Source organism: Scyliorhinus canicula, chromosome 21, assembly GCF_902713615.1.
Source record: "Scyliorhinus canicula chromosome 21, sScyCan1.1, whole genome shotgun sequence".
In the NCBI taxonomy this organism is placed as follows: domain Eukaryota; kingdom Metazoa; phylum Chordata; class Chondrichthyes; order Carcharhiniformes; family Scyliorhinidae; genus Scyliorhinus; species Scyliorhinus canicula.
Window position 1 is genome coordinate 24,338,853 of NC_052166.1, and position 72,089 is coordinate 24,410,941.

A 72,089-nucleotide genomic window follows, 5' to 3' on the forward strand; every position below is an offset into this window, starting at 1 on the left:
TTGATCACCCCCATCGACAACCCCTTTATCTTTTTGTCCATGACATCTTTGTCAATCTCCACCAATCGCTGGCCCTCTATTGAGCCCAGTTGTTCCAAGCTCCCCCCCCCCCCCCCCCCCCCCCCCCCCACACAACCGTACAGATCTGACCCTATTTCCAGTTCTCTCCAGCCTTGACAAAGAGTCATCCAGGCTCGAAACATTAGCTCCGTTCTCTTTCCACAGATGGATAATCTTCATGCTTGGTTAACAAGAGAGTGTCAGCGCTGTAGGGTTGTCGTAGAATGTGATGTCTGTCCCTTCAAGACAACACAGCAGAGGAGGGTCACCTGACTTGGGGGGAACCAATGGGGACCGAGAGTGGGCAATCACCACAGAGGGTGGAGTAATCCCCTCTCAGACAAAATATATTGGAGATCCATATAGAACATAGAACATACAGTGCAGAAGGAGGCCATTCGGCCCATCGAGTCTGCACCGACCCTCTTAAGCTATCACTTCCACCCTATCCCCGTAACCCAATAACCCTTCCTAACCTTTTTTTGGTCACTAAGGGCAATTTATTAAGGCCAATCCAGCTAACCTGCCTGTCTTTGGACTGTGGGAGGAAACCTGAGCACCTGAAGGAAACCCACGCAGACACGAGGAGAACGTGCAGACTCCGCACAGTGGCCCAGCAGGGAATCAAACCTGGGACCCTGGCGCTGTGACGCCACAGTGCTATCCATTTGTGCTACCGTGCTGCCCATTTAAGGGCTGTAGCAGCAGCTCCGCCTGCTCCAGGGCAGCAAGGCCAGCGGCCTCTGGACCGTTGTTCCTTATTATCAACAAACTCTGTTTGTTCACTCGAAGAGCCTTGGTCTCATCACTGCCAGGCACACTACTGGCGACAAGGGTAAAATCGAACCCGGGGACACAGCCAACCTGTGAGTATTTGGTTAAATTGGAGTTTGAAGGAAGGAAATACTCACCTGAATGCCTGTCTGGGTGAATAGATCGCGCCAGACCCTGAGGGACCGACGCAAAGCAAACTTGGATTGGTCAGAGGTTTGGGAGAATGTAAAAAAAATGGCTGAAATGAAGAAGAAATAGCCCTGAGAAGCAGGAAGTGAGATGCTGAGTTTATGAGTTGAACTGAAGTTAAAAGAGAGAAACAAAGAAAATAGAGCAACAGGGAGCAGTGGCAAAAGGGAAAAGGGAATAAAGTCCCGGGGATTGTCAAACCTGTCTCAGAGGCACGGGGAATTGAAGAGTCTGAGGCTCTTGGCCCCCGATTTAAGCAGAACCTACTGGGGGCGCGGTTTCAGTCAGCGATCCCTGCACTGGTGGACCTCAGGCAGTGAGGGGCTGAGATCTTTGGCAGAGGAGGCCTCCATCTGTTCAGGAGGGGACAAAGAAGGTTTTATAGACAGCCCTGTGGATTTTGAGAGCACTGGATCTGTCGGTGAAACTGAAAAAAAAAAGACCCATAACCCATATATAGTGATGGGCTGTGTGGTGAACGTATTGCTACTACAATTCACCACTGTATTGTATTGTATTATGTTGATGCCCTTGTGGGCTTCGCCTGTGGCCCTGCCCCCGGGGGGTGGTATATAAACCCGTAAGCCTGTAGGCGGCACTCGGTACAGAGCAGTCGCAGGCAGTCACAGATCTAGCTTATTAAAACCACTGTTCACTTCTACTAATCGTCTCGTGTGAATTGATGGTCGCATCAATTTAATAAGCTAAGATATCGCAATGGAAGCCGCCCTCAAACCTGATTGACTGGAACTCGAACCACAGGCAGCTGAAGCCAAAGGAATCTTTTCACACTGGCTCCGCTGCTTTGAGGCCTACCTCGCCACCTCCTCCTCGCCCGCCGTCACCGAGGCACAGAAGCTGAGTCTCCTCAACGCCCGGGTGAGCCACAGAATCTCTGTACGAATCGAAGATGCGACCACGTACGCAGATGCGGTCGTGATCCTGAAAAGACATTACGTGAGGCCGGTGAAGAAAGTGTTCGCGCGGCATCGCCTCATCACACGTCGTCAACGCCCCGGGGAATCGCTGGAGGAATATCGACATGTCCTGAGGGTACTCGCTCGAAACTGTAACTAAAAGGATGTCACAATCGCGCAGCACGTGGAACTCGCCATCCGGAACTCCTATGTGTCAGACAGCGGCTGCTCGAAAAGGGCGCCCTCGACCTAGAAGAGACGGTAAAACTATCCACCTCATTAGAGGTAACCTTTCAGAGCCTAAATGCTTTCCCCTCCGACCACGCAATTTCCTCATGGGCGCCGGAGGCGCAACCATCACCCGACCAGTGGGTGTCCCAGGCCTGTACCGCGCGGCTGCCCGCCCAACCCGGGGGCCGCCCGGCTATTTCTGCGTTCAGAAACAGCACACCGGGCTGCGTTGCCCAGCTCGGAACGCGACCTACAACGACTGCGGCAAGAAAGGACATTTTGCCAAAGTCTGCTTGGCCCGACCCAAAGTTCCAAAATTGCAGGCCCGACTCACAGACTCACAGGCCCGCAGACCCCACAGCATGGCTGTGTGCCTGTCGGTACCGTCCCCTTCTGACGCATTATCCGCCTCGTGCTAACCGTGGGGGCCGCTATCTTCAACTCTACACGACACGTGCGACCTCCAGGGCTGCCATCTTGGCCGCCATCTTCAATGCCACCCAACACCTGCGACCGACGGGGGCCGAACTCTTGGCCGCCATCTTGGGACCACCCTGCTACCACCGGCCATGCCGGCTACCCGCAGCTTGGCGCTGTCACTCTCGATCAGTCATGGCCCAAGCACCTCAAGAACTCCATGATGACCGTCCGGGTCAATGGGCACGAAACGCCCTGCCTGGTTGACTCTAGGAGCACGGAGAACTTCATCCTTCCGGACATGGGAAGGCACTGTTCCCTCCAGATTTCACCTGCCTCCCAAACAATCTCCCTTGCTTCCGGATCACATTCAGTGCAGATCCGGGCGTACTGTGTCGTGAACCTTGCGATACAGGGCGCCGAATATGCCAATTTTAATCTCTATGTCCTCCCCCATCTCTGCGCTCCTCTCTTGTCAGGACTAGAGTCCCAGTGCAACCCCAGGAGCCTGACCCTGAAGTTCGGCGGACCCCTACCCCCTCTCACCGTACGTAGCCTTGCGACTCTTAAGGTCGCCCCTCCCTCGCTCTTTGCGAACCTCACCGCCGACTGCAAACCTGTCGCCACCAGGAGCAGGCGGTACGGTGCCCAGGACAGGACTTTTATCAAGTCAGAGGTCCAGCGGCTCTTGAGGGAGGGGATCATCGAGGCCGGTAATAGCCCCTGGAGAGCCCAAGTGGTGGTCATCAGGACTGGGGAAAAGAACCGGATGGTTGTAGACAACAGCCAGACCATAAATCGTTACACGCAACTCTGTGTGTACCCCCTTCCCCGCAAAGCGGACATGATTAATCAGATTGCACACTACCGGATTTTCTCCACGGTAGATCTGAAGTCTGCATACTACCAGCTTCCGATCCGCCCGGAAGACCGCCACAACACGGCCTTTGAGGCAGACGGCCGCCTCTTCCACTTCCTCAGGGTCCCCTTTGGCGACACCAACGGGGTGTCGGTCTTCCAAAGAACGATAGACCGAATGGTGGACCAGTACGGGCTGCGGGCCACATTTCCGTACTTGGATAACGTCACCGTCTGCGGCCATGATCAGCAGGACCATGACGCTAACCTGCAGAAGTTCCTCCAAACCGCCCAAGCCCTCAATCTCACCTACAACAAGGAGAAATGCATTTTCCGCACAACCTGACTAGCCATCCTTGGCTATGTCGTGGAAAACGGAGTCCTAGGGCCCGACCCCGACCGCATGCGCCCCCTCCTGCAATTTCCCCTTCCCCACTGCCCCAAGGCCCTGAAAAGATGACTGGGGTTCTTTTCATATTATGCCCAGTTGGTCCCCAACTATGCAGACAAAGCTCGCCCACTTATCAAAGCCACCATCTTTCCCCTGACGACTGAGGCCTTCAGCCGCATCAAGGCAGACATTACCAAGGCCGTGATGCACGCGGTGGATGAGTCCATCCGCTTCCAGGTGGAGAGCGATACGTCAGATGTCGCCCTGGCCGCTACCCTTAACCAGGCAGGCAGGCCCGTGGCCTTCTTTTCCCGTACCCTCAATGCCTCCGAGATTTGACACTCCTCTGTCAAAAAGGAAGCTCAAGCCACTGTGGAAGCTGTGCGGCATTGGAGGCACTACCTGGCCAGTAGGAGGTTCACCCTTGTCACCGACCAATGGGCAGTAGCCTTTATGTTCAACAACACACAGTGGGGCAAGATCTAGAATGATAAAATCTTGAGGTGGAGAATTGAACTCTCCACCTATAATTACGATATCTTGTATCGTTTTGGGAAGCTCAATGAGCCTCCAGATGCCCTGTCCCGCGGCACATGAGCCAGCGCACATGATGACCGACTTCGGGCCATCCACAATGACCTATGTAGCCTGGGAGTCACCCGGCTTCTCCACTTCATCAAGGCCCGCAACCTGCTCTACTCCACCGAGGAGGTCAGGGCCATGACCAGGGACTGCCAAGTCTGCGCAGAGTGGAAGCCGCACTTCTATCAGCCAAACAAGGCCCACCTGGTAAAGACGCTTGCCTCTTTGAGCGCCACAGCATCGATTACAAAGGGCCCCTCCTCTCCACTGACCGCAACGTGTATTTTCTCAACGTCGTTGACGAGTACTCCCGTTTCCCCTTTGCCATCCCATGCCCCGACATGACTGCGGCCACTCTCATTAAGGCCCTGCACAGCATCTCCACCCTGTTCGGTTTCCCCACTTACATCCACAGTGACCGGGGTTCTCATTTATGAGCGATGAGCTGCGTCAGTACCTGCTCGGTAAGGGCATTGCCTCGAGCAGGACGACCAGCTACAACTCCCGGGGAAATGGGCAGGTGGAGAGGGAGAATGCGACGGTATGGAAGGCCATATTTCTGGCCCTATGGTCGAGAAATCTCCCGGTTTCCTGGCGGCAAGAGGACCTCCCCGACGCACTCCACTCCATTCAGTCGCTCCTCTGCACAGCCACGAACGAGACCCCTCACGACCGCCTATTTGTCTTCCCCAGGAAATCACCTCCGGGGTCTCGCTTCCGTCCTGGCTGAAAACACCAGGGTCTGTCCTCCTCTGGAAGCACGTGAGGATTCATAAGTCCAACCCCCTGGACGAGAGGATCCAGCTCCTACATGCCAACCCTCAGTATGCCTACGTGGTGCACCGCGATGGCCGACAAGATACAGTCTCCCTCTGGAATCTAGCACCTGCCGGTTCCCCAGCGACCATCACCTATGCTCCCCCCCCTCACCGAACACCGCCCCGCCCCTACACGACCTACACACCCCCTCTCCCCATCGCCGACCCACCGTGATGAAGCTCCAGACAAGTGGGCAGCACGGTAGCATGGTGGTTAGCATAAATGCTTCACAGCTCCAGGGTCCCAGGTTCGATTCCCGGCTGGGTCACTGTCTGTACGGAGTCTGCACGTCCTCCGCGTGTGTGCGTGGGTTTCCTCCGGGTGCTCCGGTTTCCTCCCACAGTCCAATGATGTGCGGGTTAGGTGGATTGGCCATGCTAAATTGCCCGTAGTGTCCTAAAAGTAAGGTTAAGGGGGGGGGGGGGGTTGTTGGGTTACGGGTATAGGGGGGATACGTGGGTCTGAGTAGGGTGATCATGGCTCGGCACAACATCGAGGGCCGAAGGGCCTGTTCTGTGCTGTACTGTTCTATGTTCTATGTTCTAACACTCTCCCGGAGTCAACGAGCCCAACACCCGTGCCCGCAGCGACGAGTTCAACATCCGTGCCCGCAGCGAAGTCGGAGCTGAGGTGGTCACAGAGAACGATCAAGGCGCCGGACAGACTCGATCTGTGAGCCCACTTCACCCCCGCTGGACTTCCAGTTTTTTTTTTTTTATTTTAAATTTAGAATATCCAATTCATTTTTTCCAATTAAGGGGCAATTTAGCGTGGCCAATCCACCTACCCTGCACATCTTTGGGTTGTGGGGGTGAAACCCACGCAGACACGGGGAGAATGTGCAAACTCCTCACAGATAGTGACCCAGGGCCGGGATTCGAACCCGGGTCCTCAGCGCCGTAGGCAGCAATGCTAACCACTGTGCCACCGTGCCGCCCGGACTTCAAGTTTTTAACAGGTGGTGAATGTAGTGAACGTATTGCTACTACAATTCACCACTGTATTGTATTGCGTTATGTTGATGCCCTTGTGGGCTGGATGGACACAGGCAAATAAATTCAGAGTCACGGTTATTTTCGTTGTTGCAGGCTTCATGTGGCCATCCACACAGTTAGAGACAATCTCCCCATAGGCCACACAGGGGTGTGACTGCCTCCTTTGAGAGTCACAGTCCGGGATTCTCCGATCTGAGTTTTTCCAGCCGCTGCTGCCAACGAGAAAGGAGAATTTGGTGCTCAGTAAAATCTCCATTCACTGTGGAACTGGAGAAACCCCCCCAGCATGAATGGATAGAGAATTCTGGCCAGAGTCTTCTAAATCACTGCCGGCCAGATACCAGGAGGCATGGCACCATCATCCTGTAGACCTAGTTGGCAGGGTAATGCCTTCACCTACCTCTGCCTTCCTGATGTTGCTGTCTGTCTGCCACAGCCCCATGCCTGACAGCAGGTTGACCATTTTGCTGGATCAAAGGGCGCACTTGCCCCTGCCCTGCTGCCTTCCTCCACCTCCTCTCTTTCCTCCTCACTGCAGGAGGGTCCTCCTCCAGAATGACCGAACCCCATAGGCGATAGTGATCTAAATGCCCAATGCTGGAGTGCACACACGTGATTGCAGCACTCTCCTGAGAAAATGGCATCATGCAGTCTTTCATGGGATATGGGCGTCCCTGGCAAGGCCAGTATTTGTTGCCCATCCCGAATTGCCCACGTCAGAGTCAACCACGTTGCTGTGGGTCTGGGGGTCTTGGGGCAGCACGGTAGTATTGTGGATAGAACAATTGCTTCACAGCTCCAGAGTCGTAGGTTCGATTCCGGGTTGGGGCACTGTCTGTGAGGAGCCTGCACATCCTCCCTGTGTGTGCGTGGGTTTCCTCCCGGTGCTCCGGTTTCCTCCCACAGTCCAAAGATGAGCAGGTTAGGTGGATTGGCCATGCTAAATTACCCTTAGTGTCCAAAATTGCCCTTAGTGTTGGGTGGGGTTACTGGGTTATGGGGATAGAGTGGAGATGTTGACCTTGGGTAGGGTGCTCTTTCCAAGAGCCGGTGCAGACTCGATGGGCCGAATGGCCTCCTTCTGCACTGTAAATTCTATGGTAATCTATGATGACATGTCAACCAGACCACAAAAGGACAGTAGATTCTCAACAATACCACCACAGCACTGTCTCCCCAAATATCGAAACTCCCAACTTCAGCATTACAGTATTTTGCTGAAGGCTGCCATAGTCTTGCGTTGAGTCTTTACATCCACCTCTATACCATATTCTCATACATGGTGAGACTCTCTCCAAATGTTTCTCATGTGCGCCACCAAACAAAATGACACAGACGACATAAAATTCAGGTCTAAGTAGAGTAAGTAAATATTTAAAATGGAGACAGGCTATTGGATTTTACACATGTGCAGGGGATGCATAATCAACCCCGTATCGAGCCCCGTCTTAAATTATTTTAATCTTGCTTCCAAAGATAACCAGAGATGAAGAAAATAATATATTTTGATGAGTTTTGGCTCCAGCTTGACCTTCAGTAAAACTAGTTTGCGAAGAGAAATGTAGAAGTTTAAACAAAGAGTAAGGTTCGGGGTGGTTAAATACATCAAGTTGGGCCTGGTTTACATTTGATGAGCCAAATTACCTTTTCTCATCCTTGGAAGTGAAACTTCGGCTCTGTTGAAATTTTGCGAACAGCTTATTGATTCTGACTTTTTTTTAGGACTTAAAATTCATGAAGTCGATGAAAAAAAAAAGAAGAATAAATTATACTGGTAAATTCTATGCATTAAATCAATAGTGACAAATGAATAGATCATTAATGAAACAGTGGGTTTTAAAAAGACTACCTCTCATCATCCTTCTGCATGGCTTATCCTATTATCGACTGTCTTAAAAAAGGATCATGATAGTGCATCATTGAACAATTCTGAACAGTTACTGCAGGCTAAACGAACCATTCCGTAGTAGCAATGAGCAGTGCAAAGATACACAGAGCTTTTCTGACATTCACAGCTGTTACCTCAACAGTTTTCTTCTTCCCTTCTTCGATGATCATTCACTCACGAGTATGATTGTCCACCTAAGAAACTCTGTGTTACTGGCCATGGGTTCTGTGGGTCCTTGCGTGGCTGGAGCCTGATCCTAGAGCCGCATCTTCGATCGCGCCCTTGGCAGGTTATTATTATTAGGTGTTTCTGGGAGGTGGAATTGACCCTTGGCCTCTCAATCACTGGTATTTCTTTCTCAGGCTTCTGTGCCTCCTCTTGCTGTCGGGTTTCCTCGAAGACTTGTGTTCCTTCAATCAGGGAGTTCCTCCAAGTTGGTCTCTTTTTTAAAATACATTTAGAGTACCCAATTATTTTTTCTCCAATTAAGGGGCAATTTAGCGTGGCCAATCCTGCACATCTTTTGGGTTGTGGGGGTGAAACTCACGCAGTCGCGGGGTGAATGTGCAAACTCCACACGGACAGTAACCCAGGGCCGGGATTCAAAACTGGGTCCTCAGCGCCGTAGTCCCAGTGCTAACCACTGTGCCACCATGCTGCTCTTCCAAGTGGGTCTCTTCTGAGAAAGGATCTCCCAGGCATTGATGTCTATGTTGTATTTCCTGAGGTACACCTTCAGGGTGTCTTTGAAATGCTTCCTCTGCCTTCTCTTGTGTGGAAGCTTCTCATGAGCTGAGCAAAGAAAATTTGCTTTGGCAATTGGGACTTTGACATTTTGAGCATAAGGCCGGCCCAGCGGAGTTGGTTTTGGATGATCACGGCCTTGATGCTGGTGCTCTTGTTTCCTTCAAGGACACTGATGTTAGTACACCTGTTCTCCCAATCGCTGCAGAGAACCCGGCTCTGACAGTGTCGATGGTACCTCTGCAGAGGGCATCTGTTTGTAGTCCACGTTTCAGAGCCACATAAATGACTGCCTTGTACACAAGGATCTTGTTGTCAGCACGGATGTCGCGGTTGTCGAAGAATCTTGTCCTTAGGGGGCTGAAGGAGGCGCTCGCAAATTAGGTACGATGTTGGATTTCCCGATCAATGTCAGTCTCAGAGGAGATGTGGCCCCCCAAGGTATGTAAATGTTCCGCGTTTGGCAGGGTTTCTCCATTGACCTTGATGGAGGGACAGACCGGATCGTGTCCTGGGGCCGGTTGGTTTAGGACTTAAGTCTACTTGCGGTTGAGGCTGAGACCAATTCTTTGGTACACTTCCACGAAGACGTCAATAAAAAGAAAGTCTAGCATTAATATAGTGCCTTTAATAAACTCAGAATGTATCAAAGTGTATTATAGTCAACAGAATATATCTGTTGCAATGTAAGAAACATGGAAACCAATTAGCACACAGCAAAGCCCAACCAATTGTAATGTGACATCGGGCCAATCATGTGTTTTGGCTGAGGGATTAATACTGGCCGGGACACCAGTGGGAACTGCCTCTGTGAATATTTTACGTCCACCTGAAAGAGCAGACGGGCCTTGGCTTAAAAGTCTTCTCTGAAAGTTGGCATGTCTGCCAGTGCAATGCTTCGATGGAGTACTGACTAGATTTTGTAATCTTGTATGCAACTTGAGCCCATAGCTTTCTGAGTCCGAGGGAGAATGTCACCAACTCAGTACGGCCCACAGCGAAATAGCAAAGAAATTCAATTGATTTTACTTTGAGATGTCTCAAGGGCTTGAAGTGAGTTTATATTCTTTCTTCCTTTACTACGCAAGTATAAATGGATCCAACATCCAGAGGATCAAATCAAATAATATAAGTATGAAGAAAATTCATATAATCAACAATCGAACAGGAGCGAGCAATTTATTTAATCCTGGGTGCTCTGTATTGATTTAATAACTGTCTTTAATGGACTGCAGCACCTGCCCTGGAGGGAAAAACAAGTAAAGTGCTCCAACGCTGAGCTATAATGGTGTCAGAATGCATTGTTTTTTCTGTGACAAGCAAAATAAATACTCAAGATCTCAAACATGTTGGTGTATTAATGTCACTCAAAGCCAAATTCAATAGAATTATTGGTTAGTGTCTTGAATGTTGTGTCCCAAGCAGCTGTTTTGATTGAAATATTACAAATAATTGAAGAAAACCGCATCTTTTATTTCCTGGTAGCAGTAAGTCATGCTTGGCTCGCATCTCAAAGCTGCCATTCGTCTGAACAGTCGCATGGTGGCACAGTGCTTCACAGCGCCAGGGACCCGGGTTCAATTCCGGCTTTGGGCGCCTGTCTGTTTGGAGTTTGCAATTTCTCCCCATGTCTGCATAGGTTTCCTCCGAATGCTCCATTTAAAAAAAAATCTTTATTAATGTCACAGGTAAGCTTACATTAACACTGCAATGAAGTAATGGTGAAAATCCCCGAGGCGCCGCATTCTGGCGCCTGTTCGAGTACACTGAGGGAGAAATCAGAATGTCCAATTCACCTAATAAGTAGGTATTTCGGGACTTGTGGGAGGAAACCGGAGCACCCAGAGGAAACCCACACAGACACAAAGAGAAGGTGCAGACTCCGCACGGACAGTGACCCAACCCGGGAAATCGAACCTGGGGCCCTGGTGCTGTGAATCAACAGTGCTAACCACCGTGCTACCGCGTCGCCCTTCCGTGCCGCTTCCTCCCACAGTCCGAAGATGTGCAGGTTGGGTGGACAGGCCATGCTAAATTGCCCCTTAGTGTCCAAAGATGTTCAGGTTCAGTAGGGTTACGGGGATAGGGCAGGTTTGTGGGCCAAGGTCAGGAGCTCTTTTGGAAGGTTGCTGCAGACTTTAGGGGCCTAATGGTCTCCTTTTGCACTGTTGGAATTTGGTGATTCTTCTATTTGTTCTACATGAAGTACAATAAAATGGGTTTGGAGATTTGACAGTTTGCGACTCTGTAACACTGCAAATATCAGTTTATCAGCATTACTGTCCCGTAAGAATGGGGACCTGGCAGGCCCAAGACTGAATTTCCACTATTCTGTACTTTTGCGCCAGAGATATGTGGGCTGTGGGGACAAAGTTCAATTTAGCAAAGCAACCTATGGGTCAACAAGGCCTTTACTGCTGGCAAAACGATTTAAGAACTGACCAGTTGGGAATTTTCCACAGAAAATCTCTCAAAGCGAGGACTACAGTAGTATGAAGCCAAAATAGACTCACATCTTGAGAGGCATGGAACATAGTCCAAAGGGTTGGGTTGATCGGTGATGAGAAAGGGCAGCGGACTGCTGTCATCAAATCAGAAGGTAAGGTGAGTGAAGTGTGTGTCACCTTCCCAAATCTATCCAATTTATTCGGGGGTACAGAAGGTTGAGGGTGACCTTCCTACGCAGTAGTCAATTGAATCCCGTTGACAATTATGGCCTCTTCAGAGACCCATTCCAGTATCTCTGGCATTCTGCCAGCAGCGGGGTTAGGGAAGGGGGTCCATCCGCCAAACGGAGAGACCACCCAATAAAGACTGGCAGCTTTTTTATAGGCTTGGGTAGGTTGTGGGTGGGTAGGGTGGGTAGCCCCCCCCTGATCAGACAACCTGTGTCCCATGGACGGCACCCTCATGGAACACACCCCCCCAACCTCAACAAGAACATCCACCCCCCCCCCCCCCCCCCCCCCCCCCCTCTCAACAGGGTCTGCCTGATGAGCCCCGGTGAGTCTAAGGCCCGCTCCACGTTGTTGCTTCTGGCTGGGTCCAGTCGCAGGAATGGCCATCACTCTCGTTGGTGATGCTGGGAGACGAGATGCCCGTCCAATTCCCTGGTAGCGCCCCTGGCTTTTTGGCCCACCATTGGGGCAACGGAGTCAACAAGTTCTGTGTTGTTGACTGGATTTAATGCCTGCTCACTGTGTGTGTGTATCAATGCTCTGGTCACCCTCATCATCCAACCTTACAGTCTGGCTGGTAATTTTGTGGATTTGCTTTTTGTGATATTTGGCACGCTTGCTTTGTTTGCTGGAAGGTTCTATCTATCTTGCATGCAACTGTCTCTTATCTTGGTGTAGAAGCCATCTGTTCTGGCTTTGTCTTCTTGCATTTGCCCTTTCAACATCTTTTGGTTCCTTATACCATAAGTCGTGCAACGCCTGCACATCACGGCTTACCAGGCGTGTTTGAATTGGTTACCGTGCCACTGATGAATGTCATGTACAGAGCCTGTAAATTCTGTCTCCCCGTCAGGATTGCTTCATACTTGCATCTGCTTTTCAACAATGCTAGCAGTCTAAAAGATCCTTTTGTTATGTTTCAAAAGGGCTCGAAGCTATCATAGGCTCGATGATTCTATCATCCAGTTCTGCTTCTGAATAATCACAGCCATGTTCCTAATCTCTGCCAGGTCTCACAACCTGATCCACCATTCCCTTGGGTTGCTGTCTGAAAGACATAACTTCAAGATGGAGTGCGCAAAAATAAATTTTAACTCTTTACTGGTCTTCCAGTGTACACCACATTTTGCGTGGGTCTGTGAGGTTATTATCTCTCGACAGTCCTGATCGATGTGTTCAGTCTGTCAGCACTTTTGTTCCCTCTGGCAAATGTAACTTTGATGGCTTATATGTCCAGTTTCAAGGCTTTTGGTTTCAGGAAACATAGGTCCAGTCGTTATATGAACAAGCTGAACTCAGCAGCATGGTAGCATTGTGGATAGCACAATTGCTTCACAGCTCCAGGGTCCCAGGTTCAATTCCAGCTCGGGTCACTGTCTGTGCCGAGTCTGCACATCCTCCCCGTGTGTGCGTGGGTTTCCTCCCACAGTCCAAAGATGTGCAGGTTAGGTGGATTGGCCCTTAGTGTCCAAAATTGCCCTTAGTGTTGGGTGGGGTTACTGGGTTATGGGGATAGGGTGGAGGTGTTGACCTTGGGTGGGGTGCTCTTTCCAAGAGCCGGTGCAGACTTGATAGGCCGAATGGCCTCCTTCTGCACTGCAAATTCTAGGATAATCTATGATAATCAAGGAGATCTGGCATTTTCTAATTCAATTAAGGAATTTTGTAGTCATCCTGTTTGTATTTCCATAAGAACTAAGAGCAGGAGTAGGCAATTCTGCCCCTCAAGCCTGCTCTGCTATTCAATCCTGTTCACAATCCTCACACACACCATTGCAGCCAGCAAGATGGCTACAAGGAGGGCTGGGGACCCTCTTGGACGCAGTGGAGGAGAGGCAGTTGATCCTATACCCCCACCCGGGAAGGAGGCGCAGGTGGCCGAGGCGGTCATCGCAGAGGGCTGCAGCGACTCGTAGAAAGGCCACCATTGCTGGTTGAATTCCAATATCCATTGTCAGCAGGGGATGAAAGGCTGACATGATGCGCACCCCTGTGCCCAACGAGGTCCACTGGTCTACATGGTGGCTATGGTTGGCACTGCAGGCTCTGCCCCTGTATGTCCCCCACCCCCATCTCTGCACCCCTGCCCCTGTCATTGCCTGGCACCGCGGGGGGCCTCTGGCCCTGGCACCCGTCCCTCCTGCCAGGGACCCTCAGTTGGCGCTGCCTTGCCAGCGGTATGCTTGGTAAGGGTATTGGGGAACAATTTGTTGATGTTATTCTTCCTTTGTTAGTTATGTGAGCACTGTGGGCACATATTGTTAGTGGGTGAAGTCTCCAGCACAGAGTCTGTTGCTGCCTGTAGCTGATGAAGAAGTGCGTTGCTGATGAGGGTGAGTTTGATAGGTTCGCTCATGAACACATACTGCCATTTCGGCTGACAAGTATAAAAGTGAATTATTATCTGGGAACGGAATGAATCAAATTCTGGAGCGGCTTCTGCAACCATGAAATTGCTGAGGTAGAGGCTTTGGTTTTCCTTTGGATCATCACCCTGTTTGGACAGCAGGGCAGAGAAAAATGTATTCTTAAAAATCATTGCCACAAAGCTGCCACAAAATCAACTGTATCAGAATCACCCTCAGTTTCCTTAAAGCCTCCCACTGGCCCAAAGCTGCCACATTTCAATACGACCCCAGTGGTGTGGGTTAATCCCTCCACCCAACGTGCACCCAGTTCTATCCCGAATATGCCTCAATAATTTCTCTCACAATATCAGTAAATGGTAAGCAATCCCGCAAGGTGACCTTGAGGTAGATAACCACAGGGCTCTGTGCACCTGCTACTAAAGGTTCATGAATCTTTGTCTGTGGAGTTAATTTTTTTTTGTACTTTGGGGTTGGACCACACTTTACTGCTACTTTTATTCCATTCTGCACAAGCGATACTTCACATCAAAACTGCTGTCTAGACTAGAGGGTGCAAGAGGATGAAGAAAAGCAAAAAACAAACTTTTAGAGTAATCAAAAATATCACTTTTGCACTCGTACACTCAATCACCAAGTCTTCAGATCAAAAAAAATCTTAATTATGTATCATCATAATATGAGAAAAGTGTACAAGAAGCGGTGGAAACAGGCTCGGAGAGTCAGCATCCAGCTGTCAGTGAAGGGAGAGAACAACTGAAGACTGGAACATTTCCATTAACTAAAGGTGGAGTCAAAAAAATAATGGCCATCACATCTGGCTGCACTCATTACATCCCGTACCTCTACACACCCACACACACATGTCTGCACACACACATGAGTGCATGCGCAAACATATTCACCAATGCATGCACACACACCACTCGCACGCACTCGTGCATGCACACACATGCTTGCACATGTACGTACACACACCACTCACACACTCGTGCATGCATACACTCCACACACACTCACGCATACACACACACTTACACGCAGACGCATACACCCATGTGTGCATACACACACACACACTTGCACGCAGATGCATACACTCATGTCTGCATGCACACACACTCACACAGACACACACCACATACTTCCGCACACAAGCACACACTTGTGCACACGCACACAAACACTCACAAAATCTTAAAACTTTTACCAAGACATTTTATAAGGTCTGTATTTTCCTGCCTTTATCCAACTTTCAAAAGTTGAAAACAAACAGCAAATTGAACTCAAAGCTCTGTGATCTAGTTAGATTTAAATGGAACAACTGTGATCACTAGGAAACAGAAACAAAATAGATCCTCCCTTCCAATAACTAATGAACTTGGTGATGACTTTTGTGAGCTACATTTTGTACTTTAGCTCCTGATCTACTACTTCTACAAATTGCCCAGTCTGGTTGCAACAACGTGAGCAGAGGGAATGGTTTCCTTGAGCCTTTAAAACCTGAGGCAATTTTTGTCACACGGTAGCCCAGGCTTCAAGATGTCTGGTATTTGCAGTAACAGGTACCATATCAGATCGAGAGCTCCCTCACATGAAGACATTCAGAGATGATCTTATGGAATCAGGTTTGCTGCCTGAGGCTGGGCTGGCAGGGATATTTTCTGCCACTCTCTGCAGGGTACTGCTGCTGGAATGTGTTCAGAGAATCCTACTAGTCAGTGCCATCACAGCATGAAGAGGCCTAATGAGATCCCGGAAGCCCTGCAAAAATGTTCTATCAAAGCTTCTGTTAAGCCTCTACCAGCTGCCAGGATCAACCAATGTCCTAAGAAGCTCTCAGCAGCTTCTCACTACCCTGACAAAATTCACTGTAGCAGCATTCAGGGTTTCTCTGTGGATCAAGAAAAATGAACTCCAATGTGCTGCAGATGTGGGCAATGAACATTTTATCCATCATCACAATGATATGCATGAAAACGATCTCCACTTCCTCCACATGAGGTCAAAGTTCTGAATGGTTGCTTCATTCAAGACTGTGAACCTTGGATCTGGGTCCATAGGGTTCTCAGAAGAGTTCCGTCATTTCTCCCCCATTCATTTCAAGGTTCTCATTTTTACTTTCCCCAGTTCTCTACCTGGTGGCAATCTTTCTAGCTGTCCAACTACTTCCACACGAATAGGTCCCTCATTGTCAGTGTTTCAAGTATTCTAGAAGACTAACTAAAGCTTTTAGGGAGGCAAAATAAGTTAAGAGCTATCATTTAGTGAAGAAGGTATTTTTCAGCGTGCAATATTTGGATAAAGTTCTGCCCACCCAACATGCCTGTACTCATTGGCCCGTCTTCAAAATCCTCCGACCTATGTTCAAACCCCCCCATGGTCTCAACTCTCTTTATCTCCAGACCCCCAACTCTCCAAGAAATCTATGTTCCTTCAACTCAGGTCTGTTGCACACTTCCCTCTTCCATTGCTCCATCATTGGTGGCCGTGCTGTTAGTCATCGAGATGCTGAGTGGCTTTAACTGATTGCAGCATATTTATGCACACTTACGTGTCCTTCAATATTAGCTGAATAGTCTGTGTCAAATCATCAGGTCTTCAGTCAGAGGGTGGAGATTATGCATTGCATAATGGGCAAATAGACACTCTACATTTATCAGTCGTGCTGAGAAATGAGACATACTGTTGAAGCTGTCTATCTTGCATTCAGCAGCACAGGTTTTCAAAAATGCCAAATCTAAAGGGAACACCAATTTATATTTCATGGGAAGTGGGTGCTGATTAGTATTGGTGTTGCCATGAATAATGCACTAGGGAAAGGTTAACTGCCAAGCCTTTGCTTTTAATATTTTTGGAAATCTGTCCTGATGTGTGCAAGATGAAAAGATTCAAAAGCATGTCTCTATTTTCAGACATAATCAGGTTCTGCACTCAGTGAAGTACTAAGGGCGAAATTCTCCCCCCCCCACGACGGCTGGGAGAATAGGGGGAGGGCCTTCCCGACTTTTTTGGCGCCCTCCCGCTATTCTCCCCCCCCCCCCCCCCGCCGAAATCCCGACACGAATCGCTGCCGCCGTTTTTTTACGGCCGGCAGCGATTCACAGCTGTTAGAAGGGCCGAAGTCCCAGCCCTTTACGACCTTTTTACGAACGGCAAACACTCCTGGTCCTGCCGTTCGTAAAAACGTCGTGACCACCTGGAAAAAAATAACCATGGCACCGATTGGCACGGCAGTACCACGGCCGTGCCAAGGGTGCCATGGGCCCGCGATCGGTGCCCACCGATCGCGGGCAGCGGGCCCGATGCCCGCGCACTATTTGTCCTTCCGCCGCCCCGCAGTATCAATACGCGGGGCGGCTGAGGGGCAACCCGGACCGCGCATGCGCGGGTTTCGCGCAAAAACGCGATGACGTCACCCGCGCATGCGCGGGTGGAGTCTTCCCGCCTGCGCATGCGCGGCTGACGTCATATGACGCGTCAGCCGGCGCTAAATCCGACAAGCGGGCTTAACGATTTTCGTTAAGCCCGATTTGTCGGAGCCTCCGACGTCGGGCTGCTAGCCCCGACGGGGGACCAGAATCGGTCCCCCGTCGGGAAGGGGCGCGATGCCGTAAAACCCGCCTGGGTTTTACGGCAGTTTGACGATTTCTCCCATTTTGGGAGAATTTCGTCCAAGGTACTATGGGCGAAATTCTCCCAAAACGGGAGAAATCGTCAAACTGCCGTAAAACCCGGGCGGGTTTTACGGCATCGCGCCCCTTCCCGACGGGGGACCGATTCTGGTCCCCCGTCGGGGCTAGCAGCCCGACGTCGGAGGCTCCGACAAGTCGGGCTTAACGAAAATCGTTAAACCCGCTTGTCGGATTTAGCGCCGGCTGACGCGTCATATGACGTTAGCCGCGCATGCGCAGGTGGGAAGACTCCACCCGCGCATGCGCGGGTGACGTCATCGCGTTTTTGCGCGAAACCCGCGCATGCGCGGTCCGGGTTGCCCCTCAGCCGCCCCGCGTATTGATACTGCGGGGCGGCGGAAGGACAAATAGTGCGCGGGCATCGGGCCCGCTGCCCGCGATCGGTGGGCACCGATCGCGGGCACATGGCACCCTTGGCACGGCCGTGGTACTGCCGTGCCAATCGGTGCCATGGTTATTTTTTTCCAGGTGGTCACGACGTTTTTACGAACGGCAGGACCAGGTGTGTTTGCCGTTCGTAAAAAGGTCGTAAAGGGCTGGGACTTCGGCCCTTCTAACAGCTGTGAATCGCTGCCGGCCGTAAAAAAACGGCGGCAGCGATTCGTGTCGGGATTTCGGCGGGGGGGGGGAGAATAGCGGGAGGGCGTCAAAAAAGTCGGGAAGGCCCTCCCGCTATTCTCCCACCCGTCGTGGGGGGGGGAGAATTTCGCCCTATGTACATCTACCAAGTGATTATTTATCAGTCTGATGATTAAGAATTCTTTAAATAGGTCGATGGCCATTTTGGATATATCATATGTGTAAGGTGACTAAAATAAGACACTCATATAATGGACAAAAGAATGCCTCCTGACACATTTACACCTGAGACACTATTTTCACCAAACATAAGTAACACTCACGGGTTGAGGAAGAACTTGAAGAGATGGAAAGATTTATCTTGTCTACTGTTCCTGTCAGTCCAGTGTCATATGTTGTCATGTTGCAGGAAATTGATTTTCAAATGAAGGACTAAAGACAACAGATACCACATTGAATAGCAAATTTCAAAAAGTGAGGGAAAACTGCCAAGAGTTGCAAAAAGTACAGAAATCAAAAAAAAATAAGGAGACATTGTGATCAACAGTAGTCAAATCGAACAGCAGGAAGTCACTGAAGGGAAGAGATCAAAAGCTGCAAGGTCACATCAAATGTGAGGGGAATTACCAAGTAACAGCAGGAAATCCCAGTTTCAGAGATGACAAAATGAAGTTAATTAAAGTCACCGTGAAAGATAGCATGTGGAGAAGAGGGAACATTTTGGAGTGTTACATTGCATTGTGGGGTAGGGAAAAACTATGGTGGATGGACTGCTGATCAATTGGGCTTCATTTTCTCAATGGCAATGTGTTTGGACAAGTCATAGCATTGGCAACACAAGGTTACTCTTAATTTACTCAATTTGTAGCGATAAAGTTCAAATATTTTCTCCCCTTCAGCGATGAAAGTTAAGTCTCATGCACCAGTGTGTTTTGTTTCAATTCCACATGAGTTGTGTTGTATTCAATTGTTCAATGTTGGATTATGGATGCCTGTTAACTGTTCACTGAACGCTATTAGTCAAACCTAGGTATGGCTACAGAATGAAACGGAAACTAAACTGAACCAAGCAGCGATAAACATGAGAACAGACATTATAAACATTGAATAAAATTCTTGTTCAGGCGCAGAATCAAGTGTGAAATCTCTGCATATCTCTGAGGCGTAAAACATAAGTAGGACATATTGAAAGATGTATGATGATTTGTGATTGACAGATGGTTGTCATAGAACTGCCCAGGGATCAATGAGAGTTTGCTTGGAAAACTGAGCCAACTTGTGGCTCAAGCTAAACAACTACTGCCTGTGTGGACTCACCACAGACTCCTTTCTGCACTTCCATTAATGACTGATGAAAAGACTTGGCGAATGGGGTACGGGCTTCATGTCACAGACATGAAGCCTAGTTTAGCCAATCACTCCTGGGCCAGTATTTGTTGCTCATCCCTAATTGTCCTTGAGAAGTGCTGCCATCTTAAACCATTGCCGTCCATGTAGTCATAGTACTCCCACCCTGCTGTTCGGAGGGAATTCCACCACTTTGACCCAGTGATGATGAAAGAATGAGTATATATTTCCAAGTTGGATAGTGTGCGACATGGAGGGGAACTACCCTTGCTATTCTAAGCACCAGAGGTTGTGAGTTTGGATGGTGCAGTTGGTGTGTTTCTACAGTGAATCCTGCAGAGAGTACATACTGCTGCCATTGTGTGCTCCTGGTGGAAGGAGTCAATGCTAATGGTGGTGTACGGACTGCTGATCAATTGGGCTTCATTTTCTCAATGGTATCAATCTTGAATGAATGAAAAATGAAACGAAAATCGCTTATTGTCACGAGTAGGCTTCAATGAAGTTACTGTGAAAAGCCCCTAGTCGCCACATTCCGGCGCCTGTCCGGGGAGGCTGGTACGGGAATCGAACCGTGCTGCTGGCCTGCTTGGTCTGCTTTAAAAGCCAGCGATTTAGCCGAGTGAGCTAAACCAGCCCCTTTGTCGGTATTGTATGCATCCAGGCAAATTGTGCATATTCTGCCATACTCCTGATTTCTGCCTTGTAGTTAGTTGGAAATCTTCGGGGAGTCAAGCAATGAGATACTCACCACACATTTAACTTCAAACCTGCTGTTGTTTTCTGGCCAAAGATTCACCCCTGGATGTTGACAGTACTGCCATTGATTATCAAAGGGAGATGGTTAGCATATCTCTTGTTCAAAATAGTCATTGCCTGCCACTTCTGTGTCACAAATGTTACTTGCCACTTATTAGTCTAAGCCTGGTGTGTCTAGCCCTTGTTACCTGTGGTCATAGACTGTTTCTTTATCTGCGGAGTACGGAATGGTACTGACTAATTTTCAGTGATCATCTGCATTTCTGATCTTTTGATAGAGAAACATCAGTCATAAAACAGTTGAACAGTGAAGGTCACCTTAACTGGATCAGGTTAGTTTGAGTGCTCACACTTTCTGAAGCATTACCGTAATCTGGGCAACCTGGGTTGCCTTTTGTGCCATAAACAGCACCAGTGGCCTCTTAATACATTCTCTCAAATGCCCTTGACTAATGTTACATATTATTTCACTTGGGACCTGACAATGAGTCCACATCAATCGTGCTAAGTATATGAAACATGATAGCCAAAGGTTAAACATTTTCAGATCAATGGCAAATGACTGGACTACACTGGAAACATGTTTTAATCATGTTCAGGTGGAAAGTGATGCAATTATAGAATAGAAATCTTTGGTTGCTATGCAACCTGCTGTGAAACAGAAAGAATATCCAATAGGTTACCATACTTATTCCTGATCTTTACTACAATTCTACTGAACGAGTGAATAGGTAAAGAATGAATTAGACATATGTTTTAAAAGTAGGGAAACACATCCTTAAATGAACAGAATATATTGGGCAATAAGGAATGGCAAATGTGCAAGGTTAATAATTGGAATGGCTGGCCCCTCAAATTAAATCTAGGATATTCCCAAAAGCATCAACAATATTTCCATTTTACCAACCATCCCCATCAGTAATGTCTTGTAAAACTTAAGAGTGGTGACACCGAAATAAATCATTGATACTGTGCAGTATAAGGTGAATTGATCTAACTCTCATTTTGTTTCAATTCAATTGGAGTAGCAATATCTTTTAGTTGGAGCCATTTCAACTCCAATATATCTTCATAGTTAACTTTAAAAGTTCTGCCTTGGCTCATTTTGTGACACTGTTTGTTACCTTTGATTCAGAAGATTATGGGTCCAACCCTAACATATCTTATGCACTTATCTAAGCTGAATCTTCGGTACAAAGCTGAGCATTTTCAAGAATGTCAGGAAACAGTGGAGCTCAGAACAAACATTATATCTTGGGTGCAGAGATCATTACAGTATTATGAAAAGATACAGAAAGTAATTATATAGACTAATGGAATATTGGCCTTTATATTGTTAGGAAAATAAAGGAAGTTTTGGGATTTGTAAACATATTGGTAAACATTAGAAATAAGGTATAGTTTTAAGTGGGTTTCATTTAACATCTCTGTGCTTGGAACGGTAAAATCTATAGTTAGATTCATGCTGGACAAAGGTGTTTGCAGGTGCGGGGATTGGTTTCATTCCAACTATGACTCTATTGTGCTTAGAGAGGGCTACGGCATAAAGAGTAAACACATCAGCAATGGTTGCTAAGCAACTGAGGCCTTGCAGGTAGAGAATCCTTTAAGTTTTAATTTAACTATTTTGATTGCAGTTAGTGATAGGTAGTGAGAGAGAAGGCACCTCTGAAAACTCTGATAGAAGCAGTTGGTTTTAGAAGGTTAAGGAGGATACATCGCTCTCAGGGTTGCTACATTAATAGCCATACTATGGAGTAATGGTTAAGAAAACATATAAAGTCCAACTAGTGAAGGAAACTAGAGAAATGGAGAGAAGTTTCCAAGAAATTTGGAATAAATGGAACAGAGGAAATTGGGAACCACAACAGATTACAGTTCAGTAAGATCACAGAGAGTTGAAAAGGAATTGAATTGTGAGAGGCCAGAAAGACATCTGCAGTAATGCTAAGGTTTGTGAGAAATTTAAGCAATTTTAGATTTAAAATAATTGTGAAGTTTGTGGCTGGACATCAGGGTTTGTTTAAAAATCTTTAAGACAAAGAAAACCTGAAGGGAGGGGTATAAAACCGGAAGGTGAAACCTTGATAGAAGCACTGGAGGAAAAGTATAGTTTAAAAGAAGATTTGAAAGTGTGACTTTTGAATGCGGAATTTAAAATCACTCGTGTGGAAGCCGGAGTTCAGTGAGACAAGGTGATTCCCTGTATAAGAATGATTTTGAGGAGAAATCCACAGATATTCACTTGGGTTCGGAGAGGAGTGTGTCTTACCATAGCCATCTTGTGTGATTAAAAGGAAATTTGTGTGGTAATGTGACCATCTTGGCTTAAGATGCACATTGTAATCTGTGTTTATCTTAAAATCTGTGTAGAATTGTTAAGTTAAGGGTGGAGGAAAGGAGTATTGTATCGTAATACATTTTTAAAATGTTTAACAAAAAACAGTTATTGTTGTTAAACCTAATTAGCAGTCCTGTGACTCTGTTCCTCCATGTTTTATTAGAATAAAGAAAACGTCTTTGAGCCACATTTCCATTCTGGGATCTTCCCATCCGGTTATAACACCAACTGGAATTGTAGCAATATCTAGAATACATAAATCCCAGTTTAGACAACATCTGGAGTACTGTGAGCGGTTCTAGTGGCTGCACGTTGGAAAGGATATTTTCATTCCTTTATGGGATGTGAGCATCACTGGCAAGGCCAGCATTTGTCACCCATCCCTAACTGCCCTGAACTGATTGCAAGACCATTTCAGGTGGTAGTTAAAGAGTCAACCGCATTCCGGAGTCGCATATAAACCAGACCAGGTAAGGACAGCAGATTTCCTTTCCGAATGGGAATGATTAAATAGTTGTATGGTCACCTTTACTGATTCAATTCCAGACTTAATTAATTGGATTTTAAACTCCAGCAGTGGCCATAGTGGAATTTGGACGCATACCACCAGAGGATTGACCTTAGGCTCTTGTTGATTAGTCCAGTGATGTTACCACTAAGCAACTGTCTCCCCCTATATTGAATATATTGGTTTCGAAGGGAGAACAGTGTAGATTTACCAGAATGATATATGGACCCATAGTATTAAATTACGAGGTGGGATTACACAAACTGGGATTATATTCCCTGGAGTTTCGAAGGTTAAGGGGTGATTTGATGAAAATTCTCAATATAAGGGGAACAAATAGGGTAATTTGAGAGAACATGTTTTCTCGATTTGACAATTTGTGACTAGCAGGAAGGGCCTAAAGCAATACTCAGACTTTTCAGGAGAGAAACTAGGAAACACTTCGACTTGCTAAGAATGGTATAAATTGGTACTCACATCAGCAAAAAGCAATTGATGCTGAGATCTGGGAAATATGTAGTGATCAACAGATTGTTTAATCTGTGTTTGATTTTGCTATCCTAGTAACTGCTCCTAGTACCTTGCTTTAATTGCTTTCATCTGTGTGTGGAGCCAAAGAGTTATGTGCTGTGACCACACAAGGCAGCACGGTAGCATGGTGGTTAGCATAAATGCTTCACAGCTCCAGGGTCCCAGGTTCGATTCCCGGCTGGGTCACTGTCTGTGCGGAGTCTGCGCGTCCTCCCCATGTGTGCGTGGGTTTCCTCCGGGTGCTCCGGTTTCCTCCCACAGTCCAAAGATGTGCGGGTTAGGTGGATTGGCCATGCTAAATTGCCCGTAGTGTCCTAAAAAGTAAGGTTAAGGGGGGGGGGGGTTGTTGGGTTACGGGTATAGGGTGGATACGTGGGTTTGAGTAGGGTGATCATGGCTCGGCACAACATCCAGGGCCGAAGGGCCTGTTCTGTGCTGTACTGTTCTATGTTCTATGTTCTAAGGAGTATTCTGGAAATGACCTGGGAATTCACAAATGTCATGTAGGTTGGAAATTCTTTAAGTTCTGAGATATTTGAAAGTCTGTATCTAATCTAAACTGTATGTAAAGTCCAAAGATGTGCAGGTTGGTGGATTGGCCATGATAAAATTGACCCTTAGTGTTGAGGGATGTGTAGGTTAGGTGGGATTAAGGGGATGGGACAGATAGGGTGGCCTTTCAGTGGGTTGATGCAGACCCAATGGGCTGAATGGCGTCCTTCTGCATTGTAGGGATTCTATCATTCTAAACTTTGGATTGAGGACCAGAGTTACCTTGACATTGTTCTGACATATATGGAATCAACACTATCTCAGTTAATACCCCATAACTCAGCCAAAGACTGTTCCACTGACACCTGAGATTCCAGAGTAATTTGGTTTCCCCAATCTGCTTTCATGCACAGTGCTTCAAATCTATTCGCCCTCGTGAATATTTCAGCCGCACCAAGTGGACAATAATTGATCAGGATTTAACAGTGGAATCCTTCGGAATGGTAAAATTAAAAAAATTCTTGGGAAATAACATGTATTGAATGCCAGAAAACATTGACCAATCAAAGGTTTTCTTTCCAGTTAATAACAAGGAAAATGAGAAATACCGATAATCACTGCAAGAAAACCAGACGAAGAACGGCACGGTGGGCACAGTGGTAGCACTGCCACCTCACAGCGCCAGGGACCTGGGTTAAATTCCGGCCTTGGGTGACTGCGTGGAGTTTGCATATTCTCCCCGTGTCTGTGTGGGTTTCCTCTGGGTGCTCTGGTTTCCTCCCTCAGTCCAAAGATGTGCAAGTTAGGTGATTTGGCTATACTAAATTGCACCTGAGTATCCAAGGATGTGACGATTAGGTGGGGTTACAGGGATAGGGTCAGAGAGGAGGCCTACGTTGTGTGCTCTTTCAAAGGGTCAGTGCAGACCAGATGGCCTCACCCCAGAGTCAGAGAGTCAATATTAGCTTCTGGAAATTTTACTTTTGTTATTTGGAGCTGAAGTTTTCAGAGTCCGTTTTTTTTTTGCATTTTTTGTTGAGATAGAAGATCGAGCACGGTGGCGCAGTGGGTTAGCCCTGCTTCCTCACGGCACCGAGGTCCCAGGTTTGATCCCGGCTCTGGGTCACTGTCTGTGTGGAGATTGCCCATTCTCCCCGTGTTTGTGTGGGTTTTGCCCCCACAACCCAAAGATGGGCAGGCTGGGTGGATTGGCCACGCTAAATTGCCCCTGAATTGGAAAACATAATTGGAAAATATAAAAGAAATAGAACGTTGACTGAAAATTGATTTTAAATGTTGTTTTTACTACTGAGATGCAATGTCTTCTGCTGCCCAGCAGTTAGAAATAGTCAGACTTTAGACTTAAATTGATTCTGGATCTTCATCAAGTATATTTCTTGCTGCTCTTCATGTGGCCAGTACACTAACTCCAAATGCGGCACTCCGGAAGTATATTATCATAAGAATTGGTTCCTATTACTTTACGGACAATGTAACAATATAACAGCCTTCTTGGTTTGAAAACAAAAGTAACATGCCTTTATGTCAACATAACTGTTCCTGTCATTAACTTATTTTATAAATTAAAGAGAATCAACAACTGACTTTTCTAAATAAACTAAGCACCCGAAGAGTCTTTTATACCTTGGCTGGGTCTGCCATTGCGCGTCTGCCATGCTACCTCTGTTGGCTAGGACGGAGAGTTTGGCGTGTTGTTCGCTGGCCGCGGGCTTCTCTACTCCCGCTGCTTGTCAATGGGATTTCCCATTGAAGTCACCCCATGCCACCTGGAAACCCGTGGGCAGGGGTGCTCTGCCAGCGGGTTCAGAGTATCCCAACGCCAGCAAACGGCTGGAGAATCCTGTCCAGGTGTCTTCTTTTCTCAGAAAAACATTATTCATGGTATCGCTGAGGTGGTTGGGTGTTGCGCTTTCATCTTGTAGATCTGGGATTTGTTGCTCTCAGTGGTGACGTGGCACACCGCACTGCTGATATTGTGTGTGCTGCTCCAGATGTTGTAGAAGGCTTGCTTGATGTTAATGCTGCGCTACTTTCTGGTGACGTTGTTGATGCTTAAGCACTTGTTGGTGGTGCTGTCAATGTTGTTTCGCTGGCTTGTGATTTTTTTGACAGTCTCTTTCTGCTTTTACAGCACTGCTGTAGGTTGATTGTGGCCTTTTCTAATTGCTTGTTGCTTTTGGTTTCAAGGATATATATGACCTTTGAGTCTCAGCTTCATCAATGCTTTTTGCTGGACGCTAGGCTTTCATTATTGTATCCACTATATGTACAATTTGTCCTTTCAACAGTGCAGATAGTTTGCTGAAGTGGTCACATCTTTCTAACTGTGCATCAGTGCGTTTTCTTACTTCTTACTTCCTCCTGGTCATTTGGAGCGAGTATTTTGCTTGGCAGATTTGATGTGGGGCTGGTTTAGCTCACTTGGCTAAATCGCTGGCTTTTAAAGCAGACCAAGCAGGCCAGCAACATGGTTTGATTCCCGTACCAGCCTCCCCGGACAGGCGCTGGAATGTGGCGACTAGAGGCTTTTCACAGTAACTTCATAGAAGCCTACTTGTGACAATAGGTGATTTTCATTTCATTTCATTTCATGTGTGGTTTACTTCCCGGTGCTTCGGTGTCCTCCCACAGTCCAAAGAGGTGCAGGTTAGGTGGATTGGCTATGCTATATTGCCCCTGTTTCCAAAGATGTGCAGGTTAGGTGGGGTTACGGGCATAGGGCGGGGGAGTGGGCCTAGTCACGGTGCTCTTTGAGAGGGTCAGTGCAGACTTGATGGGTCGAATGGCCTCCTTCTGCACTGTAGGAATTCTATGGATTCTAACATTTTCTTCTGACTGTGAACTCATGCAGTCATCTACAGATGCGATCCATAGAATCACTACAGTGCAAAAGGGGGCCATTCGACCCATTGAGTCTGTACCGGGCCTCTGAATGAGCATTCTGTGTGTTTGTTGCTGTGACAATGGTCTTATCGTGACTAGGCCCACTCCCCCGCCCTATACCTGTAACCCCACCTAACCTGCACATCTTTGGAAACAGGGGCAATATAGCATAGCCAATCCACCTAACCTGCACCTCTTTGGACTGTGGGAGGACACCGAAGCAAACAAACATACGAATTAGGAGCAGAGGTAGACCACTCGGCCCCTCAAGCCTGCTCCACCATTCGATAAGATCATGGCAGATCTGATTGTAACCTCAGCTCCACATTCTCCCTATCCCTGATAACCTTTCACTCCTTTCCTTATCAAGAATCTATCTAGCTCTGCCTTAAAAATATTCAAAGAATCTGCTTCCACTGCCTTGTGAGGAAGAGAGTTCCAGAGACTCACGACCCCCCTGAGAGAAAACAATTCTCCTAACCTCTGAGTTAAATGGGCAACTCCTTATTTTTAAACAGCAACCCCAAGTTCTAGATTCTCCCACAAGAGGAAACATCTTTTCCACATCCACCCTTTCAATATCGCTTAGAATCTCATATGTTTCACTCAAGTTACCTTGCACTCTTCTAAACTCCAACAGATACAATCTCAGTCTGTCCAACCTTTCCTCACAAGTCGACCCTCCCATTCCAGGTAAAATCAAAATACTGCGGATGCTGGAAATCTGAAATAAAAACAGTAAATGCTGGATAAACTCAGCAAGTCCTGTAGCACCTATAGAGAGAGAAACAGAGTTAACATTTTGAGTCCAGATAGCCCTTCTACAGAACAACCCTCCCATTCCAGTATTAGTTGAGTAAACCTTCTGTGAATTGCGTCCAATGCATTTACATCCTTCATTAAATAAAATGACCAATCCTGTCCACAGTACTCCAGATGTGGTCTCATCAATGTCCTGTGGAACTGAAATATAACCTTTCTACTTTTCGTTCCAATATTCCTCACTATAAACAATCACCTTTTATTCATTTTCTTAATTACTTATTGTACCTACATACTAACCTTTTGCGATTCATGCGTTAGGACCCTAGATCCCTCTGGCCTCTAAGAACGCTGCAATCTCTCACTATTTAGATAATAAGCTTCTTTTCCTGCCAAAATGGACAGTTTCACATTTTCACATATTTTACTCCAGATATTTGCGCACCCACTTAACCTATCTGTACTCCTTTGTGGTCTTGTAATGTCCTCTTCACAACTTACTTTCCTAACTATTTTTTTTATCATCAGCAAATTAAGCAACCATACCATCAGTCTTTCATCCAACTAATTGACATAAGTTATGAAAAGTTGAGGCCCCAGCACTGATCCCTTGGAACACCACTAGTTGCTTCTTGCCAACCAGGAAAAGACCGATTTATGTCTACTCTCTGTTTCCTGTTTTCCAGACAATCTTCACTCCATGCCAATATGTTACGTACCAGACAATGAGTTTTTATTTTCCACAATAACATTTGAGGTGACCCTCCCTGCTGAACATCATATGGCAGCTTATCAAATGTTTTCTTCAAACCTATGTACAGTGCATCCACCTGTTCCCCTTTATCCACAGAGCCTTCAAAGAACGCCAATAAATTGGTTAAACATGATTTCCCTTTCATGAAACCATGGAGGCATCTGAAAAGTAAAAAGACAGGTTATCTTTTGCAATCAGTGACTTTAATGAAGGCAGAGAGTAATAAAATCATATGGTATGCTTTATAATTAAGTAAGTTAAAGCTAATACGTTAATATATTGAGCTCAGAATCTAACTGACAGCGCTGCTATTCTGCTGAAATGCAAAATATACTAACTTTCATCTGCTTGCCTAACCTTATTATCACATAAGGCAGCCTAGTGAGGAAACAATGGGTCTCGGATAATGATTGTTGCAGAAGAGTGTTGAGACATCTATGTGATTAACTCCACGATTAACGTTAAAAAAGTTTGCCATCTGGAGTTCTGTGAGGAACTATTTCATCTCCTGTCAGTTATCATAGATCAATCATGATTATTTACTTGGATAAATTCAGTCAATAAAGGAGAGACACTGTATAGTAATAAAAGCAAATTACTGCGGATGCTGGAATCTGAAACTAAAGAGAAAATACTGGAAACTCTCAGCAGGTATGGCAGCATCTGTAGGGAGAGAAAAGTGCTAATGTTTCAAGTCCAGATGACCCTTTGTCAAAGCTGTAAGACAGAGAAAGTGGGAAATATTAGTACTGTGGAGTGAGAATGAAAGATGAGTCATAGCCACAGAAGCCCATGGAAACGGGGTGCTAATAGCCACAGAAACCATGGGGAAAGAGGGCTAATGGCCATCCCCAGAGAGAACAAACGGTGTGAAAGGCCAAACAGCAGATAAACTAACATCAGAGGGTAAACTGCGACAGATGTAGATGTGGGGGGAGGGGAAGGGGGAAGAAAAAGAGAGAAAGGGTAAGGAAAGGTGGATAAGATGGGGGGGGGGGGGGGTTTAAATACGTATAAAGAAAGACAAGAGAGAAAGAAATGGTAAAAGACAGTTAAAATGAAATGGGATGAAAACAAATGGGTTAAGGTGCGGTACAGCCAATCAGATGAAGTTGTTGAATTCAATGTTGAGATCGCAGGAAGGTGAGATGCTGTTCCTCCAGTTTGCGTTGAGCTTCACTGGAACATTGCAGCAGGCCAAGGACAGACATGTGGGCATGGGAGCAGGGTCTTGTGTTAAAATGCCCCTTCAGGATGCCCGCTACCTGTTCTCAGACATCCTGGACCCTGGCACCAGGGAGGCAACATACCATCCTGGAGTCTCTTTCACATCCGCAGAAACGTCTATCTGTGCCCCTGACTATAGAGTCCCCTATGACTATTGCTCTTCTGTGCTTTGACCCTCCCTGCTGAACATCAGAGCCAGCCGTGGTGCCACTGCTCTGGTTGCTGCTGTTTTCCCCTAATAGGCTATCCCCCCCAACAGTATCCAAAGTGGCACACCTGTTTGAGAGGGCTCAACCTCAGAGGATTCCTGCACTGACTACCTGCCCCTTCTGGCGGTCACCCATCTGTCTGCCTGCACCTTGGGTGTGACCACATCTATATAACTGCTATCTATGACGCTTTCCACCTCCTGCATGCTCCTAAGTGCATCCATCTGCTACTCTAACTGAACCATGCGGTCTGTGAGGAGCCCCAGTTGGGTGCACTTTCTACAGATGAAGCCATCTGGGATGATGGAAGCCTCCCGGACCTGCCACATCTCATAGTCAGAGCACTGCACCCCTCTAATTGACATTGCGTTAACTACTTAATAAATTAAATTAAAAACTTTTTTTTTCAAAGTTACTGTTACCTATATGTTATAAATACTTCCCACTTTCTCTTATAGTTTTGACAAAGGGACATCTGGACTCAAAACATTAGCTCTTTTCTCTCCCTACAGATGCTGCCAGCCCTGCTGAGATTTTCCAGCATTTTCTCTTTGGGTACAGTAATAAATGTTGCAGTGATGAGGCACTGAAGGAGGATGGCTCACTGGACTATGAGCTTCTACCCAGAAGAGGAAGAAAGTAATGTTGTTTAACTTCTCCGTAGGTTACTGCTTAAGTACTGCATGCATTAAATTTGTTGAACTTCAAAATAAAGAACTGTGGCATCCATTTTGTTATTACATCTGTATTGATCACACATTTGTTACAATTCATAGAATCATAGAATTTACAGTGCAGAAGAAGGTCATTTGGCTTATTGAGTCTACACCGGTGAGGTTTAAAAGAATATTCTGCTTGATTCTCTGCCGGCAGGATTCTCCGTTGCGCTGGCAATGCACCCTTAACCGCGGTTTCCCGGCATTGTGAGTTGGCCACAATGGGAAGTCCCATTGGCAGAAGGCAGGAACGGAGAATCCCGTTGTCATGATATGCAGACATGCACATAATGAGATACAGACAGGCAGCTAATAAACACAGAAAACAGGATATAACCAATCAGCAGGCGGAACACTTGGGGGTGGTTTCCCGCTATAAAAGGCACGAGGCACTCACACTCCGTCTCTTTCCACTGGGGACATCTCTGAGTGAGTCAGGGTGTATATATCACATAACACCTACAGCACGTGGCTAAGAACTAGTCTGGTTCAGTCAGACAGAGTAATCACACTTAGGTTAGCAGAGAGTCGAACTCACAGAGAACTGAGCTAACTGTGTGACAGGTTCAATAAATCAAATTGAACTAACTTCAAGGTCTGGAGTATCTTTCAGTTATAGCTGCATCCAGTTGCAGCCCGTGTTATCTCAATGTGCGTAACACAACATTCGTTTGTGGCCAGGAAACATGGCTGTCGGACTGGAGAATCCTGCCCATTATATTTTAGGAATGTGTCTTTAATTTAAGATAAGATGAAGGGGGTCATGAACCCTGCTCTGAAGTCTGTCTGACAGAAAGCATTCTACAAACTCTTTCATCCAGATCAACTTTGCCACTTTGGTTTGCAGAGGCTACGTGATATGAAAGTTCCCCACAAGAGTCGTATCGGACTCGAAACGTTAACTCTATTTCTCTCTCCAAAAACGTCCTACGAAAGGAGACAAGGGCGTACCCACAACCGCCACGACAGACACTACTGGAAGACCTACTGGACGCAAGTATCCTAGAGAAAGGGAACTGTAGTGACATGTATGACCGACTGGTAGATAGGGACGACACCGTACTGGACGCAACAAGAAGGAAATGGGAGGACGACCTGGGGATGGAGATAGGGTGGGGACTCTGGAGCGAAGCACTGCATAGGGTCAACTCCACCTCCACGTGCACAAGGCTCAGCCTGACACAACTAAAAGTGGTACATAGAGCCCACTTAACGAGAAACCGTATGAGTAGGTTCTTCCCGGAGGTGGAGGACAGATGTGAGCGGTGCCAAAGAGGCCCGGCCAACCACGCCCACATGTTATGGTCTTGCCCCAGACTTGTGGAGTACTGGACAGCCTTCTTTGAGGCTATGTCCAAAGTGGTGGGGGTGAGGGTGGAGCCATGCCCGATAGTGGCGGTCTTCGGGGTTTCAGACCAGCCAGATCTATTCCTGGGGAGAAGGGTGGACGCTATTGCCTTTGCCTCCCTGATCGCCCGCCGTAGAATCCTGTTTGGCTGGCGGTCAGCAGCACCGCCCAGAGCTGCAGACTGGCTGTCCGACCTCTCGGAATCTCTCCAAATGGAGAAAATCTAATTCGCCATCCGAGGGTCGGACGACGGCTTCCACAGAATGTGGGAGCCATTCATGCAACTGTTCCGGGACCTGTTTGTGGCCAACGTATAAGAGGAAGAATAGTCGGGTGGCCAAGAATCAGGGGAAAATGGACGGGAATCGGGGGAAGGTAGCCGGGGGGAGGGGGGGGGGGGGGGTTACGGGCTCGTTATGGGGGTTTGATGGCAAGCCAAGGCCCAAAACCAAACTATAAATAAATGCCTATAAACATGTGCCTCGGCCATATTGGGGAATGTAAAATATGTATGCTGGCTAAAGGGGGCGGCCACAATTGTTGTTATGAAGATGCTTACCTGTAAATATTCATGTTAAATTTTTGTGTTTTCTTTTTTTTTTCTCTCTAATAATTTGTAATTTGTCATATATAAAATATGAAAACTCAATAAAAAACATTTATTAAAAAAAAACTCTATTTCTCTCTCCACGGGTGCAGCCGGAGCTGCTGAGTTTATCTGGCATTTTCTGTTTTTATCTTAGGCTAGGACTGCTGTTCTGCGTCAAAGTTGATGTTCTGGCAGTCATTGGAAATCAGTACATCGGTCAATTGGGTGTTTGTAGCTGTAGTTTCTGCAGCTGAGGCCTGGCGTTTGACTGGAGATGAGTTGCACTATTAGCCTTGGGCCTTATCAGTTTGAAATAAAATGATTACTTAAGTGTCAATATCCACATTAGTCATTCGGCATTGATAAAAGTGCATGGAAGATTAGCTTTGAGTGCACATTGTACTGATGAGCATAGTCATCATGCACAATCTGCGCTTGGAATTTTTGGAATCAATTTTTGCGGCAAATTTCGGGCTGGATTCTTCGGTCCCCCGGCCGCCTGTTTCTCGGCAGTGCGCTGTTCGCTGGGGGCGATATTCAATTCCTCCCATTGCTTGTCAATGATTGAAGCCACCTTATGACACTGGGAAACCTGCAGGAAAAGTAAAGCGCAACAGCCGGAGAATTCCGGACCTTGTTGTCATTGCGCAAATTTAAACGAAAATATTACCTGCAGTAATATACTTGAATTAGGAGGAATGTTCGTTGAGAAAAATTCTCACGAAGGGATTGGTTTGCTACATGCTGAAGTAACGCAGTGTTACTTTTGTTAACCTCTGTTGTATTTTCTCCTGAATTCAGAGAGTGGGGGAACACTGGCTATGGCAGCAGGCGGCATTCACAACATGTTGAATTGCCTACCCTGTGGAAAAGGAGGTCATTAGCTCCTAAGTTATTCCACCACTCAGTATCGATTAAGAGTTTCAATTTTTTTTTTACTTATTTTGTATCACTTTTTCATTTAATGCAATCATTTTTCCAAACCTGCCTATTGCAACCTAAGTTGTGTGTGTGGGATGGTAAACACACTGGCAAGTACTGAAGCTGCAGGTGATTGACGGCAAGGTGGAATCAAAGGCTTCAAAGTATCTGCCCCAATTCGGAACCTCATTTGTTCCGATGGTGCCTCTTTCTGGAGTGGTGCTTCGAAAATGTGTTCCTTCTTCCTCAACTGTGATTTCCCACCTACAGTTGTTGACCGGGTCCTTATCAAACTCATGATTATGGTCCTTATGGATGCTTCAGTGACTGCTGGAGGTCTGTAGGTGCAAGTAACGGAGCAGCACGGACCCCTGGACCTCAGTCAGAAATGTTGCTATTTGCATTTTCCAGAGTATTTGCAAAATCAGAGTATTAAATTGCATATGATAAGAAAACTAAAGTCTGGCTAATTTACCTTCTATCATCCTGGTCGTTGCCTAATTATACCCACAGGAAACTGCCAAGAAACCCAAAAAAGCAAAAGAAATCCCAGTGTCGAAAAGATTTGCCGACCAAACTGAAGGAGGGGTCGATCCGGGAAGTAGGGGGGAGTTGAACTGGAAGGGAGTGACTCACGGGGTGGGGGGGGGGGATGCAGGGTGGGAGTCAGTTTGGAAGAGAGGGGGCGCGCCAGACTGGGTCATACAAGATTGGATCGTACCCGGGAGAAGGAGCAGGACCGAATCGCATCAAGATGTGATGTCGGGTAATGACGGTGCAGTGGTCAGGTCGGGAGGGGGATGGTCGGATCGGGTTGGGTTTTGCCGGGGAAGGGGGGCATCGGGTCTTGAGTGGGGTGAGGCAAAGGAGGCATGTGGCGCAGTGATTAGCACTGGGACTTCGGCGCTGAGGACCCAGGTTCGAATCCCGGCCCTCGGTCACTGTCCGTGTGGAGTTTGCACATTCTCCCCGTGTCTGCTTGGGTTTCACCCCCACAACCCAAAGATGTGCAGGGTAGGTGGATTGGTCATGGTAAATTGCCCCTCAATTGGAAAAAACTCTGGAGTTAGAACTGATACTTTTAACACTTTCAGAGTAACTATAAGGTAAAACTGGCAGATCAATCCAAAGTTAATGAAATTAAATCACTTCTGACGGATGGTTCCCAGTCCAGCACAATTGTCCAGGGGTACATCTGTGAAACAAGATTTTTATATACCTGAACGGAAACTGAAAAGAAGAACCTGGATTTGTACATTGTCATTCATTCATTATGTCAGGTTTTCCAAATCGCATTTAGGAAGATGAAGTATTGAAGTGTGTTGCCCGTTGAAATATAGAGAACGCAGCAGCTAAGTTCTGAAAGATGGAAGCTCTAAGAGATCAATATCTTCTTGGCACTGATGTGTTAGGCAGGCTGGTTCAATGTGGACCGCACTTGATGCAGGGAAGCTCGAAGCAGACGTCGAACACTGGAGAAAATCCAACACTATTTTATTCAATGATAGAACTGATATACATGTTCAGCTGTGGGTCGACACTGTACCGAACTGACTGGAGACCTTGTACTGGCCTGCCCAGACTTGCTAGCTACCGCACGGTGTTTGCACTGGCTAGCTCGTGGACTCTGACTGTCTCAGTGGCTGGATCCAGAGAGAACGGGAAACCTAATGCTCTCTGGTTTCATAGTGGTAGTGTCCTGTTTGGTGATTGGCTGCACTGTGTTGTGTGCTTACTGGTCGTCATGTATGTCAATCACTGCCTGTCTGCACCTCATTATGTACATGAGTAGGTATTATGACAGGCACTGCACTGGATTAGAATCATAGAATCCCTACAATGCAGAATGAGGCCATTCAGCCCATCGGGTCTGCACCGACCCTCCAAAAGAGCATTCTACCTCGGCCCATGCCCCCGCCTATCCCTGTAACCCCTCCTAACCTTTGGACACTAAGGGGCGATTTGGCATGGCCAATCCACCTAACCTGCACATCTTTGAACTGTGGGAGGAAACCGGAGCACCCGGAGAAAACCCATGCAGACATGGGAAGAACGTGTAAGGTCCACACAGACTGTCACCTGAGGTTGGAATTGAACTTGGGTCCTTGGCGCTGTGAGGCAGCAGTGCTAACCAGTGCCGCCCCATGGAATTCTATAGAACCATAGGATGCACTTTATCACATTACCTAGATTTCCTGGATTGCTTTCTAACTGATTGACTCCTGTGTTTTTTGAAATGCAAAAGGTGCTGCTCTGCAAGACAGTGCAATGCCCACTTTTCATAGAAAGATTCTGCAAATAGCACATTAGATGAATTATTTAATATTAGCAGCATTGTTTGAAGGGCAGAATGTTGGGCAGGACATAAGGAAATACCCTGAAACAAAAGAGAAAGTGCTGGGAAATGTTTTCATTTTCTCTTTCGTTGCTGATTCCAGCATCCGCAGTAATTTGTTTTATTAGGAAATACCCTGATATTGGCAAGAAATTCTGTACACGCAACAAGGGTGATGAGACTTTCTGTCAACATTTATGACAAAGCTATGCTCTCTTAGTGCTGTACCTCACAAGAATCGGACTCTGACAAGAGCACTCTCAACTGAGCAAATCCCACTATTTAACCTCTCTGCTGCAAGCATAGTATGAGTGAGAATTATATCCCGACAGTAAACTATTTCAGCAATGTTAAATTGGCATTATCAAATGTAGGCCAGATTTTGGGTGATTACATTAATAACACAGAGACTTCTTCAGAATGAAGAGCCTGGGAGAACTTCACCTGAAGGAAAAGTAGTATTCATAACCACTCCCCCCCCCCAAAAAAATTAATGCCCGACCCCACCCAAATCTAGAAACATTTGCCCTGATATTAATGGGAATGCATCGAGGGGGCAGGGCTGAGGAGAAATAACTTTGTGCTCCAAGAGACAGGATGAAACGGTTACCTCGAGGTCCTGCTGCATTTAAGAACAGGGCACAATTACTATTTCTGTATTACATTTCCTCGGCATAGCCAGACGGTTGAGAGGCTACTTCACTGTTGGGTGGATAGGCCTAACACATCAGCCCATAAGCAGGCAGTCAATGTAGAGGTGAGGGCTAGAGATCAGGAGGTTGGGGTAGCCACTGTCGGGCGTGTTGGGAGAGATTGGGAGTTGGGGGCACTATCAATGCGGCAGGCCCAGAGAGATCGGCGATCGGGGGATGGGGAATATGGATGAGGTGGCTTGGAGGGATCTGGGAAATAAAATGAAATGAAAATCGCTTATTGTCACGAGTAGGCTTCAATGAAGTTACTGTGAAAAGCCCCTAGTCGCCACATTCCGGCGCCTGTCCGGGGAGGCTGGTACGGGAATCGAACCGTGCTGCTGGCCTGCTTGGTCTGCTTTAAAAGCCAGCGATTTAGCCTTGTAAACTAAACCATGTAGAGGCTAGGAAAGAAATGCGGATGTGGGCCAGGTGAAGGCCTTGAGGGTCCAGAAGGACGTTGGACTGTGTTGCTGGGAATTTGTGGGTGGGGGAGGATGGGGAGGATTGGGGGGGGGGGGGGGGGGGGGGGAGTGACGGTGTAGCCAGAGAAGGACTGCTGCTGCTCCTTGGCTACAAGCAGAGTTGAAAAAACACTTGCCTCTTCCCAGCACCAGGAATCTTGACTCCCTTTAGCTGATGAGCTTCCCCACGTCTTGGAATTCCGCTGGACTAGCGTAAAATCTAGAACAGTGTAACATGCAGATTTACTAATATAGTTAAAGAGAGCTGCGTCTCCTGCGGGCAAGTTGTTTGTCCCTCTTATCTGCCTCCGTTGAAACTGAAAGTGGGCAGAATCAAAATGCTCTGAAGTCAGGTTTTGAGACATATACACTTTTACTTCCCAACCTAACCCAAACTGCGCCATATTTTGAGGTTAAAATCACTCCCAATTCATATACTTCAGGTCCACAATATCATTTATTTATTTATTTTAAAAATAAATTTAGTGTACCCAATTCATTTTTTCTAATTGAGGGGTAATTTAGCGTGGCCAATCCACCTACCCTGCACATCTTTGGATTGTGGAGGCGAAACCCATGCAAACAAGGGGAGAATGTGCAAACTCCACACGGACAGTGACCCAGGGCCGGGATCGAACCTGGGACCTCGGCGCCGTGAGGCAGCAGGGCTAAACCACTGCGCCACCGTGCTGCCCTACAATATCATTTCTGATCAATTTTTTCAACATGGAAAAGCAGTCGAGCTTTCTCAACGTGACAGCTCCCACAGTTTGTTCGAAATTGGGTTTATATCTCTCACTTGCTTTGTTTTACTGCCAGCCTCAAACTGCTGTGCCATATGGGCTGGCAGCAAAGGAATCTCAGGGCCCAGAGGTGTGTGGAGTTGGCAAACTGCACCTGCACTTCACAAACCTTCCATCTGTTTAATGATGAGACACGCACGGTTCCAATGGATAAAAATATTTATGCTCAAAACATTTATGTGGCCACCAGCCGAGCTTCTGTCAAAATCATTTAAATTTCTCTTCAGAAAACGATTCACCAAAGATTCAGCAATGACCTTTGATAAGCTTGAAACATCAACTCTGTTTCTCTCTCCATAGATGTCGCCTGACCTGCTCAGTACTTCCGGCACCTTCTCTTTTTTTATTTCAGAATTCCAGCGTCTGTAGTAATTTGCTGTTACTCTATATTAGCTCACTGCTCACATACAGATCTTTTTTTCCCACTAAGCGGCCAATCCACCTACCCTGCGCATCTTTGGGTTGTGGAGGTGAGACCCATGCAGACACGGGGAGAAGGTGCAAACTCCACACGGACAGTGACCCCGGGCCGGGATCAAACCTGGGACCTCAGCGACGTGAGACAGCAGTGCTTTTTTTTTCTGACTGTTTTTTATTGGGTTTTTGAACAAAGTATATTTACCGTTATGTACACAGAATAAAATATATATATATGGAGAGAGAAGGGAACACGCACAAATAAAATAAAGCAAAACAAAAAAAAATATAGAATAAAGTAATTGGTAGGGTATTATGCGCTAGCTCAACAACAGCATCTCTGTACAATTGGCAATATTATTTTTAGCACATAAGTAGGCATCTGTTTGGGTAGGGGGGAACTGGGCGGGGGGGGAGGGGGGGGGTACATATTCATTTGGGCACCGGAGAAACAATTATAGAACAATTACAGAGGGCAATACGCGAATGCATCTGGTATTGGTGTTGTTGATTGATTCTCTCGGATGGTTTTCGCTGCCGTTGTCGTCTCGCGTTCACCTCCGCTTCAGCCGTCTGTCCCGCCTTTAGCCCATATTTTCCTTGTTCTCTGCTCCTGTAGATGCCAAGTTTGTTATTGTTTCCCGTGCCCTTCCGGCTATCATTCCCTTGCCTCCCCCCCACCTCTCTGGTTCCCCTCTATTGTTCCCTGTCTCTTCCCTCTTCCCCCCCCCCCCCCTTCTGTCCCCTTCCCCCCTCCCTTTCTCCTGTGGTCCGCCTCTCTTATCTCTTAGGTTTAGCTGTTACCCTTCCCGGTCTATCCCTCCCTCTCCCGCCTCGGCTACTTTGCCCTGATTCTTGGCTACCTGGCTGTTCTTCTGCTTGTTCGTTGGCCACAAACAGGTCTCGGAGCAATTGGGTGAATGACTCCCACATTCTGTGGAAGCCGTCGTCTGACCCTCGGATGGAGAATTTGATTTTCTCCATTTGGAGAGATTCCGAGAGGTCAGACAGCCAATCTGCAGCTTTGGGTGGTGCTGCTGACCGCCAGCTGAACAGGATTCTACGGCGGGCAATCAGGGAGGCAAAGGCAAGGGCGTCCGCCCTCCTCCCCAGGAATAGATTTGGCTGGTCTGATACCCCGAAGACCGCCACTTTCGGGCATGGCTCCACCCTCATCCCCACCACTTTGGACATTGCCTCAAGGAAGGCTGTCCAGTACTCGGCAAATCTGGGGCAAGACCAGACCAGGTGGGTGTGGTTGGCCGGGCCTCCTTGGCACCATTCCTCCACCTCCGCAAAGAACCTACTCATACTGTTTCTTGTTAAGTGGGCTCTATGTACCACTTTTAGTTGCGTCAGGCTGAGTCTTGCGCACATGGAGGCGGAGTTGACCCTATGCAGTGCTTCGCTCCAGAGTCCCCACCCTATCTCAATCCCCAGGTCTTCCTCCCATTTCTTTCTTGTTGCGTCTAGTACGATGTCGGCCCTTTCTACCAGTCGATCATATATGTTGCTACAGTTCCCTTTCTCTAGGATGCTTGCATCCAGTAACTCTTCCAGTAATGTCTATCATGGCGGTTGTGGGTACGTCCTTGTCTCCTTTCATAGGAAGTTTTTGAGTTGCAGGTACCTTTGCTCGTTCCTCCTGGCCAGCTGGAATTTCTCTGTCAGTTCATCCAATGTTGCGATCCTGCCGTCCGTATATAGGCCCCTGACTGTCAGTGTCCCTCCGTCCTGCCTCCACCTTTTGAAGGTGGCGTCAGTCCGCGCAGGTGTGAACCTATGGTTGTTGCAGATGGGAGCTTTGTCGAACATTTTGGTCAGGCCAAATTGCTGCCGCAGTTGGTTCTGGGACTGGAGGTTGGCTGTCACCACTGGGCTGCTGGAGTGTTTTTTGGGTGGGGATGGGAGTGCTGCCGTGGCGAGGGCCCGGAGGGATCAGGAGGCCTCTTCCGTGCGCACCCACTCGGCTTCTGGCTCCTGGATCCATCCCCTTATTCGCTCGGCTGTTGCCGCCCAGTGGTAGAATTGTAGGTTTGGGAGGGCTAGCCCCCCCCCCCCCCGCTGGATTTTGTTTTTTGTAGGACCTTCTTTGAGATCCTAGCATTCTTCCCCCCACAGACGAGCGCCATGATTAGTTTGTCTAGTGCTTTGAAAAAGGCCTTGGGGATGTAGATCGGGATAGATCTAAGTCGGAAGAGGTACCTGGGCAGCACGTTCATTTTGATCGTCTGGACTCTCCCCGTGAGGGAGAGTGGGAGGGTGTTCCACCTTTGCAGGTCCTTTTTTACTTCTTTTGTCAGACTGGTGATTTTTGTGGATCCCTTTCCAGTCATGGGCTATTTGGTTCCCCAGGTAGCGGAATTTGTGTCGGGCTTGTTTAAACGGCAGTCCCGTTAGTGCTGCCCTCCCCCCCCTTGTGGGTGTACCGGGAAGATCTCACTTTTGCTCATGTTGAGTTTGTAGCCCGAGAAGGCGCTAAACTTTCTGGAGCCCGAGGATTCTGTACATGCTGCTTTTTGGGTCCGAAATGTAGAGGAGCAGGTCACCTGCATAGAGTGAGACTCTGTGCTCTCTGCCGCCCCTTCAGATCCCCCTCCAGCTTTTTGATGCTCTGAGAGCAATTGCTAATGGCCCGATTGCTAGAATGAACAGCAGCGGGGACAGTGGGCATCTTTGTCTGGTGCCCCTGTGCAGCTGGAAGTATCGGGAGTTGGTGTTGTTGGTCCGTGCGCTTCCCAGAACATGGAGAGTGAGACCTTCTCATTTTGCTTGTTCTCCATGTACTCTGCTATGGCCTGCGATATCTTTTCATTGAAGGCCTTGTCTGCCAGTAGGGCAATGTCCAACCGTTATGTGGAGTGTTGGGCCCTGCCCGTCTCCAGCCTCACGTCCATGTAGAGTGGAGCATGGTCTGCTATCACAATTGCGGAGTATTCCACTTTGTCTATCCTTGGAAGCACCATTTTCCTCACCACAAAGAAGTAAATTCTGGTGAAACGTTGTGCACTGGGGAGAAGAAGGAGAACTCCTTTTTCCCTGTGTGGGTGAACCTCCAGGGGTCCACCGCTCCCATCTGTTCCATAAAGTGACCGAGTTCCCTTGCCATGTTTGAGGTTTTCCCCATTTTGGAGCTTGATCTGTCAGTCATTGGATCCTGTACACAGTTGAAGATCCCCCTCTACTCGCCCATGATTGGTCGATGCATTGCTATGTCGGGGATTTCTGCCATGGTCTTTTTGATGAAGCTCGTGTCGTCCCAGTTGGTACACGTTAACACGTTAACTAGGTGCCCCATCCAGGGCCCCGCTGACCATGACATACCGCCCCCCGGGTCCATAACCGTCTTCGCCGACCTAAACATCATCTTCTTGCTGATCAGTATTACCACTCCCCTGGCTCTCGTCTCGTAGCCCCACCCAGCTCTTTCTTGCCCGCAGTCGGTCCTGTTCTCTCAGGTGTGTCTCTTGGAGGAAGACTATGTCAGCTTTTATATTTCTTAGGTGGGTGAGGACTCTGGATCGTTTCACTGGGCCATTCAGTCCCCTTACGTTCCAGGTGACTATCCATGTGGCCTCGCTTCTGTGGGATTAACCATACTTACCTTGTGGACGCGCTCTTGCACTCCGGGTTTTCCCTTTGTTAGGGGGCCGTCCAGGATGGCCGCTGTCACTGCTCTCTCCATGCGGACGTGTCCATGCGCTCCGGGGTTTCCCTTTGTCCAGGGGCCACCCGACATGGCCGCCCACTGTGCGTCCATGGTTGTAGCGATTCCTTGTTCCAAGTCTTTGGTTGTGGCACTTTGTCGCCCTATTGTTATTCTCTTTCTAGCCTTGTTTGCCCCTCCTTCCCTGTGTGTTTCCACCCCCACCCCGGTCCCTCCCTTCCCCCCTTTTTCTCCCCTCTCCCATATACCTCTCTTTTGTCCCTCTTTCCCTATGTTCCGATCCCCGTTTGCTCTCCTGCCTCTGTTGAGTGGTTTCCCCCCACCCCCTCCCGTCTGGCACCGTCCCCCCTGTTAGGGGTGCGCTGCGGCCCTGCTTTGTTGCCTGCCTCCGGTGCTAGCTTTCCTGCTAGTGCGGTGGTCCCCCTCTCGGGGGGTTACTGTCTCACTTCTCCCTCGCCCGACCTCTACGGTTTTCTGCCCGCTCTTCCCCCATCCTACCCTGCACTCCTCTCGCTTGCTCTCCCTTCTCCGTTACTCTCGTTCCCTCGTGCTGGGGCCTGGTCTCCCACCTGAAGCGATCCCTCGGGTAGTGGTTTGCTTTTTGTCCAGAATCCATTTGCCGTGACGGTGAGGGGGGCCTGGCATTGCCTCACCCCCCCCCCCCCCCTCCCCCGTTGGCATGCTGTTTGGCCCTTGCCAGGGGCCCATTATTTCTACCCTTCCTGTTGGTTTTCCAGCCCGCGTTCCTCGACAAACATGTTTGCTTCGGCAGGGGCTGTGAAGAAGTTTTCTCTTTCTTGGTATGTGACCCAGAGTTTCGCTGGGTACAGCATACCAAAACGCACTTTTTTCTTGTGAAGAGCTGCTTTCGCTTGATTGAATTTTGCCCGTCTCCTGGCTCGGTCTGCCCCAATGTCCTTGTAAATTCGAATGAAGTGTCCTTCCCATTTGCAGGTTCTGTTTTGCCTGGCCCAGCGCAGGATTGTTTCCCTGTCTCGGTACCGGTGCAGTTTAGCTATAACTGCCCTCGAGTGGTCCCCTGCCTTGGGCTTCAGGCGCAGCGACCGGTGTGCTCTGTCCGTTTTTGGTGGATTGGGGGAAGTTTTCCTCCCCACTAAGATACCCAGCATCTTGGCCACGTATGCCGTGGGGTTTCTACCCTTGATCCCCTCTGGAAGGCCCACGATACACATTTTGCCTTCTCGAGCGGTTTTCCTTATCGTCCACTCTGCCCTTCAGGCTCCCCTGCATTGTGCCCAGTCTCCCCACCTCCTTCTCCAGGGCCGTGATCTGGTCGCTCATGTCAGTCACGGCTTTTTCCAGCTCCTTAATGGTCACCTCTTGGGCTACCAGTTTCTCCTCTTGGGCTCTGCTCTGCCCAGGGCGAGCTGCACCTCCGCCAGGGCCTTGGCCATTGCTGCCTGCACCGCGGCCTCTATGTCTGCCCTCGCCTCTGCCTTGTTTTCCTGCTGAGGTTCCCTCAGCGCCTGGGCAAAGGCTGCCTTCCAGTTCCAGATCACCTTTGGCCCAAGGGGGAAAAGCTGCTGTCTGTCCAATTCTTTTTGTTGCGGCGGACCTTCAGTTTTGCCGCTTCATGCGCCAGTTAGCTTGTCTGAACGGGCTCGCTCATTGCCCCTTCTGCTTCTGGTGCTCGCGACAGCAGTGCTAACCACTGTGCCACTGTGCCGCCCCTCAAGTACATATCTATGGGTGCTTTTCACTCTCCTGTATCTTGCCCATGTGGACACTATTGATGTAACAATAATAATAATCTTTATTGTCACAACATTAACACTGCAATGAAGTTACTGTGAAAAGCCCCCAGTTGCCACATTCCGGCACCTGTTCGGGTAAATGGAGGGAGAATTCGGAATGTCCAGATTACCCAACAGCACGTCTTTTTAGGGACTTGTGGGAGGAAACCGGGGCACCCAGAGAACACCCATGCAGACACAGAGAGAACTTGTAGACTCCACGCAGACAGTCACCCAAGCCGGGAATCGAACCTGGGACCCTGGAGCTGTGAAGCAACAGTGCTAACGACTGTGCTGCCTGATGTATGAGCTTTAGTTGTTAGTATTGGAAAACTGTTCAACTTTGAGAGTTGGGCGGCTGGCCCGGGCCTGCCCTTCACCGAAGATCACAAAGTAGGGAATAGGATATCGATCAGGGGCAGGAGCCTTTCTCTCCGTAGCCCTGAGACTTTGAAACCTGTCACCACAAGACCAGCTCTGATGGGAGTCTTTAACCATTGTATGGTTCAACTACTCATGAGAATAATCTCCAAAAAATTAATTTTTCTTTCTTCTTTTCTTCTCTTCCCAAGGCAGGCCCAATGCACAGCGTTGCAATCTCCACCACATGTAGGGCGGGAAAGTGGGTCTCGAATCCATCTGAGCTGAAGCACGGATTGAACATTGAACACCCCCCACCCTCACCACATTCATCTGATCCGCGGATTGAACATTGAACGCCCCTCCTCCCCTCCCCTCCCCTCCCCCCACCACATTCATCTGATCCACACAGGCCATCCAGCCAAACGGCCCCTTTTGTGGCAACTTTTATATTCATGGTCTGGAGCTATGGTTGGTGATGGTAGAGGCACCAATTTTCTTTCCATCACATGATTGACCAGGAATCTTTCCAGCTGGCCATAGGTGTACGTCAGAATGATTTGCAGATTGACATTCAACATATTTGGCCAGGCTACGAATGTACCTTCATTGACACTCAAGTCCTGGAGTGGGAGTTGAACTTCTGACTCAGAGGCAGGGGTGATACCCTGATCCACGGATCAGACCTCTTGATTCACCTTGCTCGTCTCAATCATTATCACTTTTGTCTGAGTAAGGCGGTTTAGTTGGATTATTGCCTCAAGGCCAGTAAATTATGGGTCTTGAGTGTCACACCAGGATGTGAGTTCGCAATCTAGGTTTAAATTCCAGTGCCAAATTGAAGGAGCGCTGCATTACTGGATGTGCTGTCCTTCAAATGAGACCCTTAAGCCAAACACCTTGCTGTTTATTTGGCTCGATGGTTTGGGCCTCATTTTGACTATTTGATAAAGAATGTGAGATTCTCCTGGTCTCCTTGCCAGCATTTCTCTCTCAACTGATACGGTTAAGATCAACTTGCACCTCATCTCAATGTTGTTTTGTAGGAGCTTCCTCGAGCGCAGAACGGCTGCCATAGTTACCTACATAGCAACAGTCACTGCACTCCGAGAATACAAATGTAAGGCAAGGCTTTTTGAGTGATTTCGACAATATGATCAGCTCTTTGGAAGTGTAATAATAAGAAAAATCAATAATTTTGTTTCATTTCTCTGCTTGTCCTCAACTTGTGACACAAACGTTCTTCTGGAACAGTTTTCTTTATTTTGTCAAATCTGGAAATGTGATCTGATGGTGTGACTCAAAACTGTTGAAAATCAAGCACACAATGGTGTCATTAGAACATAATATATGCCTTTCATTTTCATTTGAGCGTATTTTTATCGGTCCACATTTCTAACAATTATCACGCTCATTAACTTGTTAATAGTCTCTTTATTTGATGCATAATTCTTCACGCATTGCAGTTCAGAATGTCCTGTGGCTCTTTTTTCCTTTTCTGGATATAAGTGGTAATCTCTGTGTCCCAGAGAATTACCTCGAAGATCAGACAGTGTCAGCATAGCTTTACCTTGTGAAATCACACTCCACAATCAAGCAGCACCATCATGTGGTACTCATGAATCTCCGATAAGTTACCTTTAACGTTCTGTCGGGAGATTTATCTCCACGATAGAGACTGACAGGAATCCTCCAGAGGAGCTATAAAGTGTAAAATGGATACCTAAAAACGTACTTCAGGTTCAATGAGGAAAGTCAATGGACCAAGGGCGGAATCTTACCATATTTTTTTCAGCAGAGGGCAGCAGAGCAGAGCTTCTGATTGGCTGTTCCGGGGAGATTTGCATATGTGCAGTACGGTCAGCGTAAGTTGAAGGTGTACCTGCACAAGTGACCCGAGGAGTTTGATGGAAGGCCAGCATCCAGCAGAGGGCAGCAGAGCAGAGCTTCTGATTGGCTGTTCCGGGGAGATTTGCATACATGCAGTACGGTCAGCGTAAGTTGAAGGTGGTTTGTGAAGGGGCTGTTCTCGAGTGACAGCTTTACCCGAAACACTATTTATGTAGTGTCTCCCACCCATCCTCCTCCTCCAGGGTAAAACTGTTGATGTGGTGTATATGGATTTCAGTAAGGCGTTTGATAAGGTTCCCCACGGTAGGCTATTGCAGAAAATAAGGAAGTATGGAATTGAAGGTGATTTAGCGGTTTGGATCAGTAATTGGCTAGCTGAAAGAAGACAGAGGGTGGTGGTTGATGGCAAATGTTCATCCTGGAGTTCAGTTACTAGTGGTGTACCGCAAGGATCTGTTTTGGGGCCACTGCTGTTTGTCATTTTTATAAATGACCTGGAAGAGGGTGTAGAAGGATGGGTTAGTAAATTTGTAGATGACACGAAGGTCGGTGGAGTTGTGGATAGTGCTGAAGGATGTTATAGGATACAGAGGGACATAGATAAGCTGCAGAGCTGGGCTGAGAGGTGGCAGATGGAGTTTAATGCGGAAAAGTGTGAGGTGGTTCACTTTGGAAGGAGTAACAGGAATGCAGAGTACTGGGCTAATGGCAAGATTCTTGGTAGTGTAGATGAACAGAGAGATCTCGGCATCCAGGTACATAAATCCCTGAAAGTTGCCACCCAGGTTAATAGGGCTGTTAAGAAGGCATATGGTGTGCTAGCCTTTATCAGCAGGGGGATTGAGTTTCGGAGCCACAAGGTCATGCTGCAGCTGTACATAACTCTGGTGCGGCCGCACCTGGAGTACTGCGTGCAGTTCTGGTCACCACATTATAGGAAGGATGTGGAAGCTTTTGAAAGGGTTCAGAGGAGATTTACTAGGATGTTGCCTGGTATGGAGGGAAGGTCTTACGAGGAAAGGCTCAGGGACTTGAGGTTGTTTTCGTTAGAGAGGAGAAGGCTGAGAGGTGACTTAATAGAGACATATAAGATAGTCAGAGGGTTAGATAGGGTGGACAGTGAGAGTCTCTTTCCTCGGATGGTGATGACCAACACGAGAGGACATAGCTTTAAATTGAGGGGTGATAGATATAGGACAGATGTCAGAGGCAGTTTCTTTACTCAGAGAGTAGTAGGGGTGTGGAACGCCCTGCCTGCAACAGTAGTAGACTCGCCAACTTTAAGGGCATTTAAGTGGTCACTGAATAGACATATGGATGAAAATGGAATAGTGTAGGTCAGATAGGCTTCAGATGGTTTCACAGGTCGGCGCAACATCGAGGGCCGAAGGGCCCGTACTGCGCTGTAGTGTTCTATGTTCTATGTTCTAAAGTGTCAGGCTCTGACCGAAAATGACTTGTCGCTCTCCAGTGGCACAGGCCAGTTTTCTCTCCAGGTTTTGAGCCTCTCCAAATAAAAGAAAAGGAATGGGCGGGGTATTCAGTCTAGTGGGGCGGGGCCTGATGGAGCCAACATTGTTAAAGGGTGCCCCAATTAGAATGGAACGTCAACTCTCTCCCACCGCCAGCATCATTGAGACCTTTCTCCACTATAATAATAATCGCTTATTGTCACAAGAAGGCTTCAATGAAGTTACTGTGAAAAGCCCCTCCCCCTCCCACCTCCCCCGCCAATCATCGGGATTTTTCTCCCCCACCCCCGCTACCAACCCCACAGTCATTGAGATTTCTTTCTCACAACCCCTACAATCATCAGGCTTTCACTCCACCTCCCCAACTGCAGATGTATCGCTGGCGTTCTCCCCCTTCACTAACCGTTCCTGCACCTCCCCCCACCCCCATCTACCGTGCCTGCAAGTTTCCTCCTCAACGGCCATGGCTCTCTCCCTCCAACCACATATAACTGGAACCCACTCCCCATGTGGCTCCCCAAAGGGTCCGCCCTGGCACTGCCCCCTGACACAGATTGCTACTGTTAGGTCAGGACTGACAGATCGGAACTGATAGGTTGGCACAGGCTGCCTTCTGGGTGGGAATTCTGCTGGAAAAGAAAAGCTGCACAGCATGCAGACAAGTCCACGCTTCCAGATATCCTAATTGAAGATTCTCTCCATGTAGGAAACATGTCTCTGTTAAGACCCATTTTGGAGGAGCCGGTTGAGACAATGAGTGCAATACACTGACCATGACCTGCCTGGACGAGGGTGCGACATGGCTGGTAGATGGGGGAGAATCTTTCTCGGCCACGGCTCGCCATGCTTCGCGAGATCAAATGGGATCTCGTGAGATGTCGGGATCTGGACTCCGCCCACTGTGGGCTGGATCAGACTTTGTGAAATCTGCATGTCAGTGTGACCTCAAAGTCTCACTCTATTTTTTTCCAATCAAGGGGCAGCTTAGCGTGGCCAATACACCTACCCTGCACATCTTTGGGTTGTGGGGCTGAGACCCACACATACACGGGGCGAATGTGCAAACTCCACACGGACAGTGACCCAGAGCCAGGATCGAACCTGGGACCTCGCAGCTCAGAGTTTCACTCTAATATGCGCTCGCCTGATCTGATCGAAGACTTGGGATCTAACCCCTTCGCTATGCTGACATTGGGTGACTGCTGTTCAGTACTAGGCCATGTAAATGGAGACCAAGTGGGATTGCACTTGGGGACTGTCTCCCAGGGGATTGGAGGCTCCTGGACAGTTGGCCTCTGGGCAGGGTGGTACCCTGACATTGGTGTCACCTTGGCACTGCCAACCTGGCACCCTGCCATTCCAAAGACGTGCAGGTTAGGTGGATTGGCCATGCTAAATTGCCCTTAATGTCCAAAAAGGTTAGGTGGGATTACTGGGTTACGGGGATGGGGTGGAGGTTTGGGCCGAAGAATGGGTGCTCTTTCCAAGGGCCGGTGCAGACCTGATGGGCAGAATGGCCTCCCTCTGCCCCGTAAATTCTATGAAGCCTTGAATCTATGAATCAGTGCCACCTGGGTGCCAACCTGGCAGGGGCAGTACCAGGGTGGTATTTTGCCGAAGCTGGTGATTGGACCCAGGGGTGCTCTGCCCATGTGAGGTGGGATGTGGGGTGGGGCCCGAGGGCCCCCTGATAGGTGAGTTGGGGCATTGGGGGGGGGGGAGCTTGTCGAGGGAGTGGGGTGGGTCGAGTGATCGAGGCTCCATTTAAAAATGGCATCCCGATCCCCTCATGCACTGAGGAGTTGGGCCAAGTGGTGCTCCTCAGTGCAGGAAATGTGACTGGGTGCGGCCTCAGGGGGGGGGGGGGGGGGGAGGGGGGGGCGCAGTGGGAAAAATAGCCAGTGCCGATAGATAGGTGGGGCCATTCTCGCCGCTCCAAGCGCGTGGGAACGATCCCTCGATTCCCACCCAGAACTGACTTTTCTTTTGTAATATCGCGCCCAATGATTGGGACACAGACTTTCCATATCCTGGAAATAGGTTTGATTCGAAGCCCAGACTGGGACCAGCGTGATTGGGAGTCCTGGTTGGGACCTTTGAACCATAAGTCATGTTGCAGCCTTTACCTTGTGTTGGTTTATTAAATATGGTTTAACTTACATTCATGGGCCTCCTGAGCCTTTACACAGGCGACTAAATTCCAGCAGTATGTCTATGAATATCATTTCATAGTGATCACAGACCACAGGCCACAGGCCTTTTTAAGAAAGACAAGATGACTCCACCAGTAACTTTGTCCAGTCTTCCATGATGGGTGCTGCTGTCCGCGAGGTATGAGTGCACCTATGAACATCGTCCAGGAGCACAGATTGCACATGCAGATGCCGACTCCCGCTCCCTGTCAGCCCTCCGTCCCTGCCATCAGCAGACAGTCATATTGGTATTGTATTTCTGGGCAGCCTCCCCGTCATCGCCACACAAATCCACATGTGGATCCAAAGGGACCAGACATTGGTGAAACTGAGCCATGTCATCCTACATGGCAGGCTACAAGGGAGACCCCCAGACCCTGGTCGGGATTCACCGAAATCGTGGCCAAGTGTTGACGCCAGCATCAAAAACGGCGCGAGCGACGCCGGCGTCAACCGGCCTCCAAGCCCAATAATTCTCCTCTTCTTTGGGGGCTAGAACGGCGCCGGAGTGCTGTGCGCTGCTTTGGCGCCGAAAGCTGGCCCTACACAGCCAGCGCTGGTCCACGGGTCCGCGCATGAGCGCCACAGCCGTCTCCACGCCGGCGCATGCGCGTGGTTGCCGTCTTCGTGCCGGCCCCGGGGCAACATGGCGGGGCCCTACAAGGGCTAGGCATGGAGGAAAATAGCCCCCCCCCCGGAATGAGCGTGCCCGCCGATTGGTAGCCCCCCGATCGCGGGCCTGGCCACCGTGGAGGCCCCCCTTAGAGTCGGATCCCCCTGCACCCCCACGAGGACGACCCCGCAGCCAGAACGCTGAGGTCCCGCCGGGTAGGACCATATGTAAACCACGCTGTCAGGACTCGGTGGAGAATCGCCACGGGGCCGCTTTCAACGGCCCCCGACCGGCGCCGTGGAGACCGCGCACTCGCGATTTGCGCCGATTCTCTGATCGCTAGAGAATCGGCGGCCTGGCATCGGAACGATTTGGCGGGATTCTCGCGCCACCCCACCCCTCCCCACCCCAGCGATTCTCTGCCCCGGCACCGGCTCGGAGAATCGCGGCCCGTATCTGGCAAAACAGTAGAAACTCAGTGTGGAGGATGGCATCCTCCTGTGGGAAGCTCGGATGGTCATCTTGCAGCCAGATCAGCACACAACCTTTCAAGATTTGCATTGTGGACACCCGGGTATTTCCAAAATAAAGATGCTCGGAAAAAGTTGTGGTAGCCAGGAATCAATAGCAACATCGAGCGAATGATGCAGCAATGTGCGGATTGCCAGGAACACTGGAAGCTCCCTCCATCAGCCTCGCGCCACCCTTGGGAGTACCGGGACACCCCTGGGTGCGCTTGTATTCCGACTTAGCAATGCTCGTCATGGGGTCATATGTTTCTTCTCTTCATAGATGCCCACTTGAAATGGATGGACATGCCCCAGATGACTTCTACCACTTTGCAAACACTGATGAGAAGTTGCGCCATTGCTTCAGCACCCATGGGATCCTAGAGGCGTTGTAGTGGACATCGGTACCCCCTTTACCAGCGACAACTTCCGGGTGTTTATGCGCACCGACGGGGTGAAACACGTCCGAACTGCCCCATACAACCCATTCTCCAGTGGTCGGGCTGATTGGGCAGTCCAGACGTTTAAACAGGATATGAAGAAGAAGACTGCAAGTCCCAATGAAACAAAACAGGCACGATTTTTACTCAATTACCAAACAATGACGCACATCACAACCGAGGGTCGCGCCAGCAGAATAACTGATGGCCCAACTCCTCCAGACCCGCTTGAGTTTAGCGTTCCTGAGCATTGGCAAGAAGGTGGAAAGGAAGTAGGACCTCGAGAAGGTCACCAAACTGGGCGGCGCCCGGTGCCCATACAGCATAAAGGTGTCTTACACCACCCCATGCATTACCTTATTACTGGTGGTGATCAGAAACTCACTATAGGTATACGAGGGGCACATCACAGCACACTGTATCATCAATGAAATGAAATGACAGTCACCATAGTACCTGAGGACCATAGGTTGCTCCCCCTTTTTGAGAGAGAGCAGATTGCTGGTGAGGTCGGGGCTTTTCACAGTAACTTCATTTGAAGCCTACTTGTGACAATAAGCGATCTTCAGGTAACCGAAGAGTCACCACGCCTCAGGCAAGGAACAAGGTTGAGAAGGCAGGGGGTCCATGAATAAACTCAGCCAGTGCGGGAATATGAACCCACACTGTTGGCCTCCCCCTGCATCACAAACCAACTGTCCAGTCAACTGAGCTTAACGGGCCTAGCACATTCATTACATGCACCTTCGAATATTTTGCCGACTCACCTTCAATTTCCCCAGTTTTGTCAACATTTATGAAATGTTTTGCCAATATTTCCTAACAATGCAGCACGACTTGAGTACAAACCTTTATTCTAATTTAAGGATACAAAGAGATGTTAGCTGAGGGCCATGTATGCAATGAAATCAGAAAAATGGTTAACCAAGTTGGTACGCTCCATCAGAACCAAAAGGGGAAGCTTTTTAAATCACGGCATGAAAATGTGGCAGTATGAAGAGTGCTTGGAAATTGTTGTGGAGTAATTGTATCGCAAAGCAATTAGCTGTTTAGAACAGTCGGTCGCAGTATGGTCTGAAATGGAGATTTTAAAATCCAGCAGAATTGAAAGCAATGTTTTGAAAGTCAGTTTAAAATTGCAAAACATAAATATAATTCCATAAAGGATATTTGCTCATTAGCATTGTTCTAAAAATAAAAAGCTTTTGCATTCCAACTCCAGTGACAGAATCTCTCACAGCCTCAGCACATACCTATGGATTTCACTGCCAGCCATTGCTTTTAAGGTGTACTGTCCCGCAGACAGACACAGTCAGCCAAGTCACACATAGCAAGGTTCCATAAACAGCAAATGAATCAGGGATTATGGTTGGCCAAGATACTTGTTCTTCTTTGCAGTGAAGTCTTTCATCTCCTTTGGAACATACAGGAGCGTTGGCTTAACACCTCCTCAGAATAAACACATCCTGGCCATCAGCACTGCACGAGTATGATAATGAGCCCATAAATCCTGGAATGGGTGTTAAACTCGATTGGGATATTATCAGCTCGGGGTAAAGGCTGAGAGATTGGTGGGCTGGTAAAATGCTGGGTTGCTGTTTCGGGTGGGCTCCTCTATACGGCCCCCCCGACAGGTGATTTTGCTAATCGCAGGCAGGGCAGTGATTCGGTCACCCACGGACTGGTAATAGATGACCGTGTATGTAAGTTATTTTAGGCTGCGTCCCGTTTTCGTTTTTTTGAAAACCCTTTTCTTGCAGTTTTGTTTTCACTTCAGCCCCACGCTCCTGATCTATGGGCACCCGGTGAGGAGAGGGCTGGGAAGAGAGGTGCACCTCCTCATGAACCTGCCCCAGGTCCAGGCGGCAGGCGATCGAAGGGGTCATCCAACCTGACTGTTTTCCCCTGTACATTCACCCATAGCCACCATCACAGTTTCCGAAGTCAGATCGGCCTTCCTGAAAGTGAACCCACGGAAGGCGATGGGCCCGGACGGGATCCCTGGTCGTGCACTCAGAAACTGCGCGGACCAGCTGGCAGAGGTTTTCACAGACATCTTTAACCTATCCCTACTCCACTCCGAGTTCCCCACCTGCTTCAAGAAGACAACCATCATGCCGGTACCAAAGAAGAACCAGGCAACGTGCCTCAATGACTACCGCCCGGTGGCCCTGACGTCATTTGTAATGAAGTGCTTTGAGAGGCTGATCATGAAGCGCATCACCTCCATACTCCCGGAACGCCTTGACCCACTTCAATTCGCATACCGTCGCAACCGGTCCACATCAGACGCCATTTCCCTGGCCCTACACTCATCCCTAGAGCATCTCGAAAACAAGGACTCCTACATCAGACTCTTATTTATTGACTACAGCTCCGCCTTCAACACCATAATCCCAGCCAAGCTCATATCAAAGCTCCAAAACCTAGGACTTGGCTCTCCACTCTGCAACTGGATCCTTGACTTTCTGACCAACAGACCATAGTCAGTAAGAATGAACACCAACACCTCCTCCACAATAGTCCTCAACACCGGTGCCCCGCAAGGCTGCGTACTTAGCCCCCTACTCTACTCCCTGTACACACACGACTGCATGGCAAAACTTGGTTCCAACTCCATCTACAAGTTTGCTGACGATACAACCATAGTGGGCCGGATCTCGAACAACGACGAGTCTGAATACAGGAGGGAGATAGAGAACTTAGTGGAGTGGTGCAACGACAACAATCTCTCCCTTAATGCCAGCAAAACTAAAGAGCTGGTCATCGACTTCAGGAAGCATAGTACTGTACACACCCCTGTCAGCATCAACGGAGCCGAGGTAGAGATGGTGAGCAGTTTCAAATTCCTAGGGGTGCACATCACCAAAAATCTATCCTGGTCCACTCATGTCGACGCTATCACCAAGAAAGCACAACAGCGCCTATACTTCCTCAGGAAACTAAGGAAATTTGGCATGTCCACATTAACCCTTGCCAACTTTTACAGATGCACTATAGAGAGCATCCTCTCGGGCTGCATCACAGCCTGGTATGGCAACTGCTCGGCCCAGGACCGCAAGGAACTTCAGAGAGTCGTCAATACCGCCCAGTCCATCACACGAACCTGCCTCCCATCCATTGATTCCATCTACACCTCCCGCTGCCGGGGGAAAGCACGCAGCATAATCAAGGATCCCTCCCACCCGGCTTACTCACTTTTCCAACTTCTTCCATCGGGCAAGAGATACAGAAGTCTGAGAACACGCACGAACAGACTCAAAAACAGCTTCTTCCACGCTGTCACCAGACTCCTAAATGACCCTCTTATTGACTGACCTCATTAACACTACACCCTGTCTGCTTCATCCGATGCCAATGCTTATGTAGTTACATTGTATATCTTGTGTTGCCCTATTATGTATTCTCATGTATTTTCTTGAATTCTGTTCAATTCCCTTTTCTTCCCATGTACTGAATGATCTGTTGAGCTGCTTGCAGAAAAATACTTTTCACTGTACCTCGGTACACGTGACAATAAACAAATCCAATCCAATTCAATTTGCAGCTGGGTTTCCCTGGGGAGGGAGCAAGCAGAATCCATGGGCACCATCGAGGCCTTCCGTGCCCGGTGGGTCCCACAGGGGCTGGGGTGCTTTATCGACTCTTTTAATCACATCTCAGTTTGATGTTTAAGCTTCATTTGCTCTTTATTTTTATTTAGAGCAGTATCCCAATAACGGGCCGCCCATTTAACTTTGTCCCTCAGTTTATTTAATTTAGCTGAATTGGTTCAATCAAAATAGTTGGAAACAGGTGACTAATTAAGATCATTAAAGGGCCTAAATGAGGGTCATCCTCCCGGGCCGCTGGCATTTTGCTGGTGGGGGCATAGCTCCCTCCTCACCGCCCCCCCCCCCCCACTCTCCACTGGGTGGTGGGGGGGGGGGGCACCCAGTAGGGCACACTACATGTGAGGGCTCCATCACCAAAGCAGGGGGTCACCGATTGCAACGGTTGCCCTGGCGGTCCTGACATCACCATTGGAGCGGGTTTGACTCCAATCGCTGAGACTGCCAAACCCTAGCACAAAAATAAATATTTCAGCCGCCCTGTGAGGGTGCCTCTCCAATTTAAGGTAACGTCTTATTCCACTTGCAGCCTCAGTAGTGACCGTGCCTCTTGATGGAGCTGGTGATCCAGCCAGATATCCTGAATTAAACAGCGGGGATGGTGATGGCTTGTTAAATGTGTGCCGCCGGAGAGATTGCTGCCATGGTCCGGCTGGCATTCTCATTTGGTTCTGAATCACCCGATACCTGCAAAATCCTGACCGATGATCCAGGGGCAAGGGTGCGGCCTACTGAACTGAACGAGAAGCCACAGTTCCATCTGGTTTGGCTGGTAATACACTGCCCTTTGCTTAATTGTAATACTGACGAAGAATGTTGTAACATGGTTCAATCCCTAACCTGTGCTGAGTTAACTCATCTCAGCCAAAAGGGTAATGATAATTGGCCGAAGTGCCAATGGGAAAGAGAGGGTTACATTCATTAGGCATGCCATCTCTCATTACAATTGGTGACGCATGTTGGAACATACAAACAATAATGGGTGGGAAGAATCTCACTGGCCCATCCAGCTCACAACTGCAATGTCATGGAATCCCTACAGTGCAGAAGAAGGCTATTCAGCCCATCAAGAGAACCCAACCTGGGCACACACCCGTGCTCTATCCCTGTAACCCCACCTAACAGTTGGACACTAAGAGGCAATTTAGCATGGCCAAGCCACCTAACTGCACATCTTTAGACTGTGGGAGGAAACCAGAGCACCTGGTGGAAACCCACAGGGAGGAAGTACAAGAGGGGATGTCAGAGGTAGGTTCTTTACCCAGAGAGTAGTGGGGGCATGAAATGCACTGCCTGTGGTAGTAGTTGAGTCGGAAAATTTATGGACCTTCAAGCGGCTATTGGATAGGTACTTGGATTAGGGTAGAATAAGGGAGTGTAGGTTAACTTCTTAAGGGCAGCACGGTAGCATTGTGGATAGCACAATTGCTTCACGGCTCCAGGGTCCCAGGTTCGATTTCGACTTGGGTCACTGTCTGTGTGGAGTCTGCACGTCCTCCCCGTGGCTGCGTGGGTTTCCTCCGGGTACTCCGGTTTCCTCCCACAGTCCAAAGATGTGCAGGTTGGGTGGATTGGCCATGACAAATTGTCCAAAATTCTATGATTAACCTAGGACAAAAGTTCGGCGCAACATCGTGGGCCGAAGGGCCTGTTCTGTGCTGTATTTCTCTAACTCTAACTCTAACAAACTCCACACAGTCACCCAAGGCCGGAATTGAACCCGGGTCCCTCGAGCTGTAAGGCAGCAGTGCTAACCACTGTGCCACTGTGCCGCCCTACGCTTAATATGTTGCTGTTAACGTCCTCTTGTTTGCTATTTTAATGCATGGATTACCTCATGTAAAGTCCTTTGATAAAATAGTGGACAAAGAAATTTAATTTGGTGCGTTCTGTCTTCTGACACAAGTGTTTAAAGAATAGAATTTGAAGGCTTATGATCTTCATTTTTAGCTCCTTAAGATAATCCAACAAGGTCTGGAAAACAGATTCTGATCCGACAATTTTTTCTAGTAATTTAATGTTTAATAGGTTGGACAACAGTGTGTGTTGTTAGTTCTGCGGTTACTAATTGTTAACAGTCAATATAGCTCAGCTATGGGAATGTTGTGATTTGCATTACTTTGACAAGAGAAGATTAATAGGTGAACTGGTTGAGGTGTTAAAAAGGCTGATGAGTTCAACAGAGAGAAACCATGAGGGAAGAAGATGATGAGATAGTGGCAGAAGTAGGCCATTCGCACCCACTCTGAGCACCCTCCATCATTCAATAAGATCATGGCAGAACTGATCTTAAATCCACTTTCCTTTCCTCCCCTTAACCCCCGACCCCCCCCCCCCTCTGTGCAGAGAGAGGCTATTTGGCCCATTGAGTCTGCACCGGACCTCTGAAAGAGCTGGGCCCACTTACATGCCCAATGCCTGTAACCCCACCTAACGTGAACATCCCTGGACACTGAGGGGAAATTTTATCAATCCACCTAACCTGCACACCTTTGGACTTGTCAAGCCCTTGTCAATCAAAAACCTGTCTAACTCAGCCCGGATTATATTCAAGACCCAACCTCCACTGGTCTCTGGGAAAGAGGAAGTGCAAAGACTAAAGACCCTCTGAGAGAAGAAATTCCTTTCCAATTCAAATGGGAGACACCATCTGCGGAATTCTCCATCGGCGAGACCCTCTGGGCCACTGGTAGTCCACCCTTGCCCGCCTGTTTCCCGACCGCGTGGGATAGCCACAATGGGAACTCATTAGCCAGCTGCGAGAACAGAGAATCCTGCACCCGGTGGGGGCGTGCCATGCAGAAAAATGCAGCTAGCGAACCGGAGAATCCCATTACTTATTATTATAAACAGTGCCTTCTATTTCTTGATTCTTCCATGAAGGGAAAGACCGGCTGGGATTCTCCGAGAATTGCGGCACGCCATCCGACGCCAGGCCACCTATTCTCCGGCGACCAGTGAATCGGTGCCAATCGCGCCACGCCGGTTTGGGGCCGCTGCAAGTGCCCCCTCCCCGACGATTCACCGCAGCTCGATGGGCCAAGTGCCCGCCGAGTCACGCCGGCGTGGGTTACGTATGGTCCTACCCGGCGGGACCGCGGAGTTCTGGCTGCAGTGGCCATCCTGGTAGGGGGTGGGTGGGGGGATCCGACTCCAGAGGGAGCCTCGGTGGCCAGGCCCGCGATTGGAGCCTACCGATCAGCGGGTGGGCTAATTCCGGAGGGGGGGGGGGGGGGGGGGGGTGGCCTATGTTCCTCCGCGCAGGGCCCTTGTAGCATATTGCCCCGGGTCCGGCGCGGAGACGGCAACCCATGCGAATGTGAAAACCCGTGCTCGCCATGGCGCGCCGCCTTTCAAGCACCGGAGCAGTAGACAGCATTCCGGCACTGTACTAGCCCCCTAAGAAGGGGTGAATGCCTGGGCCTGGAGGCCCATTGACGCCGGAGTCGCTCACGCCAGGTTTGACTCCGGCGTCAATACTTGACCAGGATTTCGGAGAATCCCGGCCACCCTCTCAGCATTGACCCTATCATGCAGCACGGTGGCGCAGTGGGTTAGCCCTGCTGCCTCAAGGCGCCGAGGTCTCAGATTTGATGCCGGCTCTGGGTCACTGTCCGTGTGGAGTTTGCACATTCTCCCCGCGTTTGCGTGGGTTTCGCCCCCACAACCCAAAGATGCGCAGGGTAGGTGAATTGGCCACGCTAAATTGCCCCTTAATTGGAAAAAATAATTGGGTACTCTAAATTTATTTTTAAAAAAGCATTGACCCTATCAGGTTCCCTCAGAATCTTGTATGCTATAATAAAGTCACTTCTCATTCTTCTGAACTCCTCAACGTCCCCTCGTAAGACAATCCATTCATCCCAGGTACCAGCCTAGTGAATCTTTTCTGCATTGCTTCCAATGGCAGACCATCCCAGCTCAAGTAAGGAGACTAAAAGGATACAGATACTCCAGGTCTGGCCTCAGCAATGCCTTTACACTTGTAGCAAGACTTCCCTCTTTGTATTCAATGTTTAGAGCCAGGATTTGTTGCCCATCCCTAATTGCCTCTTGAGCTGAGTGCCTTGCGAGGGTATTTTAAAGGGCAGTTAAGAATCAACTGCATTTCTGTGGGCCTGGTGGCACATGTAGACTAGACCTAAAGGATATTTGTGAAACAGATGGGTTATTGCAACAATCAATGAGAGTTCCAAGGTGACCGTCATTGAGACAAGATTTATACTCCGGATTTAGTCATTTGAGTTTCAATTCCACCGGCTGCCATGGTGGGATTTGAATCCATGTCTGCAGAACATATCCTGGGCCTACTGGATTACTGGCTCAGCCACGTTACCATTATGCCACCATCTCCCTCTGCAATACAGACCAACATTCATTTATCTTCCGAATTGTTTACTGTTCCTGCATGCTAACGTTTTGCGATTCATGTACAATGACGCCAGTATGAGTAAAAAACGTACTTCGCCCTGGGGGATTGTAGGAGTGGCATGTGGCGAAGGTGGGGCAGGCTCGCTTTCAAGCCTGGATTTGGGTCTGAGATTGCCTCCATTATCTGACCAGAACCACTCCCCGCCCCGAGTCAGGCCTGACACTCGCCCATCAAGTATATGCTGGCTGACCATGAAGCAATCTGCGAGTCCCAAGTTCCTGTTCTGTCTCTGTAGCCTTGCAAGTTTATTTCCTTCAAGTATTGATTCAACGTGTTTCAAAATCATTGAGCATCTCTGCTTCCACCATCTTTCCAACAGTTCTACCCTGTCATTCTGAAAATGATTCGCTCATATCTACTCTCTTCTTTTCCTCCCTTTAACTAATCCTCAATAATTAGAGTCACAGAGCCAAGAAATGGACTTTAGGCCATCATGTCTGTGCAGGTTAGAAACAACCACCTAACTATTCTATTCCCATTTTCCGGCACTTTGCCCATAGCCTTGTATGACTTGGAATTGCAAGTGCACATCTAAATACTTCTCAAATGTTATGAGGACCGCTGCCTCCATTATCCTTTCAGGTAGTGGGTTCCAAACTCCCACCAGCCTCTGGGTAAAAAGATTTTTCCTCACATCTCCTCCAAACTTCCTGCCCCTTAAATCTATGCCTCCGACCAGTGATCCCTCCACCGAGGGAAAAAGTTTCTTCCTGTCTACTCCATCTATGCCCCTCATAATTTTATACATCTCAATCATGTCTACCTTCCCTCTCCTCTGCTCCAAGGAAAATAAGACAAGTTTTACCATGGCTAAAATTCTCCATCCCAGGCAACGTCCAGGAAAAACTCCTCTGCACCCCTTCCAGTGCTATCACATCCCTCCTATAATATGGATTCCAGAACTGCAGACTACACTCTCGCTGTGGCCTAACCAACATTTTACATAGTTCCAGCATAACTTCCCTGCTCTTAAACTCTATGCCTCAGCTAATAAAGGCAAGTATACCATATGCCTTCTTAACCAGTGCATCCAGCTCTGCTACTTTAAGGGACCGGTGTACATGCACACCAAGGTCCCTCTGATCCTCAGTACTTCCCTGGGTTCTGCCGTTTATCATGTATTTCCTTGCTTTGTTTGTCCTGGCCAAATGCAGCACCTCACGCTTAACCAGATTGAATTTCATTTACTGATCAGGGCATCTGTATCCTCCTGTAATCTACAGCTATCCTCTTCACTATTTACCATCCCACCAATTTTGTATCATCCACAAACTTACTGATCAACCCTCCGACATTCATATCTAAATCATTTATATAAACCACAAACAGCAAGGGCCCCAACACTGATCTCTGTGGGACCCCATTGTACGCATGCTTTCAGTCAAAAAAAATAACCCTCAACCTTACCCTTTCCTTCCTGCCACTCAGCCAATTCTACATCCAATTTGCCAAATGTCCTTGCATTCTTATAGGCTTTACCTCCACTATCAGTCTCCCATGTGGGGTCTCATCAAAGGTCTTGCTGAAGTCAAGTGGATTACATCAAATGCAGTTCCCTCATCAACAAGTCTGGTCACCTCTTCCAGAAGTTCAATCAAGTTGGATGCAGAGTTTCACAGAGACATGGCTCACCCCCGCCTCACCGGACTGTGCCATACAACCTGAAGGCTTCTCTATTCACCGGGCGGACCGCACGACATCTTCAGACAAAGCGAAGGGTGGAGGGGTTTGCCTCCTCATCAACTCCTCCTGGTGCTTGGATGTGGCGACCCTGGTGACCTACTGCTCCCCAGACCTGGAATACTTGACATTAAAGTGCCGCCCATACTATCTTCCACGTGAGTTCACTTCAGCCATTATCACAGCGGTCTATATCCCACCCCAGGCAGAAGTGAGGAAGGCGCTGGATGAACTGTACACAGTCATAAACAACTACAAAACAGAACACCCGGAGGCCTTGTTCATCGTGGCCGGAGACTTCAACAAGGCCAACCTCAAGTGTACTGCCAAAATTCCACCAGCACATCTCCTGTCCCACCAGGGGCGACAACACTCTTGACCACTGCTACTCAAAAATCAAGGGCGCCTACCGTTCCATCCCCCGACCGCACTTTGGGAAATCAGACCATAAGACTGTGCTCCTTCTCCCGGCTTACAAGCAGAAACTCAAGCGGGAGAATCCAGCTAAGAAGGTTGTGCAGTGCTGGTCCGAGGAGACAGAAGAGCTCTTACGTGACTGCTTAGAGACAGTGGACTGGTCCATATTTAAGAACTCAGCGACTAACTTAAATGAGTATGCCACCACCGTCACAGACTTCATCAGCAAACGTGTGGACGACTGCGTGCCAAAGAAAGCAGTGCGTACGTTCCCCAACTGGAAACCATGGCTCAACCGCGAGATTGACTCCCTACTGAAGGACAGATCTGAGGCGTTCAAGGCAGACGACCCTGTCCTATACAAGAAATCCAGGTACGACCTCCGCAAAGCCATCCGAGATGCCAAGAGAGAATATCAAACTAAGCTAGATCACAGACAGACTCTCGGCGGTTGTGGCAAGGACTAAACAACATAACGGGCTACAAAGCGAAGCCGAGCAGTATCTCTGGCAGCAGCACACCCCTCCCCGATGGACTTAATGCATTCAATGCTCGGTTCAAGCAGGTAACCAACAATCCGCTGTCAAGTGCCCCAGCAGCCCATAATTCACCCATACCCACTGAAGTCAGATCAGCCTTCCTGAAAGTGAACCCACGGAAGGCGACGGGCCGAGATGGGATCCCTGGTCGTGCACTCAGAGCCTGCACAGACCAGCTGGCAGAGGTATTCACAGACTTCTTTAACCTGTCCCTACTCCACTCAGAGGTCCCCACCTGTTTCAAGAAGACCACCATCATACCGGTACCAAAGAAGAACCAGGCAACGTGCCTCAATGACTATCGCCCGGTGGCCCTGACGTCAGTTGTAATGAAGTGCTTCGAGAGGCTGATCATGAAGCGCATCACCTCCATACTCCCGGAACGCCTTGACCCACTTCAATTCGCATACCGTCGCAACTGGTCCACATCAGACGCCATTTCCCTGGCCCTACACTCATCCATAGACCATCTCGACAACAAGGACTCCTACATCAGACTCCTTTTTATTGACTACAGCTCTGCCTTCAACACCATAATCCCAGCCAAGCTCATATCAAAGCTCCAAAACCTAGGACTTGGCTCTCCACTCTGCAACTGGATCCTTGATTTTCTGACCAACAGACCACAATCAGTAAGAATGAACACCAACACCTCCTCCACAATAGTCCTCAATACCGGTGCCCCGCAAAGCTGCGTACTTAGCCCCCTACTCCACTCCCTGTACACACGACTGCGTGGCAAAACTTGGTTCCAACTCCATCTACAGGTTTGCTGACGATACGACCATAGTGGGCCTGATCTCAAATAACGACGAGTCAGAATACAGGAGGGAGATAGAGAACCTAGTGGAGTGGTGTAGCGACAACAATCTCTCCCTCAATGCCAGCAAAACTAAAGAGCTGGTCATCGACTTCAGGAAGCAAAGTACTGTGCACACGCCTGTCAGCATCAACGGGGTCGAGTTGGAGATGGTTAGCAGTTTCAAATTCCTAAGGGTGCACATCACCAAAAATCTGTCCTGGTCCACTCACGTCGACGCTATCACCAAGAAAGCACAACAGCGCCTATACGTCCTCAGGAAACTAAGGAAATTCGGCATGTCCACTTTTACAGATGCACTATAGAAAGCATCTTATTGGGCTGCATCACAGCCTGGTACGGCAACTGCTCGGCCCAGGACCGCAAGGAACTTCAGAGAGTCGTGAATACCACCCAGTCCATCACACAAACCTGTCTCCCAACCATGGACTCCATCTACACCTCCCGCTGCCGGGGGAAAGCGGGCAGCATAATCAAGGATCCCTCCCACCCGGCTTACTCACTTTTCCAACTTCTTCCATCGGGCAGGAGATACAGAAGTCTGAGAACACGCACGAACATACTCAAAAACAGCTTCTTCCACACTGTCACCAGACTCCTAAATGACCCTCTTATTGACTGACCTCATTAACACTACACCCTGTATGCTTCATCCGATGCCAATGCTTATGTAGTTACATTGTATATCTTGTGTTGCCCTATTATGTATTTTCTTGTATTTTCTTGAATTTTGTTTAATTCCCTTTTCTTCCCTGTACTGAATGATCTGTTGAGCTGCTTGCAGAAAAATACTTTTCACTGTACCTCGGTACACATGACAATAAACAAATCCAATCCAATCCAATCCTCCAATCCAGTTAGGTATGAACTCCCCTTAACAAAAACATGCTGACCATTCTTTTTTATTTTGGCATGGTAGTACCATGGTTATCACTGTTGCTTCACAGCGCCAGGGACCCAGGTTCGATTCCCGGCTTGGGTCACTGTGCGGAGTCTGCACGTTTTCCCCGTGTCTGTGTGGGTTTCCTTTGAGTGCTCCGGTTTCCTCCCACGAGTCCCGAAAGATGTACTTGTTAGGTAAATTGGACATTCTGAATTCTCCCTCAGTGTACCCGAACAGGCGCCGGAGTGTGGCGACTCGGGGATTTTCACAGTAAATTAATTGCAGTGTTAATATAAGCCTACTTGTGACAATAATAAAGATTATTATTATCATTGTGACATCTTTTCAAATGCCTTCTAAAGATACCAATATTTGGCACTCACTGTCTACCCTGTAAATTGCACCTACATCAGTCTCTAGTAGATTTATCAAAACCATGTTGATTGGGTCTTACTAAACTGTGGTTTTCTAAGTACCCTGAATTAATGTTTTACTTCCCTTATTTTGTTCTAATACTGTCCTTAGCTTCTCCAGTGATCCCTGGTTGTACCACCAGTGGTGCTTTTATTCCTCAAGGAAATGCATATTCATTGAGAATTATGTTTTTTAAATGTTTGCCGTGACTCATCTATCTTTGAATCTGATTTCTCAACCAACTTCAACTAACTTGCCACTCATACCTTCACAACCAGATTTGTTTAAATTTAAGAGTCTAATTTCAGACTTGAGCACACGTCGCTTCCGAACCTCATACAAAATATATTGTAACAGTGGCCAGAATTTTACGGCTGTTTCCCAACAGCGGAGGGTGGGAACAATGGAGAAACCCGTTGACGGTGGAGGGACTGGAAGATCCAGCTGCTGGCCAATGGCGGTCGCCTCCACCATCACAAAACATGCCGTGAATCATGGGGAAGTTCCCGCCCTCTGAAAATATTCCAAAATATTATGATCACTCTTCCCCAGTGGATCCTTCATTATACTTGTACTAAATAAATGGGTCTCATTGCACAGTGCTTGATTAAAAATCGGGTAAAAGATTATTGGGGGCAGGTAGGATTGTGGGGTTGAATTTACAAACAGATCAGCCGTGATCTTATTGAATGGTGGAGCAGACTCGAGGGGCCGAGTGGCCTTGTCCTGTTCCTAATTCATATGTTTGTATGTTAATGCTAGATCTAAAACAACCTGTTCCCTGGTTGGTTCCTCACTATAATGTTCTAATTTTAGAATTAACGCCAGGAACCATTCAGCAGGAAACCCGGGTCGACATTTTGACACAGTCTGGACTGGAAATATGGGAATAGAAATCCCAAAATGTGGTGGGTGCTGGAACCATTTGAGCTTTCAACACTTGAGATCCATAGATTTTTTGTTTTGGAAGGGTAATAGATGATTTGGCAACAGCGACTTGAAGAGAGAGTGGATGTGCCGATCAGCCAAGATTTACTTGAAAGGCTGAGAAATCTCAGGGTACAGAATGGCCCAGTCCTGATTCTACATTCCTATGGTTCTATACAGAGACATGACGGACATCTAGCAGAAACAGGATCTGATATACAGTCTTTTACTTTCTCACCAACCACCTGCAAGCCAATAGCTTCTTCCAGCGTTGGCTGTTCCGTTATTATGTGTTGCTAATCAGCCTGCGCTTTCGCAGCATAGTGAGTGTGAATACTGTACTTCAGTTAGAGTGTCAACCAAAAGCATGATACTCCGTGCACCGAGTTAATGCTGCAGAGCCTTTGTAATGGGCACGGGGTTAATGACCTGTTGAATTACAGAGAGCTGACAAAATGGAATGATTCCAGAGTCGGCTATTCACCCCGACGGTACGCATCAGACAGCTAGCTCTATGATAGAACAATGATACATTAGGAATGTGTGTAATTAAATTGATTTGTATCACATCGCAGCACCAAACCAGATTTCACTAGTAAAAACCTAATCATCCAGGACTCATCCTCATCTGCCAACCCTTTCCATGTGAGTCATATAATCAACTGTTAAAGAAACCATGAGGGTAATTACCTTCATATTTATACAGCTTGTGACTGCCTTTGCTGTCAAGACGATCTTATTAAATACTTCAGGGCTAAAAATAACAAACCTGTGCGCCCATGTTTGACTAGCTTAATGTGAATCCTTTCCTAACAAGTGCGGCAGAATGATCATTTAAAGGTGCTTTGGCAGGCCATTCCCTGGATTGCATGTGATCACGGTTGATTCCATGAAAATAGAAAGAGGCAAAAAAGATGCTGCAAGGAGAGAGAGCGGGGTGACCATATGAGGTGACTGAAGAAAGACTCCTTGAACGACCAGCTATTCTCTGTATCCTGTCCATAACCTTGTGCCCGCCTGCTGTACGACCGGGGCGAGATTCTGTTCACGAATCATCCGCAATTATTGAGACGATTAGGCAGCTGGCATGACTTTGTGCAACAGATGACCAAATACATTGGATGGCGATGCTCTCTGGCACCATATTTCCAGCAGGCGGGGAAAAATAAATCGCCCAACTTGAAATGTGAACCCAAAACACCGATGCCTTTGATCGTGCAGAAATTAGATCCTGCTTTTGTATTTTTGTCGAGTGAAAGTAATTCATTAAATTAATTAGTGCCAAGAAGACAAATTTCTGAGGGACTGGGAGCCTTATTGTGACAGAATGCAATTAACTCCTTCTCCCAGAGCATCATTAATGTGCAGTGATGGTGGATCTCACTCTAAATTATTCAAGTCCCACTGTGGGTTTGGCCTGTCAGTGGATAGATAAATGTGAGAATGGAGAAGGTGAAACAATATCTAGAACACGAGGGGTGGGGGGGGGATACCCACTAATAACTGACACACAGAAAATTGCTATTGAAATGCAAGTCTCTGAGGGGTTTGTGTGTAACCACTCTTGCTGCCGAATCTTTGACACAGGGCAGTCGGACCTAATTCCCTCTGCAAGATTTGATAGGATGTCTAATTAGTTTCTACTTACCACCTGTCTAAGGTGCCCAGTTCATTCGTTCGCTCATCTGTGTTGCTCACAACCTCAAAATATCATTTTTCTTGCGAAGCACATGAAATGTCATTGCCAGTGCTGTGGGGAGTTTCTGTTTAACATCTGCGAACTGCACAGTATTCCTTGTGGAACCACTATCCGAGAGGCATCTGCGTTTCAGGTAATTGCAGAGCTAACCTCACTCACAGTTTTTCTTTTGTCGATTCATATTTCGCTCAAGCAAACCCTTACCCCCACCCAACCTTTCCCCCAGCTGGGCGATTGGCCATTGCTACCTGTCCCAGTTGTGAGAACAGTAGCTGGAAGACTGTTTGGTGCAGCTTGGCACAATAATAATAATAATCGTTATTGTCACAAGTAGGCTTACATTAACACATGAAGTTACTGTGAAAAGCCCCTAGTCGCCAAACTCCGGCGCCTGTTTGGGTACACGGAGGGAGAATCACAATGTCTAAATTACCTAACAGCACATCTTTCGGGACTTGTGGGAGGAAACCGGAGCGCCCAGAGGAAACCCACGCAGACACAGGGAGAACGTGCAGACTCCGCACAGACAGTGACCCAAGCAGAGAATCGAACCTGGTTCCCTGGAGCTGTGAAACAACAGTGATAACCACTGTGCTACCGTGCTGCCATCTTCATAGAATCGTAGAATCACTACAGTGTGGAAGGAGGCCTTTGGGCCCATCGGGACTGCGCTGACCCTCCGAAAGAGCATCATACTTTGGCCCAATGCCCTGTCCCATTCTTGAGGCTACTTGCACTATTCACTCTGGCCCCTCAGCTCTCAGACCTGTCATTCTGCGGTTCCACAGCAGAATGACACCATATGGGGTCTCTGCAAATGCAGTAACTTCCATTAACTGTAATCACTTTGCAGTTACTGACGAGCCTCTGGCCTTTTACGTTTGTGCCAGCTGGGTAATGGCTGTGCATAGGCAGTTTGTTTATTTTACTTGCTGAAGGCCAGGAACCAGTTCTGCATGGCTGCTCAGAAGCAAGGAAGGCCAAATGGCATGAAAATCGATTCAGATGGTCTGAACAAGAGCATTATTACCAAGTAGGTGCCTCAGGGAGTAGGACATGGAAGTCAGAAGGTCCAAAATTAGCGAGGGGGACCAGGCGAGGTCCCAGAAGGAACTCCCAGGTCAGCAGTGAAGACAGGGATCAGAAATAGATCTCATAGAATAACAGAACTTACAGTTCAGAAGGAGGCCATTCGGCCCATCGAGTTGCACCGGCCCTTGGAAAGAACACCCATTAAACCCATACTTCCTACCTATCCCCGTAACCCAGTAACCCCACCTTACCTTTTTTGGACATCAAGGGCAATTGAGCATGGCCAAGCCACCTAACCAGCACATCTTTGGACTGTGAGAGAAAACTGGAGCACCCGGAGGAAACCCACGCACACACGGGGAGAAGGTGCAGATTGCACAGACAGTGACCCAAGCCGGGAATCGAACCTGGGACCCTGGAGCCGTGAAGCCACTGTGCTAACCACTGTGCTGCCGTGGGTTTTTGAAAAATCCATGGATTCTGCTTTGGTTGCATCTGTTATGTAGTGTTCACAGAGAGAAGGCAGGGATTTTAAGCTCTCTGAGAAGAAAAAATAACTACAAAGCTATTGGGACAGTAGCCAATAATCAATTCTGGGACTCAGTGAAGTGGTCAGTTTAGCAGAGGTGCTACTGGAAGACTGACTTTAGGGAACTCATTTATTTGTTCTTCAGTTGAAAAAACAGTGAGTTTTGAGTGTGGTTTTTGAGTGTCTCAGGGAGAGATATGAGTAAGGTGAGAAGCATAAAATTAAGGATCAGAAAAAAACTCGAAGCCTTTCTGTCAAGCAACTGGTAACTCTTCACCGCTTTAAGTGTCGGTAAACATATTGCTGAAATTAAACAAATAGTGGGAATTTGAATCATCTTCCTGTATTTATATTGAGATATTTCCAATCACTTTGTCCGGTGGAAGAGCGTTCATTTTCTTGTTCAATTAAGTATACTCTGTGATAAAAGTTCATCATTTCTAATTTATAGTAATCTTTATTATTGTCAAAAGTAGGCTTACATTAACACAGCAATGAAGTTACTGTGGAAATCCCCAGTCACCACTTCCGGCGCCTGTTCGGGTACACGGAGGGAGAATTCAGAATGTCCAATTCACCGAACAGCACGTCTTTCGGGACTTGTGGGAGGAAATCGGAGCATCCGGAGGAAACCCATGCAGGCCAAGGGAAGAACTTGTAGACTCCGTAAAGACAATGACCCAAGTGGGAATCGAACCTGGGACCCTGGAGCTGTGAAGCAATAGTGCTAACCTGCCGCGGCTTTGTTCAGTAACATACCTCCATGGTTTCTTTAAAAAAAAATCAGGATCTATGAAGCCAGCTTTCACTCTGGGATCTGATCTGCCCACTATTACCGTCAGCTAAGATCATCAACTGGGATCATTACAAAAGTTAGGAGGTCCAAAATTAGCGAGGGGGACCAGGCGAGGTCCCAGAAGGAACTCCCAGGTCAGCAGTGAAGACAGGGATCAGAAATAGATCTCATAGAATAACAGAACTTACAGTTCAGAAGGAGGCCATTCGGCCCATCGAGTTGCACCGGCCCTTGGAAAGAACACCCATTAAACCCATACTTCCTACCTATCCCCGTAACCCAGTAACCCCACCTTACCTTTTTTGGACATCAAGGGCAATTGAGCATGGCCAAGCCACCTAACCAGCACATCTTTGGACTGTGAGAGAAAACTGGAGCACCCGGAGGAAACCCACGCACACACGGGGAGAAGGTGCAGATTGCACAGACAGTGACCCAAGCCGGGAATCGAACCTGGGACCCTGGAGCCGTGAAGCCACTGTGCTAACCACTGTGCTGCCGTGGGTTTTTGAAAAATCCATGGATTCTGCTTTGGTTGCATCTGTTATGTAGTGTTCACAGAGAGAAGGCAGGGATTTTAAGCTCTCTGAGAAGAAAAAATAACTACAAAGCTATTGGGACAGTAGCCAATAATCAATTCTGGGACTCAGTGAAGTGGTCAGTTTAGCAGAGGTGCTACTGGAAGACTGACTTTAGGGAACTCATTTATTTGTTCTTCAGTTGAAAAAACAGTGAGTTTTGAGTGTGGTTTTTGAGTGTCTCAGGGAGAGATATGAGTAAGGTGAGAAGCATAAAATTAAGGATCAGAAAAAAACTCGAAGCCTTTCTGTCAAGCAACTGGTAACTCTTCACCGCTTTAAGTGTCGGTAAACATATTGCTGAAATTAAACAAATAGTGGGAATTTGAATCATCTTCCTGTATTTATATTGAGATATTTCCAATCACTTTGTCCGGTGGAAGAGCGTTCATTTTCTTGTTCAATTAAGTATACTCTGTGATAAAAGTTCATCATTTCTAATTTATAGTAATCTTTATTATTGTCAAAAGTAGGCTTACATTAACACAGCAATGAAGTTACTGTGGAAATCCCCAGTCACCACTTCCGGCGCCTGTTCGGGTACACGGAGGGAGAATTCAGAATGTCCAATTCACCGAACAGCACGTCTTTCGGGACTTGTGGGAGGAAATCGGAGCATCCGGAGGAAACCCATGCAGGCCAAGGGAAGAACTTGTAGACTCCGTAAAGACAATGACCCAAGTGGGAATCGAACCTGGGACCCTGGAGCTGTGAAGCAATAGTGCTAACCTGCCGCGGCTTTGTTCAGTAACATACCTCCATGGTTTCTTTAAAAAAAAATCAGGATCTATGAAGCCAGCTTTCACTCTGGGATCTGATCTGCCCACTATTACCGTCAGCTAAGATCATCAACTGGGATCATTACAAAAGTTAGGAAACCCCAACCCATGTTTTTACACAGAGGGTAGTGGGTGCCTGGAACTCGCTGCCGGAAGAGGTGGTGGAAGCAGGGCTGAAAGTGACGTTTAAGAGGCATCTTGACAAATACATGAATAGGTTGGGAATAGAGGGATACGGACCCCGGAAGTGTAGAAGATTTCAGTTTGGACGGGCAGCATGGTCGGCGCAGGCTTGGAGGGCCGAAGGGCCTGTTCCTATGCTGTAATTTCCTTTGTTCTTTGTTCTTTGTTAGGTGGCCGAGAAATCCGGTGGGGATCCAAAAGGAGTCCTCAAAAAGCTTTCATGCTGGTGGGATTTCCCGTTCCCATTGGCCCTGCACCTCACCAATGATATAATGGGGTACCCTCCCTCATCGGCAGTGTTTACATCAGGTCTGGAATAATGGGGTCTGGTGAAGGGGTCTGGCGAAGAGAACCTATTGGGGTGCACAGATAAGTACAGCCCCCAGAGGGAGAAGGACATGTCAGGGGCAATGGCAGGAAGGGGGGGGGTCTGTTGGGGATACCCATTGTGGGGCAGGGGGAGTCTCTGCGTCCATGGGGGATAGAGTTTCCTTTGCCCATGGGAGGGGGATGCTCTCTGTCCATCGTGGGGGGGTTTCCTATATCTGTCGGGGGGGTGGGGAGGAGGGGGGGGGGGGTATTTCCCTACGTCTGTGTGGGGAATCCTTGTTTTGATTTTAATTTTTTCTTGGCTCTGGGTGAAGGCCGGAGTTGCTGGAGGGGCAGGTTCTGAAGGAAATGTTTTTAAAAATACAGTGGGAAAAGCCTGCACTGGAGCTAAAGGGCCGCGCACGGCTTTTCCCACCTGAATTGTGTTGCCTCAGAAACTTGGATGATCAGGGAAGGGTGGGGAGTGGGTGCGTGGGTGTATGCCTGGTGACTATGTAACCACTATATAGCTAGTTCACTAATATTCTTTAGGGAAGACTCTCATTGAATCTGCTTGGATGTCGTGCACTTGAAGTGCCGGATTGGGCATGTAGCTGGAAGGCAAATAAATGCCTCTTCTGAGTGGAACGTCGCGGTGCTGCTCTACCAGTGGCTGCTGTACTGTTGAGTCCCCATCAGAGATTTCCGATACTCGAGTTTACATTTCCAAATATGTGTCCACACCCTCATTCATCTCAGCGTCTTGACTCCTTTGGGGCCCCGTTCCAGGCTACTGCGGAATCAGAGTTGGCTGAACACATTATAATTGGTCGCCAATTCCAAATCAACTATGTAAATTGTAAACAATTGCGGCCCCATCACAATTGCCTGAGGCACACCACTAGCCTCTGATCGCCAACCAGAAAAACACCCATTAGTCCCCATTCTTTGCTTTCTATTAATTAACCAACACTCAATACATTACCCCTAAAGCCATGCATGTTTTTCTTATGCATCAGACTTTTGTGCGGCACCTTGTCGAGTGCCTTCTGGAAATCCAGATATACCACATCCACTGATTCCCCGTTGTCCGCCGCGCTCATAATGCCCTCAAAGAATTCCAGTAAATTCGTTAAACATGACCTGCCTTTCATGAACCCATGCTGCATCTGCCCAATGGGACAATTTCTCTTCAGATGTCTTGCAATTTCTTCCTGAATGGTAGATTCAAGCATTTTCCCCACTACAGAAGTTAAGCTAACCGGCCTATAATTACCCACCTTTGGTCTACCTCCATTTTA